The sequence below is a fragment of the Topomyia yanbarensis genome, chromosome 2 (genome assembly GCF_030247195.1).
Source record: "Topomyia yanbarensis strain Yona2022 chromosome 2, ASM3024719v1, whole genome shotgun sequence".
NCBI classification, from domain to species: Eukaryota; Metazoa; Arthropoda; class Insecta; order Diptera; family Culicidae; genus Topomyia; species Topomyia yanbarensis.
Window position 1 is genome coordinate 214,962,783 of NC_080671.1, and position 72,089 is coordinate 215,034,871.

Below are 72,089 nucleotides of genomic sequence, written 5' to 3' on the forward strand. Positions count from 1 at the left end.
TGCACCATTCATACGGTGGTCTAAGCTTCCACCAGGGACGAGACTCCAGGTAACTGGTGAAATTTATGATAGTAAGTTACTTGGCAAGGACCATGAGGAAATGCGAAGAAAGCAATTATCGTCTAGAAGGGACGATAGTAATAAAACTCTCAGACGGTTGCCAAATAATACAGCATTGTGTACGTAGGCGATCCCGGCGAGGCGCAAGTACCGCCACGAAGGCCGTAAAAGATAAAATAATAATAAAGTGATCTAGCGACGGTCCTGGGAAAATAATCCAACGTAAAGGTATCCGGTCTAGACCGATACCAAATAGATAATTTTACCCGCGCCGAAAGATATAGAATTGATTTGTTTACCAGCGCAAAGGGTTTAGCATTTGAATTGTTTACCCACCCTAAAACAGTCTAGAAGGCAGGAACATAATTTGCCGGCCGTACCGAATGGACGGCGGAAAGGAATAAAAAACACATCACGGTAGGAGTGAGCGAGAAGGGTGAATAGCTAGAACTAAGTAGGTAGGTGAATAGTTAGATTAGGAATTTGTATATATAGTTTAAAGAATATGAAATTAAATCAGTCGTTCAGTCGCTTTTTCCCATAGCAGGTGTTTAGTCGTTTTTCTTTCTAAGTAGAAACCGATGACACGTTTTTCCTTTGTAGTGATTCGCAGTTAAAGAGGTCCCTACCAGCGCCCAGCAGACGTCAATCAAACCAACAGAGGAGTTGGTAGTGAAGTATACTTTATCATATAATCTATTTCTTTTTTCTCCTTTCCAAGGTACAACCCGCTAGGAAAACCGTAGTCATCATAAGTCGTACTTCCGGCTTATGACCTGCTAGATTTCCCTCCGGGTAAAAGAAACTTTAAAAACCAAAAATAAAATAAATTCTTTATCAAATCCAATAAGGAAGTAAGTGCGAAGCTCAGTAACACGTCGTTGCTAAGCTAGAACCAAGTCGGTTCTAAATCCCAACGACACTATATTTCCGGACCCATATAAGCGATCCGTGCGAAATTTTATTGACATCTATGGGGATATTATAGCTATCATTTGGGACTAAGTTTGTGAAAATCGGCCCAACCATTTTCGGGAAACTGATGTGAGTTCGTAAATTTTGAAAGATGGCCGGTTTTCCCGGGCACTTCCGGAACCGTCTATGGTGGTCAATGTAATCAACGAAAGTTTGGTTGGCCGTCGGTGACCTAGAACAGCAAATTTAAGTTGTTTGAGAGACATTTTAGCGAAATTTTTACCTTTTTTGCTTTCATAGGAGTATCGGTTCCACCAGGGACGAGACTCCAGGTAACTGGTGAAATTTATGATAGTAAGTTACTTGGCAAGGACCATGAGGAAATGCGAAGAAAGCAATTATCGTCTAGAAGGGACGATAGTAATAAAACTCTCAGACGGTTGCCAAATAATACAGCATTGTGTACGTAGGCGATCCCGGCGAGGCGCAAGTACCGCCACGAAGGCCGTAAAAGATAAAATAATAATAAAGTGATCTAGCGACGGTCCTGGGAAAATAATCCAACGTAAAGGTATCCGGTCTAGACCGATACCAAATAGATAATTTTACCCGCGCCGAAAGATATAGAATTGATTTGTTTACCAGCGCAAAGGGTTTAGCATTTGAATTGTTTACCCACCCTAAAACAGTCTAGAAGGCAGGAACATAATTTGCCGGCCGTACCGAATGGACGGCGGAAAGGAATAAAAAACACATCACGGTAGGAGTGAGCGAGAAGGGTGAATAGCTAGAACTAAGTAGGTAGGTGAATAGTTAGATTAGGAATTTGTATATATAGTTTAAAGAATATGAAATTAAATCAGTCGTTCAGTCGCTTTTTCCCATAGCAGGTGTTTAGTCGTTTTTCTTTCTAAGTAGAAACCGATGACACGTTTTTCCTTTGTAGTGATTCGCAGTTAAAGAGGTCCCTACCAGCGCCCAGCAGACGTCAATCAAACCAACAGAGGAGTTGGTAGTGAAGTATACTTTATCATATAATCTATTTCTTTTTTCTCCTTTCCAAGGTACAACCCGCTAGGAAAACCGTAGTCATCATAAGTCGTACTTCCGGCTTATGACCTGCTAGATTTCCCTCCGGGTAAAAGAAACTTTAAAAACCAAAAATAAAATAAATTCTTTATCAAATCCAATAAGGAAGTAAGTGCGAAGCTCAGTAACACGTCGTTGCTAAGCTAGAACCAAGTCGGTTCTAAATCCCAACGACACTATATTTCCGGACCCATATAAGCGATCCGTGCGAAATTTTATTGACATCTATGGGGATATTATAGCTATCATTTGGGACTAAGTTTGTGAAAATCGGCCCAACCATTTTCGGGAAACTGATGTGAGTTCGTAAATTTTGAAAGATGGCCGGTTTTCCCGGGCACTTCCGGAACCGTCTATGGTGGTCAATGTAATCAACGAAAGTTTGGTTGGCCGTCGGTGACCTAGAACAGCAAATTTAAGTTGTTTGAGAGACATTTTAGCGAAATTTTTACCTTTTTTGCTTTCATAGGAGTATCGGTTTGAATCACAATTTGCTATGTGATCGCACGCCACAACCTGTAACTCCGGAACCGGAAGTCGGATCGGGATGAAATTAAATAGCCATTTGCGGGGACGCAATACCTTTCATTTGAGGCCAAGCTTAGTCGAATCGGTCTAGCCATCTCCGAGAAACCGATGTGACTGTTATTCTGAATTTAGATACTTCCGCCGGGGCTTCCGGAACCGATAATGGTGGCCAATGTGGCCAAACAGACTTTGAATGGATGTTAGTGACCTAATACTACAAATCGAAGCAGTTGTGGTCATATTTTGGAAAAAAAATTCATACATTCATTGCAGAATTTATTAAAATCGACATTTTCTGCGTGTTCGTACTCATCACCCTGTAATTCCGGAACCGGAAGTCGGATCCATTAGAAATTCAATAGCAGCCTATGGGAACGTTGCACCTTTCATTTGAGACTAAGTTTGTCAAAATCGGTTCAGCCATCTCTAAGAAAAACGAGTGACATTTTTGGTCACATACACACGCACATACACACACACATACATACATACACACATACATACACACACACAGACATTTGCCGAACTCGACGAACTGAATCGAATGGTATATGTCACTCGGCCCTCCGGGCCTCCGTTAAAAAGTCGGTTTTCAGAGCAATTGCAATACCTTTCTATTGAGAAAGGCAAAAAGGTGCGAAATCGGCAAAGTCCCAAAAAGTCGATTTTTAGAAAAAAAAAAAATTTTCAAGATAACATAAAATCTCGACGTTTCATGCATTTTAAAGATGTTTGGCATCAAAAATACGAATTCGATTTCTGAAATTTCATGAGGTCCCCCCTTTGAAAAAAAAAATTTGAGTTCCGGCTTATATGGAAATTTCATATGTGACCGGACGATTTAGTCTATATTTCCGGACCCATATAAGCGATCCGTGCGAAATTTTATTGACATCTATGGGGATATCATAGCTATCATTTGGGACTAAGTTTGTGAAAATCGGACCAACCATTTTCGGGAAACTGATGTGAGTTCGTAAATTTTGAAAGATGGCCGCTTTTTTCGGGCACTTCCGGAACCGTCTATGGTGGTCAATGTAGTCAACGAAAGTTTGGTTGGCCGTCGGTGACCTAGAACAGCAAATTTAAGTTGTTTGAGAGACATTTTAGCGAAATTTTAACCTTTTTTGCTTTCATCGGAGTATCGGTTTGAATCACAATTTGCTATGTGATCGCACGCCACAACCTGTAACTCCGGAACCGGAAGTCGGATCGGGATGAAATTAAATAGCCATTTGCGGGGACGCAATACCTTTCATTTGAGGCCAAGCTTAGTCGAATCGGTCTAGCCATCTCCGAGAAACCGATGTGACTGTTATTCTGAATTTAGATACTTCCGCCGGGGCTTCCGGAACCGATAATGGTGGCCAATGTGGCCAAACAGACTTTGAATGGATGTTAGTGACCTAATACTACAAATCGAAGCAGTTGTGGTCATATTTTGGAAAAAAATTCACCTTTATACATTCATTGCAGAATTTATTAAAATCGACATTTTCTGCGTGTTCGTACTCATCACCCTGTAATTCCGGAACCGGAAGTCGGATCCATTAGAAATTCAATAGCAGCCTATGGGAACGTTGCACCTTTCATTTGAGACTAAGTTTGTCAAAATCGGTTCAGCCATCTCTAAGAAAAACGAGTGACATTTTTGGTCACATACACACGCACATACACACACACATACATACATACATACATACATACACACACAGACATTTGCCGAACTCGACGAACTGAATCGAATGGTATATGTCACTCGGCCCTCCGGGCCTCCGTTACAAAGTCGGTTTTCAGAGCAATTGCAATACCTTTCTATTGAGAAAGGCAAAAAGGTGCGAAATCGGCAAAGTCCCAAAAAGTCGATTTTTAGAAAAAAAGAGAAAGGCAAAAATTTTCAAGATAACATAAAATCTCGACGTTTCATGCATTTTAAAGATGTTTGGCATCAAAAATACGAATTCGATTTCTGAAATTTCATGAGGTCCCCCCTTAGAAAAAAAAAAGTTCCGGCTTATATGGGAATTTCATATGTGACCGGACGATTTAGTCTATATTTCCGGACCCATATAAGCGATCCGTGCGAAATTTTATTGACATCTATGGGGATATTATAGCTATCATTTGGGACTAAGTTTGTGAAAATCGGCCCAACCATTTTCGGGAAACTGATGTGAGTTCGTAAATTTTGAAAGATGGCCGCTTTTTCCGGGCACTTCCGGAACTGTCTATGGTGGTCAATGTAGTCAACGAAAGTTTGGTTGGCCGTCGGTGACCTAGAACAGCAAATTTAAGTTGTTTGAGAGACATTTTAGCGAAATTTTTACCTTTTTTGCTTTCATCGGAGTATCGGTTTGAATCACAATTTGCTATGTGATCGCACGCCACAACCTGTAACTCCGGAACCGGAAGTCGGATCGGGATGAAATTAAATAGCCATTTGCGGGGACGCAATACCTTTCATTTGAGGCCAAGCTTAGTCGAATCGGTCTAGCCATCTCCGAGAAACCGATGTGACTGTTATTCTGAATTTAGATACTTCCGCCCGGGGCTTCCGGAACCGATGATGGTGGCCAATGTGGCCAAACAGACTTTTAACGGATGTTAGTGACCTAATAACACAAATCGAAGCAGTTGTGGTCATATTTTGGAAAAAAATTCACCTTTATACATTCATTGCAGAATTTATTAAAATCGACATTTTCTGCGTGTTCGTACTCATCACCCTGTAATTCCGGAACCGGAAGTCGGATCCATTAAAAATTCAATAGCAGCCTATGGGAACGTTGCACCTTTCATTTGAGACTAAGTTTGTCAAAATCGGTTCAGCCATCTCTGAGAAAAATGAGTGACATTTTTGGTCACATACACACACACATATGCACATACACACACACACGTACATACATACACACATACATACACACACACAGACATTTGCCGAACTCGACGAACTGAATCGAATGGTATATGTCACTCGGCTCTCCGGGCCTCCGTTAAAAAGTCGGTTTTCAGAGCAATTGCAATACCTTTCTATTGAGAAAGGCAAAAAGGTGCGAAATCGGCAAAGTCCCAAAAAGTCGATTTTTAGAAAAAAAATTTTTTTCAAGATAACATAAAATCTCGACGTTTCATGCATTTTAAAGATGTTTGGCATCAAAAATACGAATTCGATTTCTGAAATTTCATGAGGTCCCCACTTTGAAAAAAAAATTGAGTTCCGGCTTATATGGGAATTTCATATGTGACCGGACGATTTAGTCTATATTTCCGGACCCATATAAGCGATCCGTGCGAAATTTTATTGACATCTATGGGGATATTATAGCTATCATTTGGGACTAAGTTTGTGAAAATCGGCCCAACCATTTTCGGGAAACTGATGTGAGTTCGTAAATTTTGAAAGATGGCCGGTTTTCCCGGGCACTTCCGGAACCGTCTATGGTGGTCAATGTAATCAACGAAAGTTTGGTTGGCCGTCGGTGACCTAGAACAGCAAATTTAAGTTGTTTGAGAGACATTTTAGCGAAATTTTTACCTTTTTTGCTTTCATCGGAGTATCGGTTTGAATCACAATTTGCTATGTGATCGCACGCCACAACCTGTAACTCCGGAACCGGAAGTCGGATCGGGATGAAATTAAATAGCCATTTGCGGGGACGCAATACCTTTCATTTGAGGCCAAGCTTAGTCGAATCGGTCTAGCCATCTCCGAGAAACCGATGTGACTGTTATTCTGAATTTAGATACTTCCGCCGGGGCTTCCGGAACCGATAATGGTGGCCAATGTGGCCAAACAGACTTTGAATGGATGTTAGTGACCTAATACTACAAATCGAAGCAGTTGTGGTCATATTTTGGAAAAAAAATTCATACATTCATTGCAGAATTTATTAAAATCGACATTTTCTGCGTGTTCGTACTCATCACCCTGTAATTCCGGAACCGGAAGTCGGATCCATTAGAAATTCAATAGCAGCCTATGGGAACGTTGCACCTTTCATTTGAGACTAAGTTTGTCAAAATCGGTTCAGCCATCTCTAAGAAAAACGAGTGACATTTTTGGTCACATACACACGCACATACACACACATACATACATACACACATACATACACACACACAGACATTTGCCGAACTCGACGAACTGAATCGAATGGTATATGTCACTCGGCCCTCCGGGCCTCCGTTAAAAAGTCGGTTTTCAGAGCAATTGCAATACCTTTCTATTGAGAAAGGCAAAAAGGTGCGAAAAAAGTCCCAAAAAGTCAATTTTTAGAAAAAAATTTTTTCGAGATAACATAAAATCTCGACGTTTCATGCATTTTAAAGATGTTTGGTATCAAAAATACGAATTCGATTTCTGAAAAATTTGAGTTCCGGCTTATATGGGAATTTCATATGTGACCGGACGATTTAGTCTATATTTCCGGACCCATATAAGCGATCCGTGCGAAATTTTATTGACATCTATGGGGATATTATAGCTATCATTTGGGACTAAGTTTGTGAAAATCGGCCCAACCATTTTCGGGAAACTGATGTGAGTTCGTAAATTTTGAAAGATGGCCGGTTTTCCCGGGCACTTCCGGAACCGTCTATGGTGGTCAATGTAGTCAACGAAAGTTTGGTTGGCCGTCGGTGACCTAGAACAGCAAATTTAAGTTGTTTGAGAGACATTTTAGCGAAATTTTTACCTTTTTTGCTTTCATCGGAGTATCGGTTTGAATCACAATTTGCTATGTGATCGCACGCCAGAAGTCGGATCGGGATGAAATTAAATAGCCATTTGCGGGGACGCAATACCTTTCATTTGAGGCCAAGCTTAGTCGAATCGGTCTAGCCATCTCCGAGAAACCGATGTGACTGTTATTCTGAATTTAGATACTTCCGCCGGGGCTTCCGGAACCGATAATGGTGGCCAATGTGGCCAAACAGACTTTGAATGGATGTTAGTGACCTAATACTACAAATCGAAGCAGTTGTGGTCATATTTTGGAAAAAAATTCACCTTTATACATTCATTGCAGAATTTATTAAAATCGACATTTTCTGCGTGTTCGTACTCATCACCCTGTAATTCCGGAACCGGAAGTCGGATCCATTAGAAATTCAATAGCAGCCTATGGGAACGTTGCACCTTTCATTTGAGACTAAGTTTGTCAAAATCGGTTCAGCCATCTCTGAGAAAAACGAGTGACATTTTTGGTCACATACACACACACACATACGCACATACACACACATACATACATACACACATACATACACACACAGACATTTGCCGAACTCGACGAACTGAATCGAATGGTATATGTCACTCGGCCCTCCGGGCCTCCGTTAAAAAATCGGTTGTCAGAGCAATTGCAATACCTTTCTATTGAGAAAGGCAAAAAGGTGCGAAATCGGCAAAGTCCCAAAAAGTCGATTTTTAGAAAAAAATTTTTTTCGAGATAACATAAAATAAATCATGCATTTTAAAGATGTTTGGCATCAAAAATACGAATTCGATTTCTAAAATTTCATGAGGTCCCCCCTTTGAAAAAAAAATTTGAGTTCCGGCTTGTATGGGAATATCATATGTGACCGGACGATTTAGTCTATATTTCCGGACCCATATAAGCGATCCGTACGAAATTTTATAGACATCTGTGGGGATATTATAGCTATCATTTGGGACTAAGTTTGTGAAAATCGGCCAAACCATTTCCGGGAAACTGATGTGAGTTCGTAAATTTTGAAAGATGGCCGCTTTTCCCGGGCACTTCCGGAACCATCTATGGTGGTCAATGTAATGAACGAAAGTTTGGTTGGCCGTCGGTGACCTAGAACAGCAAATTTAAGTTGTTTGAGAGACATTTTAGCGAAATTTTTACCTTTTTTGCTTTCATCGGAGTATCGGTTTGAATCACAATTTGCTATGTGATCGCACTCCACAACCTGTAACTCCGGAACCGGAAGTCGGATCGGGATGAAATTAAATAGCCATTTACGGGGACGCAATACCTTTCATTTGAGGCCAAGCTTAGTCGAATCGGTCTAGCCATCTCCGAGAAACCGATGTGACTGTTATTCTGAATTTAGATACTTCCACCGGGGCTTCCGGAACCGATGATGGTGGCCAATGTGGCCAAATAGACTTTGAATGGATGTTAGTGACCTAATACTACAAATCGAAGCAGTTGTGGTCATATTTTGGAAAAAAATTCACCTTTATACATTCATTGCAGAATTTATTAAAATCGACATTTTCTGCGTGTTCGTACTCATCACCCTGTAATTCCGGAATCGGAAGTCGGATCCATTAGAAATTCAATAGCAGCCTATGGGAACGTTGCACCTTTCATTTGAGACTAAGTTTGTCAAAATCGGTTCAGCCATCTCTGAGAAAAACGAGTGACATTTTTGGTCACATACACACACACATACGCACATACACACACACATACATACATACACACATACATACACACATACATACACACAGACATTTGCCGAACTCGACGAACTGAATCGAATGGTATATGTCACTCGGCCCTCCGGGCCTCCGTTAAAAAGTCGGTTTTCAGTGCAATACCTTTCTATTGAGAAAGGCAAAAAGGTGCGAAAAAAGTCCCAAAAAGTCGATTTTTAGAAAAAAAAATTTTTCGAGATAACATAAAATCTCGACGTTTCATGCATTTTAAAGATGTTTGGCATCAAAAATACGAATTCGATTTCTGAAATTTCATGAGGTCCCCACTTTGAAAAAAAAATTTGAGTTCCGGCTTATATGGGAATTTCATATGTGACCGGACGATTTAGTCTATATTTCCGGACCCATATAAGCGATCCGTGCGAAATTTTATTGACATCTATGGGGATATTATAGCTATCATTTGGGAATAAGTTTGTGAAAATCGGCCCAACCATTTTCGGGAAACTGATGTGAGTTCGTAAATTTTGAAAGATGGCCGGTTTTCCCGGGCACTTCCGGAACCGTCTATGGTGGTCAATGTAGTCAACGAAAGTTTGGTTGGCCGTCGGTGACCTAGAACAGCAAATTTAAGTTGTTTGAGAGACATTTTAGCGAAATTTTTACCTTTTTTGCTTTCATCGGAGTATCGGTTTGAATCACAATTTGCTATGTGATCGCACGCCACAACCTGTAACTCTGGATCCGGAAGTCGGATCGGGATGAAATTAAATAGCCATTTGCGGGGACGCAATACCTTTCATTTGAGGCCAAGCTTAGTCGAATCGGTCTAGCCATCTCCGAGAAACCGATGTGACTGTTATTCTGAATTTAGATACTTCCGCCGGGGCTTCCGGAACCGATGATGGTGGCCAATGTGGCCAAATAGACTTTGAATGGATGTTAGTGACCTAATACTACAAATCGAAGCAGTTGTGGTCATATTTTGGAAAAAAATTCACCTTTATACATTCATTGCAGAATTTATTAAAATCGACATTTTCTGCGTGTTCGTACTCATCACCCTGTAATTCCGGAACCGGAAGTCGGATCCATTAAAAATTCAATAGCAGCCTATGGAAACGTTGCACCTTTCATTTGAGACTAAGTTTGTCAAAATCGGTTTAGCCATCTCTGAGAAAAACGAGTGACATTTTTGGTCACATACACACACATATGCACATACACACACATACATACATACATACACACATACATACACACACAGACATTTGCCGAACTCGACGAACTGAATCGAATGGTATATGTCACCCGGCCCTCCGGGCCTCCGTTAAAAAGTCGGTTTTCAGAGCAATTGCAATACCTTTCTATTGAGAAAGGCAAAAAGGTGCGAAATCGGCAGTCCCAAAAAGTCGATTTTTAGAAAAAAAAATTTTTCGAGATAACATAAAATCTCGACGTTTCATGCATTTTAAAGATGTTTGCCATCAAAAATACGAATTCGATTTCTGAAATTTCATGAGGTCCCCCCTTTGAAAAAAAAAATTGAGTTCCGGCTTATATGGGAATTTCATATGTGACCGGACGATTTACAGTCGGGTCTCCTACTACGCGGATTCCTACTACGCGGCTTCCTACTGCGCGGATTCCTACTGCGCGGTACCCGCGTTGTAGGATACCCATAGCTTATGGGATTTCAACTAATTGGGGCTGCACGCTCAAAAAAATATAACCATAAATGATTAATTTTTAACCACTTTGAAGTAAACCCGGGGAAAGTCATAAAATGACTAAACGCGCTTTGGTCATAAAATGACTAAACGAGGTTTACTCACAAAATGGTTAATTTTTAACCATTTCTAAAAATTCAAAAAAAGGATAAATGGTTAAAAATTAACCATTATTAAAAAAATCGACGACGCAGAAAACGCAAAAAGAAGGAATTCTTTGGATAAAACAAATCTCTTGGCTTCTAAACATTTATTTAACAACTTAAACTAGTTTAACATGGTATCATCAAATATATATCAGCTCATTTTTTTAAACTTTTAACATTTTTTAAAGGATTGTGGATATATGCGTATTTCATTCATATGTAAAACTTATAAATTAACTTAATAGTAACATATCAGTCAGCCTTCTAATCCTAATCTTCATCATCTGAGCTTGCAATAGCTCTTTCGTAGTCAGAGATAGAATTACAAAACTCATTCACTCCGCTTCGCTTGCTGGATACCATTACCCTGTAACCCAGTATTGAAATTAAATCGATTAACTTGTACAACTGAGCCGGCGGTTTTACATTGAGTACGTCAAAAGATTTAATCAATACATCGATGCAGTTAATCATGCTGTCCTTACATCTAATAACTTCTCCTTCAATGGATTTATATGCCAGCAAATAATGTCCATACTGTCCTTGCATGCAAAAGTGACGTAAACGACATCGAGTATATCTTTCAGGAAATCAATTTTTGTCTTGCATGGTACGGGTAAAGGCATGTATTCGTCGCTTTGTTTTTCCCGTTTTAAAAGTAAATTTTTATTTGAAGTTTGCACTAAAAGATGCGGATTTTCGTAGCGAACTTAAAAATACGAAAAAGTGAAATTTGACCAAAGTGGCGTTTACGTCACTTTTGCATACAAGGGCAGTATGTCACAGCTAATTGCAAAAATCTATGTGTAAAATCAATAGGCGTTACGTTTACATTTTTATCAGTGTATAGAAATGGTACAGGTTGTTTTGCGATTGCATTGAAATTACCGGGATCCACCTAATAAGCGGCGCAGCAAGATCCTCCTCAATCGATACTCCGCTGGAATTTCGTTTGATGCCCTTATTATTAAGCTTGAGCATTACACGAAGACATCCCCTTAGATTATCTGGAATACATGTGAGAACATTTGTGAAATTGGTGTTTTAATTTTCTTGAAGATTTTACTTACCATCCTCTACCCTCTCGAACGCACTTTTACCGAACAATAGACCTTTAGCAAAAATGTTTTTGAGGTCTATGTTCTTGCTGTAGTTGTCGTGCATTCCCTCGTAAAATATTTAAATCTGAAAAATTGTTGGATTTTTATTATTTTTTTGTATAAAACAGTATCAAATGTTTTGGTAATAGTTAAGCCTAGGGGCAGATCACTTGTGATGCATTGTTGCAAATCAGCGAAATTAAATTCATTTATTTCCATCAATATAGAAATTCATGATGTATTTTGCGTTGCGTGCAATGTCTTTTGAGTTGCGTGTAAGACGTCAAAACCCACGTCAAATTCTACATTCCACAAAACGTCGAACAAAGTGGATCAGCGTAGGACGTTTTTTGAACTAACTTTTCTGCGAGGGAGTGCAAAGTTGATGCAAAAATGGAAATTAAATGCATTTTTTCTAATTTGATGCAAATTTTTTATACATCCCTAGAGTGATCTACCCCTAGAGTTAAGCTCACTTGGAAACTTAGATTGAATGAATACTACTATATTTAGACATTTAAAAAAGCACAGTTCAAATATGTATAAATATATTTTTAATTATTCCAGTAATGAGTGTCTATTTGTTTGATGTTTTGGAACTTACCAGTTTGCCACTATACGAACGAAAATGAGGAAAAACAGCCATGATCTCGTTGGCACTTTTCTTTCGATCAATCAGCGTCAAGTGCAGTTTACTACATTCGACCATAGTATCTCGAATAAATGTGAAGTTGGCAGTCGATGCTTCCTTTTTGGCACATTTTTCAGCGGCCCTGACCATTTCAGGATCTTCCACCTGGGGTACCTTACGCCGCTTATACTTTTTAAGCTCAGACGGTACTTTGTTAGCCAAGTTTCGAATGTGTCTCTGGATATAACCGGTATGCTCATGTCCACTTCCCTTATCGCCATTCTCGTAAAAAAAACAGTCTACAGAAAGAAGAGAATAATTTTTTTATTTCGATTATAGAGGTTTTAACTTTAAGGTCATTCGCCTCTTTGGGTTAGAAAAATTTCCTATGAAAAATTTCTAACCCTATGTGCGGGGTCGGGACTCAAACCCAGGTGCGCTGCGTACAAGGCAATCGATTTACCAACTACGCTACGCCCACGCCAAGAGAACTATACAAATATGAAAAGTTGTTGTCTTTTTACTTTTTAACGACATTCAATTAGATAGAGATTACTATGTAGGGAAAACAACGGAAATTTAAAGCTATAGTACTCAAGTGAGATCAAGGATGTGAAGTATACAAACCGGAAAACTAATTGTGGAATGGTAAAAAAAAAACACACTTTAAAATCTTACGAATACACTTTAAAACCTTACAAACTAATCTTTTGTCTTCTGCTGAAAGGAGTCGAGCTTAGGCAGAATTACTACGAACCGCTCTATTCTACTAACATGTCTCACGACAAAGGCAGACTTGTCCCTCTTGATTATGAGAACCGACTTTCCATACTTAGTTATTTCTAGCTAATTGAATGTCGTTAAAGTAAAAAAAGTGACAACATATTACTAAAAAAATTAATAAAAGTTATTGTTCATAATTCATTATTTGAGATAATATCCACATACCTCTTCGCTTCCACCTTCAACCGCAGTTGTTTTCAAATGTGGAAAGGCATGTAAAATCATCAAAGCTAAGTCTTTCTTTTCTTGAACTGACGGGTATCTGGAATGAATTAAAAAATTTACTTGTACATACACAAAACCTGTAAAAATATGAAGTGTACTTCAGCAAAAATGCTAATAAATAGCATAGATTAAAACAATAACTATCTGCGCACAATCATTCAATGATAATTCAGTTTTTCTATTCAGAATATTAATTAAATTGGCTATAATAGCAATAATATTTTTGCGAAAGTTTTTGCCACCTATCTGTTTCTTGTATACCTTACCTTTTTTCCTCGAGAATCGTGTCGTACCATGGACGACATAAGACTCTTACCATCCAACAAAGGTGTTCTCTTTCAGGAACCTGCTGTCGATCGAGCTGACGATAAAGTATCTTCTGCGCGAAAAGTTTGTCAGATTGAAGTAGTTCACGAACCTATGAAACATGAAGTTCAAATAAAAATGCGTTTTTAATTAACCTCTGAATTACCGAGAGTTTAGAAGCATTCGAAGGAGCAACCCTGTGGAAGTGGATGGCCTGTTTGCAAGTTCAATCTGTTTTTTCTTTGGCTCCTCAGTCACGCATGCAAAATGAGAGCTCCAAGCGACGTGGCGTATTCTGTTAGAAAATAACTAGCGCTATAAAAAGGAATTTTGGAAGGAAACGGTAAATTTTCGAACTGGTCGATATAATGTGCTTCGAGCACAAAGCACTATCAATGCATTTTCCTCCAAAATTTCTAATTCATGGTTTTGTGACGATTGTTACCTGTCTCAAATGCAACGATATTGTAATTAAGGAGTAAGCGTACACTGATAAAAATCTGAACCTTAATTCTATTTACTTCAATCCATATGAAGAAGAAATGCTAATGCTATCACGTACCCACATACCTTCTATGTGTCAACTGTATAAACTATGTATGCATACACATAAGTTATATGTGTGTATTGTTATAGAATCGAGTTTTATGTGCCTTTTAGTTATGGAATGTGCATGGAAGATTAATATTTCATCGCACGCAGTACGACCAGAATAACTAATTATTTATTCCAAGACAATATATATATATATATATATATATATATATATATATATATATATATATATATATATATATATATATATATATATATATATATATATATATATATATATATATATATATATATATATATATATATATATATATATATATATATATATATATATATATATATATATATGTATATATATATATATATATATATATATATATATATATATATATATATATATATATATATATATATATATATATATATATATATATATATATATATATATATATATATATATATATATATATATATATATATATATATATATATATAAAATACACACATTGGATTTATATGCCAGCAAATAATGTCCATACTGTCCTTGCATGCAAAAGTGACGTAAACGACATCGAGTATATCTTTCAGGAAATCAATTTTTGTCTTGCATGGTACGGGTAAAGGCATGTATTCGTCGCTTTGTTTTTCCCGTTTTAAAAGTAAATTTTTATTTGAAGTTTGCACTAAAAGATGCGGATTTTCGTAGCGAACTTAAAAATACGAAAAAGTGAAATTTGACCAAAGTGGCGTTTACGTCACTTTTGCATACAAGGGCAGTATGTCACAGCTAATTGCAAAAATCTATGTGTAAAATCAATAGGCGTTACGTTTACATTTTTATCAGTGTATAGAAATGGTACAGGTTGTTTTGCGATTGCATTGAAATTACCGGGATCCACCTAATAAGCGGCGCAGCAAGATCCTCCTCAATCGATACTCCGCTGGAATTTCGTTTGATGCCCTTATTATTAAGCTTGAGCATTACACGAAGACATCCCCTTAGATTATCTGGAATACATGTGAGAACATTTGTGAAATTGGTGTTTTAATTTTCTTGAAGATTTTACTTACCATCCTCTACCCTCTCGAACGCACTTTTACCGAACAATAGACCTTTAGCAAAAATGTTTTTGAGGTCTATGTTCTTGCTGTAGTTGTCGTGCATTCCCTCGTAAAATATTTAAATCTGAAAAATTGTTGGATTTTTTTATTTTTTTGTATAAAACAGTATCAAATGTTTTGGTAATAGTTAAGCCTAGGGGCAGATCACTTGTGATGCATTGTTGCAAATCAGCGAAATTAAATTCATTTATTTCCATCAATATAGAAATTCATGATGTATTTCGCGTTGCGTGCAATGTCTTTTGAGTTGCGTGTAAGACGTCAAAACCCACGTCAAATTCTACATTCCACAAAACGTCGAACAAAGTGGATCAGCGTAGGACGTTTTTTGAACTAACTTTTCTGCGAGGGAGTGCAAAGTTGATGCAAAAATGGAAATTAAATGCATTTTTTCTAATTTGATGCAAATTTTTTATACATCCCTAGAGTGATCTACCCCTAGAGTTAAGCTCACTTGGAAACTTAGATTGAATGAATACTACTATATTTAGACATTCTAAAAAGCATAGTTCAAATATGTATAAATATATTTTTAATTATTCCAGTAATGAGTGTCTATTTGTTTGATGTTTTGGAACTTACCAGTTTGCCACTATACGAACGAAAATGAGGAAAAACAGCCATGATCTCGTTGGCACTTTTCTTTCGATCAATCAGCGTCAAGTGCAGTTTACTACATTCGACCATAGTATCTCGAATAAATGTGAAGTTGGCAGTCGATGCTTCCTTTTTGGCACATTTTTCAGCGGCCCTGACCATTTCAGGATCTTCCACCTGGGGTACCTTACGCCGCTTATACTTTTTAAGCTCAGACGGTACTTTGTTAGCCAAGTTTCGAATGTGTCTCTGGATATAACCGGTATGCTCATGTCCACTTCCCTTACCGCCATTCTCGTAAAAAAAACCAGTCTACAGAAAGAAGAGAATAATTTTTTTATTTCGATTATAGAGGTTTTAACTTTAAGGTCATTCGCCTCTTTGGATTAGAAAAATTTCCTATGAAAAATTTCTAACCCTATGTGCGGGGTCGGGACTCAAACCCAGGTGCGCTGCGTACAAGGCAATCGATTTACCAACTACGCTACGCCCACGCCAAGAGAACTATACAAATATGAAAAGTTGTTATGTGTCTTTTTACTTTTTAACGACATTCAATTAGATAGAGATTACTATGTAGGGAAAACAACGGAAATTTAAAGCTATAGTACTCAAGTGAGATCAAGGATGTGAAGTATACAAACCGGAAAACTAATTGTGGAATGGTAAAAAACACACTTTAAAATCTTACGAATACACTTTGAAATCTTACAAACTAATCTTTTGTCTTCTGCTGAAAGGAGTCGAGCTTAGGCAGAATTACTACGAACCGCTCTATTCTACTAACATGTCTCACGACAAAGGCAGACTTGTCCCTCTTGATTATGAGAACCGACTCTCCCTACTTAGTTATTTCTAGCTTATTGAATGTCGTTAAAGTAAAAAAAGTGACAACATATTACTAAAAAAATTAATAAAAGTTATTGTTCATAATTCATTATTTGAGATAATATCCACATACCTCTTCGCTTCCACCTTCAACCGCAGTTGTTTTCAAATGTGGAAAGGCATGTAAAATCATCAAAGCTAAGTCTTTCTTTTCTTGAACTGACGGGTATCTGGAATGAATTAAAAAATTTACTTGTACATACACAAAACCTGTAAAAATATGAAGTGTACTTCAGCAAAAATGCTAATAAATAGCATAGATTAAAACAATAACTATCTGCGCACAATCATTCACTGATAATTCAGTTTTTCTATTCAGAATATTAATTAAATTGGCTATAATAGCAATAATATTTTTGCGAAAGTTTTTGCCACCAATCTGTTTCTTGTATACCTTACCTTTTTTCCTCGAGAATCGTGTCGTACCATGGACGACATAAGACTCTTACCATCCAACAAAGGTGTTCTCTTTCAGGAACCTGCTGTCGATCGAGCTGACGATAAAGTATCTTCTGCGCGAAAAGTTTGTCAGATTGAAGTAGTTCACGAACCTATGAAACATGAAGTTCAAATAAAAATGCGTTTTTAATTAACCTCTGAATTACCGAGAGTTTAGAAGCATTCGAAGGAGCAAACCCTGTGGAAGTGGATGGCCTGTTTGCAAGTTCAATCTGTTTTTTCTTTCTCTGAATAACACCAAGGATTATCAGACGCGGACCATGTCTTGTGATTCCCATACTGGTTAGGTGCGATTCATACAGTTCCAGCAAAGAGTGATCGTTAATCTGTTCATCTAAAAATGTTGTTGTTTTAATAAATATTTTCAAATAAATGGATTAGGTTAAGTTGAGTTAATCTATTTTGCAGTGAATATAAAACTGATCTATTATTCACCATTATCACTAGTAGTATCATGCTTCATTCAAATTTGATATTTTCTAATTAATTTGTCACTTTTTCCATCTATCTAGCACAGTATTTCTTTCTCATTCTTTATTTATTCCTCGAACAGTGATTCATTATTTCCAACTCACCGCAAAATTAATTTTCTACCGTTCAAGAGTGATTAGCCATAAAAGCATGCAATTTTTTAAAAGGTATTTGGAAGAGATAGTTAAATGCTCCATTCGTGCTATTATGTGTGTTAATTTCGAAAAAGATAGAGATAAATCTTTACCGATATAACTAACCTATCTTTTAAATTATTAAACTACTTTGTGATGGAACTCGAAGATGTAAGGCTTCGTTAACAGAGAACGATTTGGAAGAATATTTATTCATCGACATATTTTACGCTAATATAAAAGAATTCCTCTTCTCTGTCAAAACACCGCCATAAGCTATAAGTCTTGCGAGTAAGTAATTTTGCACATGAAACACGAATATTTTGTTCTTCCACTTCTACAATGTAACTAAAAGAATTAGAACAAAAACGTAAACAGTTTAACTTTTGAAGTATGCAAATTTTATCATCGTTTGATAGAATAATTGCTTTTAACAGCCCGAATTCATTTTGTTCACAAATATTATATTTGACAACTAGGCCTGGTTTAAAACTGGTGCCATTTATTTTCATATGTCTGATTGTTGATACCGTTTTTGGAAGATCAAATATAAGCAGGGCGTAATCCAAGGAATCTTTCTCTATTTCAACCATCGAAAAAATATCAGTTTTTCTCAAATCGTAATTGTGATGATGTATACCATAAATTTGCCGCAAATTCAAACGTTTTGTCAAACTGTATGTCAAATTTTTAAAGTTGTTGCATGTCTTTGACTGATTCTTAGACTCTTTAAATTTGGCTTCAAACTGCATGCAACTAAAATTGGCAATTGGACCACATTCATCAATAACTCGTTTATAATGCGCAAGATGATGCACTTTATTGATAGGGTCTGATAAAGGAAAACAAGTTTTAAATAAGACGAAAAAATTGCAAATTGCATCGTCTAGAACGCTTAGCATAGATTGCTTCAGTTGATACGAGAAACAATAGTACGTTATTTTTAAAAGATGACCTATTATTTGTACATATTGCTCGGCATTGTTAAGCACATCCCAAAACAAAAATGGAAATGAACGCAAAAGTGTCCAAGTTTGAGCCGCTGATTGTCCTATTGCATTTGATCTAGCTTTGAGTTTGTCTATTGTAAAATTTGATGATGGTTTGTCGCTAGATTCTGCATCTCCATAATGGAATTGCTTTATTCTATTGTTAACGTCGGAAATGGAAATTAACTTTTTGACATTTACAACATTATGTAAAATTAATTTTATCACCATACTAACAACACCTTCCAACAAATCATGCATGGGGTCGAAAGTGAAATTATTTGCAATGTGAAAAAATGGAATATCATGCAAGCTTGACCTTTGCTTTATTCCAACTTCATTTGGTTTTTTGGTTTTGTTGCATATTGCAACAAGATCTGATGCAATGCTCTCGGGAGTTCTAATTGTGGCAACTTCACCATATGATCCGGATAGAAAAAAGTTCCTTTCGATGTAGCACATCCTGCAAAATAATGATGATTGTGGAGGCATAAGTTCAAATACATCATGAATAGCCATAGTGTCACCAAGCACATTGACTACCAAAGCTCGTAATGTGTATGCGGCCTCAGATCCTATTTGAATAACAACTCCATTCTCGGCAGATAACATTTTCAGATCTTCAACAAGAGGTTCCAATACTTTTTTGTATCCATACTTTTTAATTACTTTTGAGTGAACCATTAATGCAATGTAAACGCGATCCAATGATGAATTAATAATCGGATCAAAGTTTTGGATTTTAAAAGTTATATTTGTCAATTTATTATTACCTTTACGCGAGCCTAAAGGGTTTAAATATTCGCCTTCATCAATGTGCATAGATAGTCTGATAGTATTGGGATATTTCGTTAAAAATTCATGACTTCCAAAACGTTTTCCATCTTTAAACCCACACAGAGTTCCATCCAGTCTAGAATGCTCATCATCAATCATCTGTCGAGCTGTTGTATTTTGCATAATAAACGCTAATGTCTCTCGGATCGATATGTAGTGTGCCCGGTCTTTAGATATACTAATATTTTTTTTAACAAGCGGTGCCTTTCGGCATGATCGTCCAAAACGCCGTACCGTTCTTCCTAGCCTTACTATTGTTGTTTTTTTTGTTTTTCCCAAAACAATTTCTCGTGGTTCGGGTATGGCGCATTTAAACTTTCCCGATAGAAATGCCAGGTTTCGCTCAAAGGATTGAACATCAACAAAAAGATTGGGAAGTTCACAACCATTAATCAAATTGATAATAGCTTCATCGTTGCAATTCAAGCCTTTCAAAAGAACAAAATTGTTGATTAACCCAATGATGAATCGATTATATTTATCCATCATGTTTTTGCTGCACGTCATAAAAGACTGTATTTTGGTTTCTGTGAGTGCCACGTCACATCGCATTTCTGTAATTAAATCTGATACCGATTCGTACATTTCCTCTAATGAAACAGGCTTTAAGAAAAAAACCAGAGTTAGTAATTTTCCCTATACCCATGGCTCTGGAACCTCCTTCGATTGCAACATCATTTGTATCATCGTGTCTCCAAACATTAGTTCCCATATCAACTTCATGACTTATTGGATGAAATTGTATTAAATGTTTTCGTAAATCTTTGAAATAGGTATTTGTTTTACCACAAACTGAGCATCGAAATGGTAGATCATTAGGAACTGTAGTTTTCAGTTTATGAATTGTTATGAAATGCTGTTTCAATTCGTCTACGTGACCTGGGATGAGAAGATTGCATTCCGGAATATGGCATCGAAAACCTTTCGTTTGATGGATTTTGTTTTTAAGTTGTAGATCAATATGGTTTTATGAACATTAACATTACCTTCCAATACGCGAAGGGTCTCCTGATCCAGTTTCTCCATTAATTCTTCCATCTGTAGTATGTAGCCTTCAGTAGTATTACTACTGCTCTGTACACTGGCCAGAGGAAGTTCCGAAAAACTCTGGAAACTGAAACATACAATGCAAAAAAATACAATTTAACAACACCCGCACAATAACCCCTAGCAATAACAGAAAGTGTCGCAAATAGTTTTAATAGTGAATATGGAGCTCAATGTGGTAGATGTTCGCACCCTGTCATTCAAGCATATTAGACACAATGCACTGATTATGTTCAGAACCAATATCACTACCACAGCAGAATTTTTTGTTTTGTGAAACAACATGCAGCATTTTCGTATACAGTGTGTCCCACATTTATACGTTTACTTTATTTTTTCAGGAGAGGTTTGTCTCTATTTAAACAAACTGCAGTAAATTTTTAGAGCTGAAGATAATCGCTGAGGGTATTTATGGGGTAAGTTGGCGGAATGCCTGAAAATAAGCAATCAAATGGAAATTCGATTACATCAGTGGTCTTTATGAAATGTGCCGATTGTCTTTTCAATAAAATGTTAAGGAAAATACTTCGAAATGCCGTTCGTGTAGTAAGAATGCGACCGGCATATCCTACTTGACCATCTCAGGTAGATCACCTCAAGGTATTGCATATTCTCAACGAACAATAGTCATGTTCCCAGGGCAGATTCCCACGTGCCAATATTGCGATCAGCCGCTATACCACGGAAAACCTTGCGCAGAGGCTGTTAAGGAAATTCCTTCGGCTGCAAACAAAGCCAGTATACAGTCATCGTATACTAAACTACAACCGGTTGGTAAACCAATGACTGCGGACCAGGCAGTAACAAACACCAACTCAACAACTATCGGGCCCAGTACCACTAAACCAACCGCCATTACCAACATCGAAGTAACAACGATTACACCAAATGTCTCCAAACCAACAACCAACACCACCAATAGAATCAAACACCGATGAAGAAAGATTTACAACAGCGACCCGGAAGTACAAGAATCAAACAAGAACATCCGACCGTGAGTATCATGAATGACGACATGGACGTGAACGAAAACGCGAAAGAAGACGGACCGAATGACCCCAAGGTGCGGCAGACAACGCGCTTAATGTCTAACCACCAAGGAAGTGACCTCAACACGCAGCAGCAAGCTGCGTTAACAAATCCCTATGGACAGTTGAAAGTTAATGTTAATTTCTACATATTGTAAAAATCGAAAAAGACCCACGGCTCAGTTATGCTAACGCATTGAGCCGTGTCAAATAAACAAAAAAAAATAAAAAAAATGCAATTAATTTCTATTTTTACATCAACTTTGCATTCCCTCGCAAAAAAAAGTTTGTTTAACAAACGTTCTACGCTAATTGACTTTGTTCGACGTTTTATTGAATAGCCCTACAGTTTTTTGTAGTGTTTTGACGTCTTACACGCAACGCAAAATACATCATGAATTTCTATTTTGATGGAAATAAATGCATTTAATTTCGCTGATTTTTAAAAATGCACCACAAGTGATCCGCCAGGTACACCCCTGTAGACAGACATATAATTACAAGTTGAATTTCAATGGTATATTGCTACTTTTTGTTCTTAAGGGAGGGGTAAGGGTTTCAGCGCGCAAAAAAAACTTTCCTGCGAAATTTTTTTTAGAACTTTGGGTGAAGCGAATTGATCAAATTTTTTGTACATTATAATGTATCATTTCAATAACATTCTGTAATTCAAAAACTACTCAACCGATTTATTTCAAACTTTGCATGCATTCTTAAATACCTAACCTCTACGTTGATCTTTCGAGATAATTTTTCAATTAAGGGGGTTTTTTATTAAAAAATGGCGCAATTTTTCGTGAAAAATGGCAATTTTTATTTCAAATTGGTAAAAAAAACCCTTTACTGCCAACTTATCTCAACATAGGGGTTAGGTATTTTATACATAAAATGTGTATGCAAAACAAATCGGTTGAGTACACGTATATGGCACCCCTATCCCGATTGCATTGAACTGACATAAGTCAACATCTCAGCGGGCACACAAATTATGGGCCCCACTGACAGTTCCGATTGTTCTGCTCATTTTGCTTGAAGCTCGTTCTGCACTAATCATACACCGTACGGTATAACTCGATCTTTAGATGTTTGTCGAAAAGTGAAAAAATTGGACCGAAAAGTGAAGAAAAGTGTTGTTTTGAACATGTCGGTGAATAACAAAAACTTTTCGCCATGATACCAACAAATTAAACGAACTGGACCAAAGTTGTGTTGAATGAAATCAATTATGTTTATTGTGGATCGACCTTAACGCGACGTTTTAAATCTTGGCTTTGAAAACATAGCGGCGTAGCAGATACCTGGTTGAGTAGTTTTTGAATGGCAGTTAACACCGCAAATTGTATTTTTTCCAGAGACGTTCTACAAAAAGCTTCGTGACCGAGTCGCTTGTCGATATTTTGGCATAGAAAAATTACAGAAGGTGATACACTATAATGCACAATGTTTTGATCAATTCGATTCACACAAATTTCTAAAAAAAATTCGCAAAAGTTTTTTTCCACGCTAAAAACCCTCTCCCCTTTAACGAGAACCTAATTTTCTGAACATTTCTTTAAAACAAAATAAATTCCAGAAGACAAATGTACAGTGAGGTTTAAGCTTTAATACAGTGCATTTAGCTTTCAGAAAAAAAAATTAAGGCTTGTGTACATGACACGACCAGGGTGCCATTACAAGTGTAACGTTTTTAAGAGCATGCAATATAATTCGCGACTGAATATTAATCTATCAAAATTATCGACTCATCTCAGGACTGGAGAGTATATAGTCCCCGGTAAAAATAGGCTACGTCACGTTCTGATTTACTACCGCTTCTATGTTACAATTTGATATACACCCTTGCCTAAACATAATTTATTATTGATCCTATGACAATAGTAAAATTAAAAAACCTAGTACAACACCATACTCGCTGCTATGCTTTCAAACAAATCGATTTTTTCAATTAATCAATTATCTGCTGGCATTAAGGGGTTACATACATTTTTGTGCGAAAAACGTCAAGAAAAAATTTACGTAAGGACATAAAGCAATGATTTACATCATCAAACTTATAATATTTTAGTAGCACATTTTTCAGTGAAATAAACAAGCATAAGTTCATAAAAATATTTTGATAATTGGCGGAGTTATGGTTTTTTCCCCGAAACCCTTTTTTATTTAAGAGGTCTGCGGTGATCACGATGAAAGACCAATAGATCAACTAAAATCCCAATATGCTAAAAAACCACTGTTTTAAGCTCTAAAAATTGCATTAAAAATTATCATCCAAAAAACAAAAATTTATGCATAAAAAACGAATCGTAAAAGTACGAAAAACATTAATTACGACCAATTGAAAAAAAAATTGAAGAAAATCGGTTGAGTTGTTTTTCGACAATCATGATCATGGAAAAAACATTTTTGGAAAAACGACATTTCGAGATAATCGAGTTTAAAATTTCAAGTCACCATTGCCCTAGGTAGACGAAGCGCTTCCGATATATTTCTCGGATCTCTATAAAAATTTGTGAAAATATTCTCATGGAGTTGTAATTTCAGATAAAGGTATTAAAAAACATTCGATTTTTTTTTTAAATAAAAAGGACCGAAATAAATTTTTAATATTTCAATTGTGTACTAATGAAATTAGATAAACAATCTTTAGGTTAAGTATTTCTTAATCGATAAATGGCTAAACAAATAAAATTTATTAATAAATTACAATAATTTTACCGTACAAATCTGATGTTTTGGCAATATTATAATGAAACTAAAACAATGAACTTAGTGTATGTTCTGTAACGTTTTACGCGTTACAAAGTAGAACTGTCACAGAAATAATTACATTCTCAGCATAGCGTTTTGTTTTGAAATTTTGTTTTTAAAACAAGTTTAGAACTGTGTTTAAACACATAGAGAGTATGCAGCACAGTCCGGAAACGCTGAAGACATGACGTGACATGAATTTTAAACTAAATAGAGCATCCGCAAAATCTGCTGCTGAAGAGAGTAAGTTCTAGTTAAATTGAATTATCAGTTTTATACTATAGAACTGTCACTATTGTGATTCTAGAACTAAACCATGAAAATTAGAAACGTGTTGCAAATTAGGTAACATAGAAACCGGCATCGTATACCTGTTTTAAAGTCCGAAATATTAAAACAAGACGTTCTGCTGGGGATGTGATTGTTTCCATTCTCGTTCTGCTTTGAAACTCCTATATACAATACTACACTGCACGATATGATCTAAGGAATATGAACGATATAAAATACTTATACTTGCAAACCTGTGTAAAAACGAGGATAAAAATAACAACCAATCGGTGTTTTCACCTGGTCAGACTGCATTACCACCAGAAATTGCTTTAGCTTAGCTTTTTGGAAACAAACATCAACGCTGAAACTGCTCTCACATAACTTGAACCGCCGCCCACCCTCCAGCATCATTAACTCACCACCGCATTTCAGTCTATCCGACATATAAAACGCGTATGTATTAGTAGGCTCATTACCCTACAAACCGCCAAAATCATTTTGGCGTCTGGTTAACCCAACGCGCACACCATGCGTGAAAAAAAATTATGTGTGCCAATCCCAACGCAAACTCACAAGCAGCGCACATACGTCGCAGTCTGCAGTGTTGAACTCAATTCAGGCACGTCCCCAGATAGTGCAATAAAACATTTTTAATGTCGAAAACCACATCGTAAAAACAAAAATACGAAATCCGAAATTCCTCAGTTTTCCCTAGTGGTGGGGTAATACTAACAATGTTGATAAATTCATTCATTGATTTATTCTTGAAGGTCTCTAATCATCGAACATGAAGTCCAACTAGCTGCAGTCGAAATTCCTAGAAAAATGCAAGAAATGCAAGAAGACTGGAGAATGATGGCTCAAAATTGCGCTACCTAGAAATCTGTGAAACATATGGTCATGATTCAGAACACCAGGTATTCGATCAGTGCAGTAGTTACGACGATGATGATGATGTTACAATTCAAATCAAATGATAACTATTTAATGTTAGTTAAAGCCTAGGTTAAAGCCCATACTAACTAATATTGTCAATGGTACATTTAATATATAACTTCCAAAGTTTTACACAAAGTTATTGTTTAATGTGATTGTGTATGTATATGACAATGGACAAAACGATATTTTGAAATACATAATCTGCTGTAGCTGTATATTCGGCCTCAAAACAACAAAATTCGACTGGAATTGAACATATTAGTAAGATCCAGTGATGGTTTGCTCATCAGTGTTCGTTGAGAGAAAAGAGCTATCACACGCTACACACGTATTTTCATTGAGAGTGCGAGTGCGCGCCGGTAGGTCTCTTACACACAATGCCATCGCACGATCTCGGGCATCTCACACAGCTCGCTTCAGAACTGTGCACAGGCAAAATAAAATGATAAAATCAGTTCTCACACAACTGAAATAGACGAAGAAATGTGTACGCAGCTCGCACAGCTCTGCGTAGTTTACAGTTGTATGCACAGAGCTATGCACAGTGTTATGAGTGAGCAGAATTGAAATAAATCACTTTTAAAGAGGCAACATTATTTGATATATTATATGACACGTAGAGATCTATATTGGTAATTGGCATCCACATCAAAGATTTTCTTCTTTAACAAAATAGTCAACTTCGTATTCATTGTTTGATTATCATGTTCAATGTTGATATTTTTGAAATTCAACTTCTGAGAACAAAAAAGCAACACATTTTTTTTAATAGCCCGCCTCACCCCCACACTAAAAAGCTCACAAACGAAGCCCCCTGGTAGTGGACACATCAGTTCTCAGCGTACAAAAAAAAAGGTCAGCACAACAAAACAAAGTTACGAATCGCGGAAACGCTGAGAACAAAAAAAAACAATACGAGACCGACAAAACACAAAATTTGACAAGAAGCTACGGCGAGTACCCAGCGGAAAAGGATCCCTTTAAGGGTCCCATCGTAGCTTTGCAGGAAGCTCATAATAATTTAAATTTATTTATTACTTATTGCTAGAAAAAATGCATTTATCAATTGTTTTTATTTAAAAAAATGTTAACCAATTATAGCTAAAGGATTAAGCTCGATTGGTGGTGAACGAAGTTTATATTAAAAATTCTCCTATTTTATTTTTTAAAATTAGTTTCAATTTTGCTTGGAAACGAGTGCGACATGTTATTTGCTTTAAATCAGTAGGAAGCTGGTTGAATAACTTAGGTCCGATGAAAGAAATGCGTCTTTGACCAAGGTTCGTGGATACTCTGGAGTATAATAAATGATTGGCTTGTCTGGTGCTGTGAGCTCGAATTCCTGTCGTAAATTCTAGATTATTATGAGCAATAGTATTATGCAAAGCATTGTGGATGTACATTATTGTTTGGTAGTTAGTCAACCCAAGCAAAGGTAAAATGTTATGGGCATTATTATTGTATAACAAAATAGTAGGGTACATAAATGGTTTTTTATAAATAATTTTAAGACATCTGTTTTGAAGCGTTTGTAGCTTTTTCAGATTCGAAATACTGGCACGGCCCCACACAGATACAAGGTAGTTCAGCAATGAGTGGATGTGCGCATAATAAAATTTTAGAAGTACATGCTGGGGAACAAAAGAGCATACTTTACGCATAGCCCCACATAACGATGCAACTTTTCTCTCTATAGATGTTATATGCTCAATCCAGGAGAGTGTGGGGTCTAAGTGAAGTCCTAAATATTTGAAGCAGTTAGTTTCCTGAATTACAGACTGTCTCATTCTTGGGTCTGGATGCACGCCCATAGCTCTTCTAGATGAACGAAACAGCATATATTTAGTTTTTGATAGGTTCAAGGAAAGAAGGTTTTCGTTGAAATAGGTCGTTAGTGTTTTTAAATCCGATTCAATGTCGCGTACAATTTCCAGGCAGTTGTTGTTCGGGTAGAACAACGCGGTGTCATCCGCGACGAGGAGTCCCTTTTAACCTGAGTCTACCTAGGTCATTGATATACAATAAAAATAACAGTGGCCCAATATTACTGCCTTGGGGCACTCCTATTTCTATTGGTCTATGAGAGCTACACGAGTCTCCAATAGATACGAATTGGTTCCTATGCGACAGATAGCTACGAATAATATGATTTGATAATCCTCTGATACCATAGCATTCTAACTTCTTAAGCAGGATTGAGTGATCCAGAGTATCGAATGCTTTTTTTAGGTCCAGAAAAAGGGCACCAACAATTCTTTTGCTATCAATTTGACTAATGATGGAATCAATTAGTTCGGTCATTGCAATTAAAGTGCTGCAGCCCTGTATGAACCCATACTGGTAGTTGTAAATTATGTTGTGTTTGTTCAAAAACTCGAGTAGTCGAGTGATGAGCAATTTCTCAAGAATTTTATTGAAAACGCACAATGTTGAAATTGGTCTATAGTTGAAAGGTTGGTTTGGATCACCAGCTTTGAAAATTGGAATTACTCGGGCTATTTTTAAACAGTCTGGGTACCTGCCGGTTTGAATTATTAAATTAAAAGCTTTGGTTAGGATATTTGCAAAAGTGGTACAGTTACTCTTAAGAACACTAGCGGGGATCTTATCAGGACCACAACTGTTATTTTTTTCGAGGTCTTTAATCAAAAGGATCACTTCGTTTATTATTGCAGGACGCAAGAAGATTGTTTCTTGGACGTGTTGTATATTTATAATAGGATTTGAGTTGGGACTCGTGGGAATATTGCAGCCAAATTTTCGCCAATACTAGAGAAATATTCGTTGAAAACATTACATAGTTCTTTAGTCTCAGTGACTCTGATATCATTGCAAATTAGGCTGATGGGAACATCCGACTTTGAACGACCAAAAATGGTATTAATATTTTTCCAAAGTTTTGAATGAGTTGTGTTGGATAGAAGGTTTTCAAAGTAGGCCTTTTTGCACCGCTTTTTCATTACATTAACTTTTTTAGTTATGTGTTGCAGAAGAGCTTTGAGGTTTTCATCATTGGGGTTATTTTTTACTCGTTTCAGATAATTACTTTTGATTTTAATCAGTGTCCACAAATCGAAATTGATCCAGGGGCAAAAAACGCCTTTACATTTAAAAGTTTTGGAGACCGCTCTACTGTTTTCCGCAAGTAAAGAATTGTAGGTTGTGATGATATTTGTAAGACATACATCTACATCATCAATCAACTCGATGTTTTCTATGAAATTTTGGAAGTCGTTATTGAGTTTTTCATGATTGATTATTGATTTAGTCAAATTAACGGGTTCTCTTTTTACTGCAAGTTTATATGAAGATATAATTTGAACGTGATCATTAACTATGGTGTAAACCGTGTCGTTTCGTAAGCGAGCAGCATCCTCCAGTCTACAAACAACGTGATCAAGAATATTTGAACTAGCTGGGCGAGTCGGAAATGTGTTCGTACATATGAAACCATACGATTCCAGGAGAGTTTTATAACGTGAGACGACATTGTTATTCGATAGGTTAACCGGTATATTGAGATCTCCTACAATGAAACAGGGGCGCGAATTTGAAGCGGAAGCGAGAACACTTTCAAGCTTGGTAAGGAATTGACCAATATCGTAAGATGGAGGGCGATAAAAACAATGCACATCGAAATAATGTTGCATTATGCAGAGTTCGATGTGAGCATGATGAAAGCCGTTAACAACAGTGTTCAGCACTACTCTATGAGAAATATTCTTCCTGACGTAGATAGCTACTCCACCGTTCGATTGTTCTCTACAGGAAAAAAAAATCCCATTATAGCCCCTAATTTTAAAGATATCTTCATTGCCCGACTTGATCCACGTTTCCCCGATAACAAGCACATCAATTAATTTATTGCAACGATCCAATGTTTGCAAGATTTGATCAAATTTACAAAGCTCATTCATACCCCTTATATTCCATTGCAAAATATTCAGCGATTTACTATTATTCATTGAAACACTCGCATTATAACTGTCTATATCATCGTGAAAGAAATTTTCTATATAAGCCATTGAAATGAAATGTAAATTATATGTAAAAGAGCAAAATGTTATAAAAGCAAGAAGCACTATTCCCTCGGGATATTGTTTGTTCGTTTTCTTTTGGGTGATGGAGAAATATTCGCAGGTAGCGAGTCTGCAGCGTCAGAAGAACCATTTGAGTATAGGCTAGTTATGCGGTTTAGATCATTCCGGTTATTTTGCTAAATCTTCATGAAAAATTAATCAGCACTTTCCCCTAACAATGATAACTGCTTTGCGTTTACATCACACAAATTACAACATGCAACTTTAACAAGTTTTCCACTTCCGTTATCAATCTGCTTTCTCGAAAAAGAAGTTCTCGACCACACTTTCTGGCAGGAGCGGATCCAGAAAAAAATTTCGAGGGGGGGGGTCCGAAATTTTGATTTTTGAATGAACATTGTACAATACGTTATGTGTAACAACCTCATTTAATGAAAGCCAGTTTTGGTGGTCAAATTTGGTTTGCAATGATTTTAAGTTTGAAACTAATATAAAATCGAAACTCATATTCAAAATTTCTCACCCAGTTGAAAATTTTCGGAGGGGGTCCCTCTAGGGTTCGTCGCGGTGCGGATGTGGGCGGTAAATGGATTGTCCGCACCGCAACCGCAAAAAAATTATAAAACCGCACCGCTTACCGCAACCGCAATTTATTTACCGCACCGCACCGCGCGGTAATGCGGTAAATGCGGTAAAATTTTTATATTTTTAAAAATAGTGTGGAAAAATTGTACATACCATATATAATAAAATGTTATTCTTATTCACACGAAAATTTAACTTTAAGAGACTCCTCAGAATGTAATGTTTATGAGAAAAATCAACTTTTGTATTTTCTATTAATAAAATTCCGTACATTTTAAGGCAAACATTATACATTCAAAAACGTTCTAGTGCAGTAATAGGAAAACTTTTATTTTAGCAACCCTTCAGTTAATTGAAAAATGTGGAATGAAAATGTAATAAGAAATGAAGTTGCATATTTTTTCTTTAAATTTTCATATTTTCAATGTTTTTGACATATGAAAATGAAACGGATGATTTTCACATTTACGTAGTAAAAACCACCTTTCATTCTTAAAGGAATCTCACCAAAAAATAAAGTCGAAATACCAGTACTTCTATATAGTACCGCATATATTCCAATACAGTGAAATAAAAACATATTGTATTTCATCAATAAGAACGACGCCATATTTGACGAAATAAAAATGCTCTATACATTACATCTAAGCAGGAGTCCGGTCTCAACCGGTACAGAATTATTGAGCATTAGAAAAACTGCAAAAAATGTATGGTTTTTAAAAATAGGGGGTTTTACGGACAAAATATCCCAAAACTCTAACTTCAGCATTCTTCAAGAAACAGATGTATTATCATTCAAAAACTAGGATTGCTCCCTTTAAAAATGTACGAAGTGTAATTTTCTAAAGGCTAGTTCGAAAGTTCTAGCATTTAATGTATTTTCCTATAATTTTTTCCCAAAGAGCCAATGGCAAAAACTTCAATTGAAGTGAACCGGAGTCAAACTATGTGATATTTGTGGCTTCATAAAAGCTACAAAATAGTCTTAACTGAAAAATATTAGGACTTAATTTGGTAGAAAATTATAGTAAATTTGAATGAAAGTACGCAAAAAAAGTTATGTAGCATACTTTTTGAGAAAGAGTCCAATAAAATTGACTGCAGAATATTCACATTGAATTTACACAGCAATCAAAGAAGATAGAAATACGATGTTGATGAACGAATGATAGAATATCCATCCTAATTTGGATCCCTCCTTATTTTGGACGCTTTCATACATTTGTATCCTTTACTGCCAATTACTCCAAATTCGTTTGGTTTGATGAAGAGGGTTGTGTTTAAGTCCTAGCATAATTAGTTCATCTCTAATTCTATTAAATTAGTCAAAATTCACAGCTGAAAAATTGATATCGAAAACGATTCATAATTTCACGATTTCCAACAGAAATCGAGAGAAGTGATGCACTTTTAAATAGGATTTAAGAGTACAAATTTATTATTTTAAATGATCTAATAATTTTGTCCCTATTGGGTTCTTGAATTTTATGTATTTGAAATGGTTAGTTTGTGAAGTTTTACTTAGAAGTATAAAATAACTAGTCCAAAATATGTCGTAAAAATAATAGCGCCAAATATTTCGGACACAGCTAGATTTTCTTTCGTTATAGCAGTCTGTTTATCAATTTAGAATAATCAAAATTATTACTTTATCAATTTTTTTTGCGGTGCGGTTGCGGTAAAACCGCGCGGTAAAAGCTCTTTCCCGCACCGCATCTACGGGAAAAAGTGTCTCACCGCACCGCAGATTTCGCGGTGCGGGTGCGGTAAATACCGCGCGGTTGCGGTAATTACCGCAACCGCTACGAACCCTAGGTCCCTCTGGATCCGCCACTGCTTTCTGCTAACATGCTCTTCGCCATTTTCACATCAGACAAAACGCACGCATTTACCTGATTGCTGCTGTTTACTCGATGAGATCAGTTTGCATTGAAAACAGAAGAGTTCAGCTAACTGTGCGCAGAAAACTGTGCACAGAGAAGTTTCCATGAGCACGCAGAGCATGCTGCTGTGCTTTCGCATATTTACGAAAGATAAGCTATAGAGAACATCTCACAGTACAGCAGCACTCATAGAAGATTTTCTACCGCTCACACAATAGGTTTGTTCCAGTACCAGGAGAAACTGGAAGTACTCCGGAGCAAACAGGGAGAAAATCGTTCCTGTATTATCTTCTTTTCTTTTTCATCTTCTGGTAGCAAATCGGAGTGAAAAGGAGCAAGAATTTTTTGCTCCGGAGCAACAGGGAGTGACTTCCGTGTACTGGAACAAACCTAATATTGCCCTCGCGCAGTATTATCCGGTTTGTAAATGAGTGGGCTTCGCAGTGGTAGAAGTGAGAAACAGAGCTGCGCGCACAATTTATGGAAGATGTGCGAGAGTGCGCATATATGATGTGCGCCATGCCATCTCTGGTAAGATCCACAAACTATTGTAACCGTTAGTTACATCGTTTAGTTTTTTGTTGTAAATATTACTTGTTTGTTTGTAGAACCTTCACAATTCTTGTACTAAATATACACAACAGTAAGCAGGGTAGCGAAAAGGTGCATACCGCTGCAAACTGCCAGTTCGTCTCAGTGAGTAGGTGAACCACCCAGTATGAAGACGAACTAAACTAAAATATGAAAATGCGTTTCGGATAAAAAATTGAGGGAATGCATACCGAAAGCAAGCAGATTAAATCTCTGGTCACTTTTGAAATCAGGCGTCCGTGTGCTGACGTCGCATATCACTAGTGAAATTTAGACCACCCCCCCCCCCTTTGGGGCGAGAAGGTAGTTTCAAAAAGTGTTGAGATCGTTCAGGCAATTTAGCATTTAACCATAAAGAATCGATCATATTGTTAAGCAACCTTGAGCTGCAAATATCTTCACCAGGCCCTCTTGGCACCTCTTCAAATCGTCCAGCACACGGTTCTGAGAGGATCCCGCGTCTAACCCACGAGCTTTTCAACCCCTCGGAACGCAGGCCCTAATCGTAAAGGAGGTTCTCCTCTCGGTGTTTGCCATTGCGGTTAGCAGCGGTCACGCCGATACGCGCCAATGAGGGAAGACGCCTGCCTACACCAAAACCAGCAACGCCCACTGGTCCGTCCATCCGCAATCTGGATTATCATCGTACTGGAAACCTCGGAGCCTTAATCCGATCCGCTTCGCCGACATCCGCGAGGGGATTTCGTCCGTTAGCATCGTCAGAAGCAACAAAGTACGATACGTTCAGTGATAGCAGTAGTGCATACGACACATTAGAACAAATTGTAAATTACACCCCACACCCACACGTCACAATTACATGTAAATAAAGTGTAAGAAAAGTGGATGTTCTAGGTTTTTGTTCTTTATACACGTAGCCATTGATTACCCGGGAGCTAGCAAACCCTGCGATACCAGCAAAAGAGTCGCTTCAACCGTAAAAGCCTTGTTAAAATGTTTGGTAACACTATAATAAAACATCCCTTAAAACACTGCCCATGATGGCATAGTTGTCCCATTTTTCATGGGATTTCCTATATTTATGGGACTGATATGCGATCATGTGCAGATTCTGTAGTAACCAGTCCGTCTTACTCTCACTATCTGCCCGTTGCACCCGTCTTTTAAAAAGGTACTTAATTAATCTGGACAGTCGAGGAGCGACACATGAATCTATATAATATAGTATGTTCCTTATATGTCCGAGGATTATTGAGTACTGTCGATATTTAAAATGTACTTCACACATTTACTGTAATTTAATTAGATATTTTAAATATAGCTCATTCGTACTTTACAGTACTGTAAATATGCAACGTATTTTAGGTACTGCAAATATGTACTTTGAATACTTGTATTTGCAAAACTTTCAAAATTTTCGAACAATTGTTATGTACGGGGATGACTTTTATTAAGTGCTACAGAAGTATTTTTAAATATTTCCATCAATTTCTTCCAACAACATGCAGGTATTTTCAAAACTACGCATTCGAACCTGCTAGTAGTGTTCCTTGATATATTCTTTAATTGACGTAAGACAATTCGAAAGTTTCAATACTCATACTTTTGGCGGATAAAGGGTCAAACATAATGCTTAGTCATTCACGTAGCAACAGGACCAACTTAAAGTTTTAAAATTGTGATGACATCGCTTGGTTCACTGCAGAATGCAATTCATGGTTTCGTAGATTTTTCAAACCGCACCTTAACACTCCATCAGTGATGGAGTATTCTATTTGATCCTTAATGCACACACGAGCCATCATACATACATAAAACTATACATACACTACACAGTACACATGCACAAACAAAACACACGAGTTTGAAAGTTTCGCACTGGGCAGTTAATTTCAACTTAAACACAAAAAAAATTGCAACCGAGAAGTTAATGCACAGCTCTATAAAATTATGTGCTTGATAATTTTCCGGAACACTCCGGGATGTGCATTAATTCAAGAGTTTCTTCCGGTAATGAACCAGCACTGATACACCTTGTGGCCAGACTGGGCAGATTTACCTATTTTTTAAGAATTTACTGATTTTACCTTTTAGCAGAATTTCATCAACCGACCTGAGCTGGAGGAGCAGTTAGTTTTGAACAAAACAATCGACGCTAATCCGCACTCCCTTCGAACGAAAGCACAAAGTTAATGCACAGCGATGTCAAATTATCTCAGCTGCAATATTCCGGAACGTTCCTAGTGGCGTGTGCTTCGTTTGGAGCCACTCAGAACCGCATATGTCCTGGAATATCGTAAAGGCTTTCTAGAATGATCCAATAGTGAATTCACTTGATGCGATAAACATATGTAATTAATTACCTTTCTGGGGAACCCGAAAACCAACCGATGCTGGAGGAACACAGTTGTTTCGAACGAAAGAGCAAAGCAAATGCACAGCGATGTCAAATTATCTCAGCTGCAATATTCCGGAACGTTCCTAATGGCGTGCCCTTCGTGTGGAGACACTCGGCACCGTATGTGTCCGGGAATATCGTAAAGGATTTCTAGAAAGATCCAATAGTGAATTCACTTGATGCGATAAACATATGTAATTAATTACCTTTCTGGGGAACCCGAAAACCAACCGATGCTGGAGGAACACAGTTCTTTCGAACGAAAGCACAAAGCATATGCACAGCGATGTCAAATTGTCTCAATATTCCGGAACGTTTCTAATGGCGTACCTTACTGGGAGAATCCAAAAATCAACCGATGCTGGAGGAACACAGTTCCTTACAACGTGCGCAATATGACTTTGTTTGGTAAACAACACTCGAAATCGGTGTCTAGAAAGATCCGGACAGTTATTTAATTGATGAGGAGTAAACATAAATTTGATTACCTTTCCGCAGAAACCAACCGGTGCTGGAGGAACGCTGAACTGGTTTAAATGAATAATCTTGCAGCAAAAGGACCAGTTGAAACTGATGATCACATTGTGCTACAAATTTGCCACGAGAAAACACTGCGTAAATACCAAATAAAATCTTTTGAATTTGCTCGAAACTTCCACTAGCAATAAAAGGAAAATGAATGCAGCGGCTGTCACTTTTTTTATTCGTTTGGTGATTTTTTCCTAATCATTTTCGCCCGTTGCACGTTAAGTTGAAAATGTTTAAAATTCAACCACCAATTCGGACTAAACTTTAACCATTTTCTTACTTCTACTAAACTTACCTTGAAATGGTTAAAAATTAACCTAAAATGGTTATTATCTTTTAAGCGTGTGTGGCCGATTATTTCGTCCGTGTCAACATGTAGCGCCATACTTTCTTTGGCAAAGTTGTTGTACTCACTTGGGCCTACAACTTAGTGTAATTGTAATTAGTTGAGAACTATGCCGCCAGGGGTGCTATGAAAAAAGAGTAAATAAATCGAAATTCTCGTCGTAAATTCAACTATCATCAAATGGGTTCAATGTCAAATATATCAAGACCCTGATTATTTTGAAAGGTGGTGTCTTCGGGGAATTTATAAAAGAAGTCCAGAGCTTCTGGATGGTAGAAAATATAACTCGCAATTATCCCACCAGGCGGCGTTAGTGTTAATGCAAATATTCAACACATGTTAAAATAATTCTATATCTCAACATCGTGATTAGATAGACTAGTACTGTCTTCAGCAAAGTTGCTCGAGAGGTCGAGGACTACCCAACGGTAACAGATTAGTTTGGAATATTCTCAATATGCGGCGCTAGTGAGCGTAGAAGCTTTCAACATGTGGTAGATTATGATATATCTCAAAAGTCTAATAACTTGGAAAAATGGTGTTTTCGGCAAAGTTCTCGAGGAGATCAAAGGCTACTAGATTATGGATAGATTAAACTGGAATAGACCCGCCAGGCGACGCTAGTGAGCATTTTCTTTCAAAGCATGTATCTCGAGATCATGATCATTTGGAAGGGTGGTGTCTTTGGCAATATTTATAGGCAGGTCCAGCTCTGTCCTACGGCGAACAAATTAGGTCAGAACTCGCCCACTAGATGGCACTAATGAGAATGAAACTTTCTTAACATTATAGATATATTTCAAAAATCTGATAATTTAGGAAAACACTGTTTTTGATAAAGTTCTCCAGGGGGACAAGTGCTGTTTGACAATGTATAGGACAATTTCGATTCTACCCACTAGGTGACGCTAGTGAGCACGAATTTTTCCTTTCAATTTTTGCATCTCAATGTAAAGGCAGTTTAGAAGGGTGGAGTTTTCAACAAAATTTCTCGAGATGTCGAGGACTACCCACCGGTAACAGATTAGTTTAGAATACTCTCACTATGAGGCGCTAGTGAGCGTAGATGCTTTCAGCATGGAGTAGATAATTATATATCTCAAAAGTCTAATAACTTAGAAAGATGGTGTTTTCGGCAAAGTTCTTAAGGAGGTCAAAAGATACTCGATTATGGATAGATTAAAGTTGAATGGACCCACCAGTTGGCGCTAGTGAGCATTACTTTTTCATATCCTGTATCTCGAGATCATGATCATTTGGAAGGATGGTGTCTTTGGCAATATTCATAGATAGGTCGGGCACTGTCCTAAGGCGAACATAATTAGTTCTGAACTTGCCCACTAGGCGTCGCTAATGAAAATGCAACTTTCTCTACCTTATATATTTCAAATGTCTGATGATTTAGGAAAACGCTGTTTTTGGTAAAGTTCTCCAGGGGGACAAGTGCTGTTTGATAATGTATAGAAAAATATCGATTTTACCCGCTAGGTGACACTAGTGAGTACGCATTTTTCCTTTCAATTTCTGCATCTCAACATAAAGGCAGTTTAGAAGGGTGGTATCTTCTTCTTGCTCGAGTCGTCGAGGATTACCCAACGGTGACAGATTCGTTCAGAATACTCTCACTATGCTGCGCTAGTGAGCGGTGATGTCTTTGGTAATATTCATCAGCAGGTCGAGTTCTGCCTTACGGTGAACAGATTAGTTTAGAACTCACCCATTAGGCGGCGCTAAAGAGGATGAAACTTTCAGAATATTATAGATCTTTTTTTAAAGTCTGGTAATTACTAGGTTATGCGAGTAAGCACGCATTTTTTTCAATTTCACCATTTCAATATTAAGGCAGTTTAGAAAGGTGGTGTCTTCAACAAAATTGTTTGATAGGTCAAGGACTACCCAATGGTGACCGATTAGTTTGGTATACTCTCACTATGCGGTGTTAGTGGGCGTGGAAGCTTTCAGCATATGGTAGATTATGAATTATCTTAGAAATCTAATAAATTAGAAAGATGGTGTTTTTGGAAAAGTTTTTGATGGAATAATAATGGCTACTCGATTATGAATAGATTATTTACTGTTCTGATTCTTAGTTAGTTTTATTTAAATTTCTGAAGTAGCCTATAAACGGATTAGAGGATAAATTCATGCCATCACCAGACAGCTCTAGAACTATCGATAAATTACACTGAAGAAAGAATTCTTCTAAACTGTCATGATTTTGAGGTGCTAAAATACGTAAACAATTTTTTTCTTTCTAATGCACCTAGTAACAGAAATCCACGTTAATCTGATAACACCATTTTCATGAATTATCAAACTTTTGACTTAAACTACTACGTAGTAGATGTTGTATTCTCCCTAGCAATCAGTGAGTTCTGAACTAATCTGATCACAGTAAGATAAAACTCAACCTGTCGATGAATTCGACTCATCCCAATTATACTGATCCCGAGAAATAAAATTTGAAAAAAGCTTGCTCACTAGCGCCGCATAGGGGGTCCATTCCATTTCATTCTGTCTATAATCGAGTAGCCCTTGATTTCCTCAAGAACGCCGAAAACACCATCTTTCTTTCACACTCTTAAGATGTATCATAATTTACCAGGTCTAAAAAGTTTCTGCGCTCACTAGCGCCGCATAGTGAGAATATTCTAAACTAACCATTGGGTAGTTCTCGACCTCTCAAGCAACTTTGTTGAAGATACCACCCTTCTAAACTGCCTTTATGTTGAGATGCAGAAATTGAAAGAAAAAATGCGTGCTCACTAGTGTCACCTAGCGGGTTGATCCAAAATATTTTTTACATTGTCAAACAGCACTTGTCCCCCTGGAGAACTTTATCAAAAACAGTGTTTTCTTAAATTATCAGACTTTAGAAATATATCTATAATGTTAAGAAAGTTTCATTCTCATTAGTGCCATCTAGTGGGCGAGTTCTGAACTAATTTGTTCGCCGTAGGACAGAGCTCGACCTGCCTATAAATATTGCCAAAGACACCACCCTTCCAAATGATCATGATCTCGAGATACATGCTTTGAAAGAAAATGCTCACTAGCGCCGCCTGGCGGGTCTATTCCAGTTTAATCTATCCATAATCTAGTAGCCTTTGATCTCCTCGAGAACTTTGCCGAAAACACCATTTTTCCAAGTTATTAGACTTTTGAGATATATCATAATCTATCATATGTTGAAAGCTTCTACGCTCACTAGCGCCGCGTAGTGAGAATATTCCAAACTAATCTGTTACCGTTTGGTTGTCCTCGACCTCTCGAGCAACTTTGCTGAAGACAGTACTAGTCTATCTAATCACGATGTTGAGATATAGAATTATTTTAACATGTGTTGAATATTTGCATTAGCACTGGCACCGCCTGGTGGGGTAATTGCGAGTTATACTTTCTACCATCCAGAAGCTCTGGACTTCCTTCATAAATTCTTCGAAGACACCACCTTTCAAAATAATCAGGGTCTCGATATATTTGACATTGAATCCATTTGATGATAGTTGAATTTACGACGAGAATTTCGATTTATTTACTCTATTTTCATAGCACCCCTGGCGGCATAGTTCTCAACTAATTGAATACCCAATTACACTAAGTTGTAGGCCCAAGTGAGTACAACAACTTTGCCAAAGAAAGTATGGCGCTACATGTTGACACGGACGAAATAATCGTCCACAGCCCCAATTAGTCGAATTCCCATAAGCTATGGGTATCCTACAACGCGGATTCCTTTTTCACGCCCCTAGTTAATCGCGTAGTAGGAGACCCGACTGTAGTCTATATTTCCGGATCCATATAAGCGATCCGTGCGAAATTTTATTGACATCTATGGGGATATTATAGCTATCATTTGGGACTAAGTTTGTGAAAATCGGCCCAACCATTTTCGGGAAACTGATGTGAGTTCGTAAATTTTGAAAGATGGCCGGTTTTCCCGGGCACTTCCGGAACCGTCTATGGTGGTCAATGTAGTCAACGAAAGTTTGGTTGGCCGTCGGTGACCTAGAACAGCAAATTTAAGTTGTTTGAGAGACATTTTAGCGAAATTTTTACTTTTTTTGCTTTCATCGGAGTATCGGTTTGAATCACAATTTGCTATGTGATCGCACGCCACAACCTGTAACTCCGGAACCGGAAGTCGGATCGGGATGAACTTAAATAGCCATTTGCGGGGACGCAATACCTTTCATTTGAGGCCAAGCTTAGTCGAATCGGTCTAGCCATCTCCGAGAAACCGATGTGACTGTTATTCTGAATTTAGATACTTCCGCCGGGGCTTCCGGAACCGATAATGGTGGCCAATGTGGCCAAACAGACTTTGAATGGATGTTAGTGACCTAATACTACAAATCGAAGCAGTTGTGGTCATATTTTGGAAAAAAATTCACCTTTATACATTCATTGCAGAATTTATTAAAATCGACATTTTCTGCGTGTTCGTACTCATCACCCTGTAATTCCGGAACCGGAAGTCGGATCCATTAGAAATTCAATAGCAGCTTATGGGAACGTTGCACCTTTCATTTGAGACTAAGTTTGTCAAAATCGGTTCAGCCATCTCTGAGAAAAACGAGTGACATTTTTGGTCACATACACACACACACACATATGCACATACACACACACGTACATACACACATACATACACACACACAGACATTTGCCGAACTCGACGAACTGAATCGAATGGTATATGTCACTCGGCCCTCCGGGCCTCCGTTAAAAAGTCGGTTTTCAGAGCAATTGCAATACCTTTCTATTGAGAAAGGCAAAAAGGTGCGAAATCGGCAAAGTCCCAAAAAGTCGATTTTTAGAAAAAAAATTTTTCGAGATAACATAAAATCTCGACGTTTCATGCATTTTAAAGATGTTTGGCATCAAAAATACGAATTCTATTTCTGAAATTTCATGAGGTCCCCCCTTTGAAAAAAAAAAAATTGAGTTCCGGCTTATACGGGAATTTCATATGTGACCGGACGATTTAGTCTATATTTCCGGACCCATATAAGCGATCCGTGCGAAATTTTATTGACATCTATGGGGATATTATAGCTATCATTTGGGACTAAGTTTGTGAAAATCGGCCCAACCATTTTCGGGAAACTGATGTGAGTTCGTAAATTTTGAAAGATGGCCGGTTTTCCCGGGCACTTCCGGAACCGTCTATGGTGGTCAATGTAGTCAACGAAAGTTTGGTTGGCCGTCGGTGACCTAGAACAGCAAATTTAAGTTGTTTGAGAGACATTTTAGCGAAATTTTTACCTTTTTTGCTTTCATCGGAGTATCGGTTTGAATCACAATTTGCTATGTGATCGCACGCCACAACCTGCAACTCCGGAACCGGAAGTCGGATCGGGATGAAATTAAATAGCCATTTGCGGGGACGCAATACCTTTCATTTGAGGCCAAGTTTAGTCGAATCGGTCTAGCCATCTCCGAGAAACCGATGTGACTGTTATTCTGAATTTAGATACTTCCGCCGGGGCTTCCGGAACCGATAATGGTGGCCAATGTGGCCAAACAGACTTTGAATGGATGTTAGTGACCTAATACTACAAATCGAAGCAGTTGTGGTCATATTTTGGAAAAAAAATCACCTTTATACATTCATTGCAGAATTTATTAAAATCGACATTTTCTGCGTGTTCGTACTCATCACCCTGTAATTCCGGAACCGGAAGTCGGATCCATTAGAAATTCAATAGCATCCTATGGGAACGTTGCACCTTTCATTTGAGACTAAGTTTGTCAAAATCGGTTCAGCCATCTCTGAGAAAAACGAGTGACATTTTTGGTCACATACACACACACACATACGCACATACACACATACATATATACACACATACATACACACACAGACATTTGCCGAACTCGACAAACTGAATCGAATGGTATATGCCACTCGGTCCTCCGGGCCTCCGTTAAAAAGTCGGTTTTCAGAGCAATTGCAATACCTTTCTATTGAGAAAGGCAAAAAGGTGCGAAAAAAGTCGATTTTTAGAAAAAAAAAAAATTTTCGAGATAACATAAAATCTCGACGTTTCATGCATTTTAAAGATGTTTGGCATCAAAAATACGAATTCGATTTCTGAAATTTCATGAGGTGCCCCCTTTGAAAAAAAAAATTTGAGTTCCGGCTTATATGGGAATTTCATATGTGACCGGACGATTTAGTCTATATTTCCGGACCCATATAAGCGATCCGTGCGAAATTTTATTGACATCTATGGGGATATTACAGCTATCATTTGGGACTAAGTTTGTGAAAATCGGCCCAACCATTTTCGGGAAACTGATGTGAGTTCGTAAATTTTGAAAGATGGCCGGTTTTCCCGGGCACTTCCGGAACCGTCTATGGTGGTCAATGTAGTCAACGAAAGTTTGGTTGGCCGTCGGTGACCTAGAACAGCAAATTTAAGTTGTTTGAGAGACATTTTAGCGAAATTTTTACCTTTTTGCTTTCATCGGAGTATCGGTTTGAATCACAAATTGCTATGTGATCGCACGCCACAACCTGTAACTCCGGAACCGGAAGTCGGATCAGGATGAAATTAAATAGCCATTTGCGGGGACGCAATACCTTTCATTTAAGGCCAAGCTTAGTCGAATCGGTCTAGCCATCTCCGAGAAACCGATGTGACTGTTATTCTGAATTTAGATACTTCCGCCGGGGCTTCCGGAACCGATAATGGTGGCCAATGTGGCCAAACAGACTTTGAATGGATGTTAGTGACCTAATACTACAAATCGAAGCAGTTGTGGTCATATTTTGGAAAAAAATTCACCTTTATACATTCATTGCAGAATTTATTAAAATCGACATTTTCTGCGTGTTCGTACTCATCACCCTGTAATTCCGGAACCGGAAGTCGGATCCATTAGAAATTCAATAGCAGCCTATGGGAACGTTGCACCTTTCATTTGAGACTAAGTTTGTCAAAATGTAGTATTAGGTCACTAACATCCATTCAAAGTCTATTTGGCCACATTGGCCACCATCATCGGTTCCGGAAGCCCCGGCGGAAGTATCTAAATTCAGAATAACAGTCACATCGGTTTCTCGGAGATGGCTAGACCGATTCGACTAAGCTTGGCCTCAAATGAAAGGTATTGCGTCCCCGCAAATGGCTATTTAATTTCATCCCGATCCGACTTCCGGTTCCGGAGTTACAGGTTGTGGCGTGCGATCACATAGCAAATTGTGATTCAAACCGATACTCCGATGAAAGCAAAAAAGGTAAAAATTTCGCTAAAATGTCTCTCAAACAACTTAAATTTGCTGTTCTAGGTCACCGACGGCCAACCAAACTTTCGTTGACTACATTGACCACCATAGACGGTTCCGGAAGTGCCCGGGAAAAGCGGCCATCTTTCAAAATTTACGAACTCACATCAGTTTCCCAAAAATGGTTGGGCCGATTTTCACAAACTTAGTCCCAAATGATAGCTATAATATCCCCATAGATGTCAATAAAATTTCGCACGGATCGCAATACCTTTCATTTGAGGCCAAGCTTAGTCGAATCGGTTCAGCCATCTCCGAGAAACCGATGTGACTGTTATTCTGAATTTAGATACTTCCGCCGGGGCTTCCGGAACCGATAATGGTGGCCAATGTGGCCAAACAGACTTTGAATGGATGTTAGTGACCTAATACTACAAATCGAAGCAGTTGTGGTCATATTTTGGAAAAAAATTCACCTTTATACATTCATTGCAGAATTTAATAAAATCGACATTTTCTGCGTGTTCGTACTCATCACCCTGTAATTCCGGAACCGGAAGTCGGATCCATTAGAAATTCAATAGCAGCCTATGGGAACGTTGCACCTTTCATTTGAGACTAAGTTTGTCAAAATCGGTTCAGCCATCTCTGAGAAAAACGAGTGACATTTTTGGTCACATACACACACACACATGTGCACATACACACACACGTACATACACACATACATACACACACACAGACATTTGCCGAACTCGACGAACTGAATCGAATGGTATATGTCACTCGGCCCTCCGGGCCTCCGTTAAAAAGTCGGTTTTCAGAGCAATTGCAATACCTTTCTATTGAGAAAGGCAAAAAGGTGCGAAATCGGCAAAGTCCCAAAAAGTCGATTTTTAGAAAAAAAAATTTTTCGAGATAACATAAAATCTCGACGTTTCATGCATTTTAAAGATGTTTGGCATCAAAAATACGAATTCGATTTCTGAAATTTCATGAGGTCCCCCCTTTGAAAAAAAAAATTGAGTTCCGGCTTATATGGGAATTTCATATGTGACCGGACGATTTAGTCTATATTTCCGGACCCATATAAGCGATCCGTGCGAAATTTTATTGACATCTATGGGGATATTATAGCTATCATTTGGGACTAAGTTTGTGAAAATCGGCCCAACCATTTTCGGGAAACTGATGTGAGTTCGTAAATTTTGAAAGATGGCCGGTTTTCCCGGGCACTTCCGGAATCGTCTATGGTGGTCAATGTAGTCAACGAAAGTTTGGTTGGCCGTCGGTGACCTAGAACAGCAAATTTAAGTTGTTTGAGAGACATTTTAGCGAAATTTTTACTTTTTTTGCTTTCATCGGTGTATCGGTTTGAATCACAATTTGCTATGTGATCGCACGCCACAACCTGTAACTCCGGAACCGGAAGTCGGATCGGGATGAAATTAAATAGCCATTTGCGGGGACGCAATACCTTTCATTTGAGGCCAAGCTTAGTCGAATCGGTCTAGCCATCTCCGAGAAACCGATGTGACTGTTATTCTGAATTTAGATACTTCCGCCGGGGCTTCCGGAACCGATAATGGTGGCCAATGTGGCCAAACAGACTTTGAATGGATGTTAGTGACCTAATACTACAAATCGAAGCAGTTGTGGTCATATTTTGGAAAAAAATTCACCTTTATACATTCATTGCAGAATTTATTAAAATCGACATTTTCTGCGTGTTCGTACTCATCACCCTGTAATTCCGGAACCGCAAGTCGGATCCATTAGAAATTCAATAGCAGCCTATGGGAACGTTGCACCTTTCATTTGAGACTAAGTTTGTCAAAATCTGTTCAGCCATCTCTGAGAAAAACGAGTCACATTTTTGGTCACATACACACACATATACGCACATACACACACACATACATACATACACACATACATACACACACACAGACATTTGCCGAACTCGACGAACTGAATCGAATGGTATATGTCACTCGGCCCTCCGGGCCTCCGTTAAAAAGTCGGTTTTCAGAGCAATTGCAATACCTTTCTATTGAGAAAGGCAAAAAGGTGCGAAAAAAGTCGATTTTTAGAAAAAAAAAATTTCGAGATAACATAAAATCTCGACGTTTCATGCATTTTAAAGATGTTTGGCATCAAAAATACGAATTCGATTTCTGAAATTTCATGAGGTCCCCCCTTTGAAAAAAAAAATTGAGTTCCGGCTTATATGGGAATTTCATATGTGACCGGACGATTTAGTCTATGTTTCCGGACCCATATAAGCGATCCGTGCGAAATTTTATTGACATCTATGGGGATATTATAACTATCATTTGGGACTAAGTTTGTGAAAATCGGCCCAACCATTTTCGGGAAACTGATGTGAGTTCGTAAATTTTGAAAGATGGCCGGTTTTCCCGGGCACTTCCGGAACCGTCTATGGTGGTCAATGTAGTCAACGAAAGTTTGGTTGGCCGTCGGTGACCTAGAACAGCAAATTTAAGTTGTTTGAGAGACATTTTAGCGAAATTTTTACCTTTTTTGCTTTCATCGGAGTATCGGTTTGAATCACAATTTGCTATGTGATCGCACGCCACAACCTGCAACTCCGGAACCGGAAGTCGGATCGGGATGAAATTAAATAGCCATTTGCGGGGACGCAATACCTTTCATTTGAGGCCAAGCTTAGTCGAATCGGTTCAGTCATCTCCGAGAAACCGATGTGACTGTTATTCTGAATTTAGATACTTCCGCCGGGGCTTCCGGAACCGATAATGGTGGCCAATGTGGCCAAATAGACTTTGAATGGATGTTAGTGACCTAATACTACAAATCGAAGCAGTTGAGGTCATATTTTGGAAAAAAAATCACCTTTATACATTCATTGCAGAATTTATTAAAATCGACATTTTCTGCGTGTTCGTACTCATCACCCTGTAATTCCGGAACCGGAAGTCGGATCCATTAGAAATTCAATAGCAGCCTATGGGAACGTTGCACCTTTCATTTGAGACTAAGTTTGTCAAAATCGGTTCAGCCATCTCTGAGAAAAACGAGTGACATTTTTGGTTACATACACACACACATACGCACATACACACACATACATACATACACACATACATACACACACAGACATTTGCCGAACTCGACGAACTGAATCGAATGGTATATGTCACTCGGCCCTCCGGGCCTCCGTTAAAAAGTCGGTTTTCAGAGCAATTGCAATACCTTTCTATTGAGAAAGGCAAAAAGGTAATCGGCAGTCCCAAAAAGTCGATTTTTAGAAAAAAAAAATTTTCGAGATAACATAAAATCTCGACGTTTCATGCATTTTAAAGATGTTTGGCATCAAAAATACGAATTCGATTTCTGAAATTTCATGAGGTCCCCCCTTTGAAAAAAAAAATTGAGTTCCGGCTTATATGGGAATTTCATATGTGACCGGACGATTTAGTCTATATTTCCGGACCCATATAAGCGATCCGTGCGAAATTTTATTGACATCTATGGGGATATTATAGCTATCATTTGGGACTAAGTTTGTGAAAATCGGCCCAACCATTTTCGGGAAACTGATGTGAGTTCGTAAATTTTGAAAGATGGCCGGTTTTCCCGGGCACTTCCGGAACCGTCTATGGTGGTCAATGTAGTCAACGAAAGTTTGGTTGGCCGTCGGTGACCTAGAACAGCAAATTTAAGTTGTTTGAGAGACATTTTAGCGAAATTTTTACCTTTTTTGCTTTCATCGGAGTATCGGTTTGAATCACAATTTGCTATGTGATCGCACGCCACAACCTGTAACTCCGGAACCGGAAGTCGGATCGGGATGAAATTAAATAGCCATTTGCGGGGACGCAATACCTTTCATTTGAGGCCAAGCTTAGTCGAATCGGTCTAGCCATCTCCGAGAAACCGATGTGACTGTTATTCTGAATTTAGATACTTCCGCCGGGGCTTCCGGAACCGATGATGGTGGCCAATGTGGCCAAATAGACTTTGAATGGATGTTAGTGACCTAATACTACAAATCGAAGCAGTTGTGGTCATATTTTGGAAAAAAAATCACCTTTATACATTCATTGCAGAATTTATTAAAATCGACATTTTCTGCGTGTTCGTACTCATCACCCTGTAATTCCGGAACCGGAAGTCGGATCCATTAGAAATTCAATAGCAGCCTATGGGAACGTTGCACCTTTCATTTGAGACTAAGTTTGTCAAAATCGGTTCAGCCATCTCTGAGAAAAACGAGTGACATTTTTGGTCACATACACACACACATACGCACATACACACACATACATACATACACACATACATACACACATACATACACACACAGACATTTGCCGAACTCGACGAACTGAATCGAATGGTATATGTCACTCGGCCCTCCGGGCCTCCGTTAAAAAGTCGGTTTTCAAAGTAATTGCAATACCTTTCTATTGAGAAAGGCAAAAAGGTGCGAAATCGGCAAAGTCCCAAAAAGTCGATTTTTATAAAAAAAAATTTTTTCGAGATAACATAAAATCTCGACGTTTCATGCATTTTAAAGATGTTTGGCATCAAAAATACGAATTCGATTTTTGAAATTTCATGAGGTCCCCCCTTTGAAAAAAAATTTGAGTTCCGGCTTATATGGGAATTTCATATGTGACCGGACGGTTTAGTCTATATTTCCGGAACCATATAAGCGATCCGTACGAAATTTTATAGACATCTATGGGGATATTATAGCTATCATTTGGGACTAAGTTTGTGAAAATTGGCCCAACCATTTCCGGGAAACTGATGTGAGTTCGTAAATTTTGAAAGATGGCCGCTTTTCCCGGGCACTTCCGGAACCGTCTATGGTGGTTAATGTAGTCAACGAAAGTTTGGTTGGCCGTCGGTGACCTAGAACAGCAAATTTAAGTTGTTTGAGAGACATTTGAGCGAAATTTTTACCTTTTTTGCTTTCATCGTAGTATCGGTTTGAATCACAATTTGCTATGTGGCAAACTGGCAGGCACACGTGGCACGCATACTGTATGCGTATGTATATATCATCAAAACATTAAACTTATTTTCATAACAATACAAAGCAGTAAATCACTTCCAGATGGTGTTAACTCCTATCATGATTTGTTTCCAAAAATAATTTGTGAAAATTCGAGCGAACAATGTTGGCTGCAGTGTTGCGGAAACTGCCTTGGAACGTAACGGTAATATTCAATCATTAAAATTCAAACAATGGCGTCAAGTAGAAAAATGCTTTCTGGACTTAGTTGAAATGGAAACACAAGAATTTATTGATACTTTTCTAGAAAAACTATTCAATATATTGCCGCATAACTTTATAGCTGAGCAACGAGCAAACTACTTGAAACACATCAAAAGCAATTTGAAAGCTACAGAATGCATCATTATCTGTGATTTTTCGGAGAATTAATCTTTCGTTGTGCAAGATGCAGTTCAAGGCTTTCATTGGGTAAACGCTCAATGTACTATTCACCCTTGTGCTATTTATTTTAAAGACGAAGAATCGGACGATTTAAAGTTTACTAGTTTTATTGCAATTGCTGACTTCACTAAACATAATTATATCGCAGTTCGTTTATTTTTGACTCATTGTTTGGCGTTCATAAAAGGTAAATTTCCAGGCTTACAACAGATTTACTTTTTCTCAGATGGATCCGGAAGCCAATACAAAAATGAATCGCTGCGAAAGCGAGTTTGCAGGGCATTATATAACAACAACCCAAGAACTTTATTCGTGGGCTATTTCTAAGCCAGATTCAAAAATACCCTATCAGCTTTTTTCAGAATCCGAAAACAATAAAATGGAAAAAAGTTAATACTCGTTATACACGTGTAAAGCAAATGTCGGGAACACAGTCATTCCATAGTTTTAAGCCTCAAAATGAAAACTATATTATTGTCAAACGGTATTCATTTTCGACGGAATAAATATATGGGGCATTCCACGCAAAATTTGCCACAATTTTTTTTTTTTGCCCAGATCAATTTTTTTCTCGGTTTAGTAGTCAAAAATATTCGACACGTACTTTTTTATTTCAACATAGTAGGCGAGACTTTTGAGATTTTTTATGTTGAATATTACCATTTGAAAAAAACCTACTTTTTTAAATCGCTCGTACTGTCAAAAGTAAAGAAGGTACCAAAAAAGCCCAAAACATGAAATGTGCGCCTTTTTCACAACTTTCGGATGAAGTATATTAATACTTACTCAACGTATTGGTTTCATGAAAAATATTGAAAAGTTTAAAACAAATCGAATTTTTTCAAACTTGGATGATTTTTTTTACTTTTTTTTATTGTATAAAGTAGGAAAATCATTTTTCTTGATGCCATAAAAATTTGGGAGTGGGCAATTTGGGAGTGGGCAATTAAATACAATTAAAAAATTTTCAATCGCGCCTTGCGCGCGAAAAACGCACCGCCACACGCTTGGTCGTACTCAGACTTGGGTGTATCAAGTTTTACACACCAGCGCGTTGTGTAAAACACACTTGCGATTAACTTTTTTATTTATTGCATTCAGATGTATGTTTAATTTCAGATTTATATTATCTAAATCATTCAAAAGTGTCACCGGAAGAAAAGATCTTCAGTTTTAATTTGAATTCCATGTTCGTCTCAACATTAGTGAAATGATTGTGTTCCAGGCGTGGTTTGGCATTTTTCGAAGCAATTCTGTGGATTTTTCTCTGCTCTTGCATCAGAATAAATTTCTTTCGATTGGCACGTTTCCTATGTTATTCTGAGATTTGAACTTGAAACATTGCGCAACAAAAAAGCTTTTCCTGCTACCTCGTACGACTCAGTAGCGGTCGACATTTGATCATCAATGATCATTTGTAAACTGACTCGACAAATAATGGCTTCGTCGCAGTCAGATTTGTGGTGAAAAAAATTTGTACGTTTGACATTTTTAAAATGTTGAAGGGCGCCATCAGAAAAATAAATGCAAACTTTCAAGGTTTTCAAAAAGCATGGAGTTAAGAGTAGGACGTAAAAACGATAGGTAACTAAAAAGCGCCAGAAACTTAAAAAGCATTCGTTCAACATTTTTGCAGAACTGCAAGAATCTCTCTTCAGCAATCATCTATCGCCAGAATACAAATATCACACTTTATTCATTTTAAAAAGTATCTCATACAACGATATTCCCAATCGTTTTATATTATAAAATCAACGTGTATGTTTTCCTTTAGAGGGGCGTCAAATCAAAGTGTATGTTTTCCTTTAGAGGGGCGTCTGGTGTGAAGTGCTTAAACCTAAAGTGATTTTGGTTTACGATTTTGAAGGTAAGGCAACAATGAACCTCTTGTGAAATGTTAAGTCACACAGAACCACACGAGCGTTCCAAGAGTAGACGTCCAAACATTTCCACGTCGAGGAGCGCCACGGCGAATATGATAACTCTTGATAAAATTAACTGAAACAGGAAATATAAGATTTTTAAAATTTGTACTATTAGTCACTCGATGAACCAAAAAAAAATTATAAAATGGTTTGAATTTTGGAATATGGAATAGTCTTATAAAATCCTAAAAATCTGATATTTTTAAGTAAAATTCACTCACTTTTCTTAAAAATAATGAGAGAAAAAAAATTTGTATTCAGTTTTCAGTGGCTCATCGACTGACTACACATATTATGCATCCTCATAAAAAATCAAGTCAATCCGTTGAATAATTATTATTATTTATTTTTATTTATTTCTAATAAACAATGAAGTTAATTGCAAGTGTGTTTTACACAACGCGGTAGCAAAGATAAACTCAAGATTACCGGGTACCATACAAGCCTATCCAAATTGATGGTTCATGCACTGTGAACCGGTGAACTGTTCGTAAATTACCGTATGCTTGCCCCTCGGTATTTAGTTTCGCAGGCAACAATGGTTTCTATGGATATTCAATAAAATATTTCCAAACAAAAACATATATTAATTTTGTTAAACTAGCAATGGGTCGAACTTGTGTTGTTTCGGGATGTAAAAGCAGACAAAAGGATCCCGTGTCCTTTTTTAAATTTCCTGAAAATTCGAAACTGTAAGTCCAACGATTTGATATTATCCGCTCCCATATACTAATCATTAACATTTTGCAGGTTTAATGCGTGGGCAGAATTTTGCAACTCGCCGGAACTACTCGCGAAGGTGAACCACTCAAAGAAGGTATGTTCAAGACATTTCTCAATAACATGTTTCAAGAATCCGCAAGATGCTTCTAAAGGGTAGGTGCTATCAAATTGGGTGATTTTAGTGTAAAGGAATTCTTGTTCTATAAGACACCATGCGTAACCTTCATAAAACTGATTCCCTATTACAGATTGAAAGATAATTCTGTACCAACGATTTCGACTGACGTTATAGAGAATGGTGCGATAGAAGCTACTATAGAGAACTCGAATGTTGTTGAAAATAAGGTTCAACTTGGCTTAGACGGGAATGCAGCGTAAGAATCCTTTCAAACCAAAATATGTATATATGTAATAATGTGCGGATTTTGCAGGCATTACAATATGTCGGAACCTATAACCAGTAACATCAGTAAACTACTGTTCACTGAAGGTGACCTTTTTATCCAACTTTTGTGATTAATATGATTCTAAAATTATGGTTGTACTAAATTATATACTGTCCTGTTTTTCTGTAGATATTAATTATCGTTTGCTTTATGAATTGGAAAAGCAGAATACAGAGAACCTCCAAAAAAAATTACAAATCGAAAGAGAGAACAAGCGAAAACTGCAGCGATTGTGCAATCGACGTTTAAAATCATTAAACAACAAAACCTTTCAACTGCGAAACTTGAAACTAAAATTAAGGGAAAAAACATCACATAATTTTCGCAAAAAGAAAATCTTTGATGCTGTTGAAAAAAGCCCGTTGTTAAGGGAATCTCTTGAAAATTCGTTCAAAAACAAGTATGGAAGAAGATATAAACTATCTAGACTTTTTGCAACGAAACAAAAATTTGCCTCGACAGCGAGCTATAACAGTTTACGAGCATCCGAGTTGCTAACTTTACCTCATCCAAAAACAGTCACTAATTGGCAACGAAAGGTTGCAGTTTCTCCAGGATTTAATGAAGAAATCATCCATCGTATGTCAGCAGTTGGTCGTACTATGGATGTAAAAGAAAAGGTTGTCGCCATTTTGATCGACGGAATGTCTATAAAACCATTAATTGAATATCACTCAGGAGCAGATATATTTTTTGGATATCCAGATGATGGTGGTCTAGAAAAATATATCGAGGAAAAAGATTGTTTAAATTTTGCGAATGAAGGCATTACAATAATGGTTAGAAGTATTTATTCCAATTTTAAGCAAGTAAGATTTTCTTCTATACATTATAGTCTCTAAATGGTTATTTAATGACAGTTACGACATTTATCTCAGGTTTTTGGATATTTCCTGGCTAACTCAACTCTTGGTAACGAAAAACAAGCAGAAATAATAATAGATGCAGTGAGAACTATTAGAAACATCGGATTTCATCCGGTGGTTACCATTATGGATCAGCATGCGACGAATTGTAGAATGGTAGAACAATTAGGTGCAGAAAAAGAAAATCCATTTTTCATGGTGGATTCAACACCAGTGGTTGTCATGTACGATAGTCCACACTTAATCAAATCTTTACGCAATAATCTATTTTCTAAAAATTTATTATACGATGAAAACATCGTTTCTTTCCGGTATATAAGAGAACTATTTGAAATTGATGTGAAAAACATGCCGCGCATGGTTCCAAAACTAACCAACAAAGCGATTGCATTGCAAGCATTCGATAAGATGAATGTGAAAACTGCAACAAGAACTTTAAGCAGAACAACAGCAAAAGCGATGGAAGCTTATATAGAATTGAACATGCTGCCAAAAGAAGCGTTCGCTACTGCTGAATTCATCAACCAAGTCGATGCGTTATTCGATCTGTTTAATTCTAGGTTCGAAAACGATTCTGTAAAGGCAAGAATGATATTTTTGCAGCCATAAACATTAATATCATGCTTTTTATTTATCATAGCCCCTTCGAGCAGCTATTTCGGAGAATTCAGAGCATTGGAGCTTTCTGTTGAAGATTCAAAAGATTCTCGAGCATGCATTGTTTGTTCCTGAAACTTCATTCGATTCGTTAAATGTAATACACCATGCTATTTTCCTCTATGTATATTACACATTTAAAGCAAAACATTTTGCTCTCAATTTTACATCCACATCAGTTATGTATGAGTCAATATGTATGAGTTAATTCGAAATATTTATCCAGGCATCTCAAGATTCAATGAATTTCCTAACTGCAACTCAGAGGACTCCTCCTTGTCTTAAAGGATTTATTCACAACATAAATGCAATCCGATTATTGTGGAGAATCGTACACGAAGAATACGGTTTTACACATTTGTGTATGAACAAAGTGTGTCAAGACGCGCTAGAGAACACGTTTGCAGCAGTCAGGCGATCTTGTGGATGTAACGATACTCCAACCAGCCATCAATTTGGAATCGCAGTAAAATATTGCAGTGTTCGTGGAACATTGGAAAAAATATACGGTTCCAACTGTGAACCCGATCAAACTTCTAATCTTCTCGATGTTGAAGAAAACGATAAACTTCCAGAAAGTTTCGTAGAGTCAGAAAAAGATCCATTAACGCTCAATAGAAGTTGTGTCACGCACTCTTTTGAGCCATTAGATTTTGACAGCGAAATGCCAGACATTCCCGAAACAAACGCATTAGTATACATCATAGGATACGCAACATCCAAACTATCACACAAAAATTGTAAGCAAAACATGAACTTGGCACATAATAGTATACAAACTCTCAATGTAAACTATACGTAGGGGACCTCGGGGCAAGTCCGACACCTTAAGCGCAATAATTTTTCTAAAATTCCACAAAGCTCCTAAAATTTTATATTCTGTGCATAATCCTTGTTTAGGTGGTTCTTAACAAAATATAATTTTTTCAGCGTTTCAAAAAATTGAATTCATTAAAAATTATTGGTTGCCAAAAAATGGAGAAAAATGACATTTTAAAAACGCTGGGGGTAAGACCGACACCCCAAAGGGGCAAGAGCGACCCCCTTTTGAACTTTCTTTTTGTCCAATTTTTTCCATTAAAAATGTATTGTGAAAGTGTGATAACGTGCAATTATGTGTATATGAGTATGTGTGATGCAAACGCATACTTTCTGTAGTTTCATCGCGTAGCAAGAGGAAGAGCATTCGAATGCGTGGTGTTATGAATAAATAATGTTTAACGCATGGTTTATATTATGGTACAGGTTTTCTCAAGTAATTCTTTCGAGCTTTATTGCCACTTGTATAGCCATTCTAACGAGGAAGAGCTGTTCTGCAAGCAGATTATATACGCTGTTACTAGGACTCATTCACTTAGAAGTGATGCACGCTTCGTAGTAAGCTATCCGGTTCGTGTTGTGATTTTTCGGAACATTGTTGATCAATAATCCGACGGTCAATGAAATTTTTTCATCAATATCATTTCAAAATCTCATATTAGATTATACTTTTCGTTTCTTTTTGTAATATTAATATGAATCACGTTCAATTAATTTTTAATTTTTTTGGTCGGCTTGAGACAATACTGATAAATAAATGTAAAAAACATAGTTTCCGTGTATTTCAATTATTAACATGACGTAATTATAGTATAATTGAACACAACAAATATACCCAGTCGTTTGTATCGAATCAAAAACGAACCCAATTATCTAAACACCGTGTCGGTCTTACCCCACCCAAAAACTGTCGGTCTTGCCCCAACAGCGCCCATTTTTGTTAAATGCTCAATTAACAGTATTGAAATACTCAAACTAATCTTCAATACATACAAATAACGATATGGAGAGTACAATAGAATGTGTGACAAAAAAAACTGTTCATTTTCAAAGCTTTTGTGTTATTAAAACCTTAAAATGTATCAACTAAAAATAACATCCAAAAGCGCATCAACTTTGCTTTCGCTTGTTTTGTTTATATTGTTGACGTTTATGAACCCATATGGCATCGATATGTATCGAAATGCCAAAAATAATCGTACTAATAATATCCTGTCATTATTGTATGATTTAAAATTTGATATCTGGGAAAAGTCGTGGGGTGTCGGGCTTACCCAGGGTGTCGGGCTTCCCCCCAGTTCCCCTATTGCAAACTAAAGCACTTCCTAAATGCATCAGGATTCAATTTTCCAAATCATACGACGTTAGAGATAGGTATAATATTACTATTTGCTTTTAAGCAGAAATTTTACCAGTTCCTTGGAGAAAGCCGATATAAGGTTAGGAATAGGCTGAAAGAATACGTGAAGTATGAAGACTACAAATTGATTTTGTGTCAGGTTTGTTTTGACAAATTCACATCCTGCGTTTTGAATACTCTCATCAAAGGACAAATGAGCAAAATGATGCATAACTTTAATAAAAAACGGTACATTAGCCGCCGAAAGCGAAATGGAAAAGCTAGAAGAATTGCAGGCAGAGTAACAAAAGCAAAAAAATGCACAACGGGTGCTACAATTTATTCTAAAAACGAGCATGAAATCTGTGAGCTGTAGGATAATATATTATATTAATCAACACTTTGTTATATATATAATTTAGTTATTCAGACTATTAGTAATAAATATCGCTTTGTCAATCTCGATAACTTCTAGAATAAAAATTATTTCTTCGAGACTTTCACCTCATCGTTTTTCTCTTACGAAATACAGTACATTGTAACTTCATACTAAACTAATCTTTATTGGTCTGCTTTTTGGAAAATATCTGTGCAATCCAGTACTGAAAAACATGCATTGTTTATGCGCCGAGAAACATTGACTCCTGGAAAATATTGGCTAGAATAATAAACTTGAAGTTGCATAGTAACGATGGAATCACATAAACAGTTTTATTTTATCGCAAACAGTCATTTCTGACAGTGAACCGAAATCATCGAGGGGTCTACTTTTGATGGTACATGCGATATCCTCGACCACTCTATCTTGAGTTTATCTTTGGCGGTAGTGTGTAAAATCTCATACAGTCAAACTTAAGTACGGAAGAAGTGCGTGGCGGTACGTTTTTCGCGCGCAAGGCGCGATTGAAAAATTCATATCTCCTTAAGTGTTTAATTGCCCACTCCCAAATTTTTATGGCATCAAGAAAATGATTTTCCTTTTTTATACAATAAAAAAAAGAAAAAAAATCATGTCCAAGTTTAAAAAAAATCTATTTGTTTTAAACTTTTTAATATTTTTCATGAAACCAATACGCTGAGTAAGTATTAATATACCTCATCCGAAAGCTGTGAAAAAGGCGCACATTTCATGTTTTGGGCACTTTTTGGTACCTTCTTTACTTTTGACAGTACGAGCGAATGAAAAAAGTATGTTTTTTTCAAATGGTGAAATTCAAAACAAAAAAATCACGAAAATCTCGCCTACTATGTTGAAATAAAAAAGCACGTGTCGAATATTCGGCAAAAAAAAAAATTGTGGCAAATTTTGCGTGGAATGTTGTTAAATTGTAGCTAAAGAAATGAAATGCCTTGTGAAAAATAAAACGAATAAAGTTATAAAAATGATTTACTTATTTCTCTTCATGCTTCTTCTGAATTTTTGATACAAAAATAAATATTGCCGAAATATGACCCTTTTAAAACCACCTGGATTTTTATTGAAGTGGAATTTCTAACCAAAGTTGACGCTCGGTAAAAATATTTTGAGCGCGAGGGTCTGCAATGTCTAAACTATTTTCTAAGCGGTTAATGGACAGCCCTCAGGTTGAAACGAATGTTGCACCCAGCTTGCAAGTAAATCATAGATTTCTGTATTCACAGCTTCTGTGACTCGCTGGAAGTGTGTGGTGAACTACCATGCGGTTACATCGTTTCCATGCATGTGGGGTGTATACATAGAATTTTTATTTTCAAAAAATTATATCTCCGAAACCTCTAGATCTGGTTCAAAAATATTTTTGAGATGTGGCATAGAATTGAATGATCTTTCAAATAAAAATATAAAAGTAATTAGTATTCAAAGACCCTCGCAGTGAAACTCAAGAAAAATCATTTAATGCGAATTTTGTTCGTACAAAACTCAATATTTTTTTAAAGTTAATATTTTTTCTTGAAACTACACCTCAATACTTTAATTCGACATATAACCCATGAAAATCGGTTCAGTGGTTCAAAAGTTATGAATTTAAAAAAAAATCAACTTTTGAAAAATCACAATTTTTTGAACCCGTCTAACGTGGAAAAAGCAACACCCTAATGACGAATTAAAAAAAAACTACGTACCTAATATTTATCGGTGAGGAACGATTCTACCAAATATTGCAAAATTCTGAATATATATATATATATATATATATATATATATATATATATATATATATATATATATATATATATATATATATATATATATATATATATATATATATATATATATATATATATATATATATATATATATATATATATATATATATATATATATATATATATATATATATATATATATATATATATATATATATATATATATATATATATATATATATATATATATATATATATATATATATATATATATATATATATACACTCAGAATTCTGCAATATTTGGTAGAATCGTTCCTTACCGAAAAATATTAGGTATTTTTTTATTTCGTGATTTTTTAGGCTGCCGTTGTGCCGTTGTTTGAACAAAGCTTCATTTCGTATACACCACCGTACCCGCATCAACCAGTTCATCCTGCGCTGCCATCACCGGAACGCCCGTTATACAATATTAAGGAAGCCCTCGAGCGCTCCGACGCAGTCGTGCTACCAGCCAGCGGCCAGCTCAGTCGTCCCGGCTCTGCGTCCGGAGGTCGTGAGGGGGTCTTCCGAACTCCCTTCTCAGGCGAGTATTTTGCTGTTTATGACGATCCGCTTCCTGAAAACCTTTTGGTTTCTAGCTTGCCATCGAGTACATTACGTTCGGATAATATGCCGGGACACCTGTTTGGCGTTGACGGTTTGCGGTTGTACTACCAAAACGTCAGAGGACTAAGGACGAAAATCGAGGAAGTGTACTTGGCTGCAGCTGACGGTGACTACGATATTTATGTTCTGACAGTAACTTGGCTTGATGATCGTATTACATCTGTGCAGCTCTTTGGGGATTGTTACACGGTTTATCGTGCGGATCGATGCGATAGCAATAGCATTCACGGGCGCGACGGAGGAGTTTTGATAGCTGTCTCTTCCGCACTTGTCTCCTGTGAATTTGGTGTGGATAGTTCATCATGCATCGAAGCTGTTTGGACGAAGATTACCACATCGATGAAGTGCTACTTTATTTGCGCTGTTTACATTCCTCCTGAAAAACGTCTTGACTGCAATATTATGCAGCTCCATCTAGACTCTATAGAATGCATTTCATCTCAGGCAAATGCAAACGATGCGATGATAGTGCTTGGTGATTTCAACCAACCAGGACTTATGTGGGTAGCCTCTGAGCGTGGATACGCTTACCCTAGCCCGTCATCCTCGACAACTAATCCTGCCAGCCGTTTACTACTGGACGGGATGGTTTTCCACGGACTAAATCAAGTAAACACGATCTCCAACCACCAATCTCGTTTTCTGGACCTCGTCTTCGTAAATGGGATTGCTCTGCCTGAGTGTTCTGTGAGTGAAGCTTCTAATGTGATCGTTCCTTTGGATAACTATCATCCCGCTTTAGAAATCACAATTTCTACCAGTAGCACCCTGCAATACGAAGAAGCTTTAGTTGCGGATCGTCGTAATTTTCGCAAAACTGATCTAGCTACATTGCGCCGCTCCCTGTTGTTGATCGACTGGAGTGTACTACTTGATCACGTGGATGTAGATGCTGCAGTTGACCTGTACAACCGACTACTGCTTGACTGTGTTGAAATATCCGTGCCTAAATGCCAACCTCCTAGGAAACCTCCATGGTCTAACGCCATGCTTCGGAATCTAAAACGTACTCGTGCCAAAGCTCTTCGAGCGTACACTAATCGACGATGTCCTTTTCTCAAGCGCTTTTTTGCAATAGCCAGTAATGAGTATCGTAGTTACAATAAACTGCTGTACAAACGATATGTGAACCGCATTCAACAAAACTTACGAAGAAATCCGAAAGGCTTTTGGTCTTTCGTTAACACGAAAAGAAAAGAAACTGGCCTTCCATCTAAGATGGTTTACAATGACGAAATAGCGACTACGACTGCGGCAAAATGCTCATTATTTGCCAGTTACTTCTCGGGTGTTTTCACGACTAATGCGCCATCTGTAATCGAGCTCGAAAATGTGGTTCGTGATGTTCCTGTTGACGCTGTGGAATGGATTTATTCACAATTTCAGAACAATCGGTTCTCTCTGCAATTCGGAAAACTAAATCGTCGTTTTCTCCAGGACTAAGAGTTAAGACTTCTCTAGAAGAGAAAGTCAAAAAAATATAATTTTTTAGAGCTTGTGCTCTTTTTCAAATCTTTACCTAAGACTAACTACAATTCATTTTAAGACTAACTTATATAGGGAACTCCTGTCCTTGATGAATGCTTATCGATGCGGGTGGTCTTCCAGGAACTGTTTATTTAGAAGCTGCATTTCCCACGAACTATTATCTTTATGCGACACTTCTCACGAACTGTTTATCTGCTACGACGGATGTATAGTTTATTTTATGATCCTAATTATGCTGATGCAAAACAGATATCGATGATGGGGTGTCTTGGCTGTTTATCCAAACTGTTCGATTATTTACTTGGCCTTGATATTGAATGATATCTGTTTTATGTCGATGCAGTGCTAACTCCTCCGTCTTCAAAACTCTTTGTCCTCAAAGTGGCATCGCAGTACGGAATGGCGTTGGTGTATTGATAAATGTTTCAATTTCCTTCGATAGTTCAGGGGGCATTGTGCTTAGAGGCATATTTCTTCAGATGTTGATGTTTTCAATCCTGCGAATTGAATTTGTTTTTCTTCCTTTGGTGTGAACTTAATGCTGACGTTTGTAGATCGTCTGCAGAAAAATAAGAATAATGCTATTGCTCCAGCTCCTATCATGGTTACGAATCCGAATGATCCGAAAAGATTAATTTTCCAAGAAAGTGAGTTGTTGACTAGGTGAATCGTGTCTAATTTACGTCGGTGCTCTAGGGTAAGGTTTTTCAGAAACTCTTCCGGTGGTATGTCGAGGGTATTGATTTCGTAAACTTTTAATCCAGTAGTGGGATGATAAGGGATTCCGGAAATAGTTGTTTCAAAGTTGGTATAAATTTCTCCATTGATGCGTAGGTCACAGTTTTCGAATTGTATCAAAAATGATCCATTTAGTATTTGATTTGAACTACTGCAGTTTGATGAAACATCCAGTGTTGCGTCGTTGACTAATATAGTAGGGGAACTGTGGGTAAGACGGACAGGTTGGTAAATAAGTACAAGCGTTTAAAAAATATGTGTACTGGTGGGGCAAGACGGCCTGTCTTGATTAATTCTATTGATTCATCCTTATATGAATGTCTCGCGTGTAGAAACGAAATTCTAGCAGTCAAACGTGGAGAACCATCCAGTTAGCTGAAGTCTCACATGTAGTAGACCGCAAGATGTACGTTAATGTGACCGAGGCTGAATACGGAATTCCTAGGACCTGGAAAAGGTGGAAAACTTTGTGCAGGTCCCATATTCTGATTATGTGTAATCGAGGAACTGATGCTACCAATTGCGTATTTAATATGTAACTTTCCAGTTTTGTATAAATGATTTGACTGATCATTGGAACTGATTGTATATCTCTCTTTATGACAACGGAAAAAACGATATTAGAAAATACATCATTTGCTTCAACTTTAAATTGAACCCCGTTATTTTTCACCTCGAATTGAACATATATATTAAGAAGAACCACAAACTATCCAAAACATGCGTTAGAAACAGTAAATTTTAATATTTTGTGTTGTGATCATCCTTTCGGCGACATGTCCGTCTTACCCTCACCATATGTCCGTTTCACCCGCAGTCTGGAAAAAGTGCAGATATTTCTTTGTTTTCTATTTCTTTCAAAACAGATACTTGTTGATTTTTGTAACATAATCCCTCTGGGCACTCGAAAGCCAACATATGAAGCTACAACATAGAGTATTTCATGTTGACAAAAACATGCTTTTACTATTTTTTATTTGAGTATAACCTTAACATGTCCGTCTTACCCCCAGTTCCCCTACCTGGATTAATTCTTTTAATCAAACCATTTGAGTATACCTTTTCAAAGGTGAATGACTGGATTTTATAAGTAATTTTATGCAATCGGTCGGATGATATAAGTTGAAATCATTGCATATGAAGTTGTTGTTATGTTCTTCACATGGTTGCGTTAATTGGTATATATAACTGTTGTTCCTAATTACGTAGTTGGATTTAAGGTGAATTCTTTTGTTGTCTTTCACTATGGAATCGATGTTATTATATTCGTAAGTTTTTGAAGAATATTGTGGTACTTTTAGTATAGCTGCACCCTAACTGCATTGTATCGATCACTGCGCCATCTGCAAACGCTTGCCAAACGTGTTTCAGACGTCTAATTTATTCGGAATTTCAGTAGCGGGTATTTACACACGATTCAAATCGAGCCTAAACGTCTGTTATCTGTGGTTCTAGGCAAATCATTTCACACACACCACATGAGTGGTTTGTTTTCCTCCAGCTGTTATATGTAAAACTGTCAGCCAATTTTATCATTTGAAGTAGCTCGTATAAAGTATTTATAATGGTGCATAAATGCTCTTTGTCGCTGTAAAGGTCATTCCGAAGACGTACAATGCAAATTGGTGGTTCTATCATGAAAATAATCCGATTGAAAAGTTATTTTCGATTTGTTTTTCTCCATCTATGACAGGTGGAGGAAGACAAATCGTCGAACACAGTAATATGGTTACAGATTGTCAAGTACTCTATAGTGTAATCATATGACAAGGAGAGATTAGATCATCACCGTCTTCCTTTGCACTGATTCTCTCATTTGTCTGTCAAACGTGTACTGTAGTCTGTGGGACGGGGATATGCGGGGTTTGCTTGTTTTCTGCTTTCTTCTCTTTTGTTATGTTGTGATTTTTGTTAATTTTCCTGCAAATATTTATGGTGAGCATTTGGGGGTGGATGGATCGAGTATGTCCAGTGCATGATGTCACGGGGGACGGATGGAGGGGTGCGCCGTTAATGACTCAAAAAAGTTCCCCGTGTAGTTTTGACGCAGAGATGCCAGATTTGCATGTCTGCAAATTCGCAGACTTAATTTCAGCTGCAGATTTTTTTGATGACGCAGATATTTGCAGATTTTTTAATTTGGTTGCAGATATTTGCAGTATTTTTACTTTGGTTGCAGATATTTACAGATTTTTGAATATAAAGGCTTTTGGTTATACTAGCTTCAAATTACAGCTTTATCTATTTTAGGCATTGTTGGTACTTCCAAGACTTTAAAAATTATTATTTGCAGAAATTTGAAAAAAGTATCTGGTATCTCTGTTTTGACGTTTTCGCTGTTTTCACCTTCTGTTACTGAAAAAAGCCAATGAATGTGTTGCATCTTCTATCACTTTGTCTTGCCTGCCACGGATAAGGGACCATTCATAAATTACGTAATGCGTTTAGGGAGGAGGGGTACGACAATTTGTGACATATGGGAAAGGGGGAGTAAGCTAGATCGTTACGTAACATGTTTTCACAGAACAAAAATTTTTTTCGAAGAATTTGTTACGTAATGGGGGTAGGGGGGATAGAGAAATTTGTGACAATTTGTTACATGGGTTACATGTCAATTTTGGGCAATTTACGCGTTACGTAATTTATGAATAATCCCTAAGTTGCTAGTGAATATACGAAGTCATCAATGGGGTATTTTTCTGTTTGCCTCTCTTTTTTCTGCTGTGAATTTTGTTCATTGAGCAGATTCGGCCTGTCCCCTCATTGAATGCTATTGGAGGTGTAAGCCCGAGAATACAGGGAAATAGCGGCGGAGTGGAGGGTGGAGATGGAGAGTGTGTAGATGAATGTTTTGTATCTCATGGGCTTTTCGGTTGATGTGCGCCGGTGTGGTGGAGTGCGCCGGTTTTCCATTTTTTTGCGCTTTCTAGCAGAAGTGCAGAAACTGGGTATGTTCCATTGGCATTTCTGCTGGAAAGTGCAGGACCAGTGCTTTCCGCTGCATCAGTGCGCTGCCATCGAAAACGGCATTAGTGTATAGCTTCAGTATTTATAGGTAGGTGAAGACACTGAGGGGAGATATTCGAACCTGTCAAAATTTGTGATGATGGACGATGAAGGGGCGTTAGACACTTGTACTGTGTTCAGGCCAATGGGCTGAAACGCGTTTTGATAATTACAAAGAACATTACAAGAAACATGTCAGTACGATGGCGTTGAAACGCGTCTTGACTCGTGGTGTGAACGCAACTTTTGCTTCACTTCGGTGCTGAGTCGAGGTCACAGTTCCAATTCCCATCCGCTGTTTGTTCATACATCTTAATAGCGGTTTCAGCTCGAGCGAAATCCACATTAGTATCTTCCTGGTCAGTTGTCAGTTCATGTATTTGAATGAGATAGCCGGTTTGTTAGTGCGCATCATTGTGTAGGTATTGTTTTTATGTTTGGTGCCTTAACGTACTTTCTTGCTCTTGGTTTCACTGAGGGAATGTCGTTTGAACGTTTCATCCGTGAATGTGATAGGGGACCACTTGCAAATTTGATAGAGTAAAGAGAGGGTATCGTCAAATTGGGACTCTGGAGTAAGTTTTTTGTGGGGTGTGGAAAGCAGTTAAAAATTTTGGGGTAGATGTTTTTGCGTTGTTTTGTTTGCATTCGACCCCAAAAAATTGGTTGCATTTGAAGTTTAGTCTTTTTTCTATTTCGAAGATACGTCTCAGATCATTGAACTGTGGGAAATACTTGAATCGCACGCGGAAATAATTCCCTTAACCCCTATTTTCAGCATGTCCAACTGGTGTGATTTTTGCCTTTCTCAATAGAAAGGTATTGCAATTGCTCTGAAAACCGACTTTTTAACGGAGGCCCGGAGGGCCGAGTGACATATACCATTCGATTCAGTTCGTCGAGTTCGGCAAATGTCTGTGTGTGTATGTATGTGTGTATGTATGTGTGTATGTATGTATGTGTGTATGTGCGTATGTGTGTGTGTATGTGACCAAAAATGTCACTCGTTTTTCTCAGAGATGGCTGAACCGATTTTGACAAACTTAGTCTCAAATGAAAGGTGCAACGTTCCCATAGGCTGCTATTGAATTTTTAATGGATCCGACTTCCGGTTCCGGAATTACAGGGTGATGAGTACGAACACGCAGAAAATGTCGATTTTAATAAATTCTGCAATGAATGTATAAAGGTGATTTTTTTCCAAAATATGACCACAACTGCTTCGATTTGTAGTATTAGGTCACTAACATCCATTCAAAGTCTGTTTGGCCACATTGGCCACCATTATCGGTTCCGGAAGCCCCGGCGGAAGTATCTAAATTCAGAATAACAGTCACATCGGTTTCTCGGAGATGGCTAGACCGATTCGACTAAGCTTGGCCTCAAATGAAAGGTATTGCGTCCCCGCAAATGGCTATTTAATGTCATCCCGATCCGACTTCCGGTTCCAGAGTTACAGGTTGTGGCGTGCGATCACATAGCAAATTGTGATTCAAACCGATACTCCGATGAAAGCAAAAAAGGTAAAAATTTCGCTAAAATGTCTCTCAAACAACTTAAATTTGCTGTTCTAGGTCACCGACGGCCAATCAAACTTTCGTTGACTACATTGACCACCATAGACGGTTCCGGAAGTGCCCGGGAAAACCGGCCATCTTTCAAAATTTACGAACTCACATCAGTTTCCCGAAAATGGTTGGGCCGATTTTCACAAACTTAGTCCCAAATGATAGCTATAATATCCCCATAGATGTCAATAAAATTTCGCACGGATCGCTTATATGGGTCCGGAAATATAGACTAAATCGTCCGGTCACATATAAAATTCCCATATAAGCCGGAACTCAAATTTTTTTTTTCAAAGGGGGGAACCTCATGAAATTTCAGAAATCGAATTCGTATTTTTGATGCCAAACATCTTTAAAATGCATGAAACGTCGAGATTTTATGTTATCTCGAATTTTTTTTTTTTTTTCATAAGATCGACTTTTTGGGACTTTGCCGATTTCGCACCTTTTTGCCTTTCTCAATAGAAAGGTATTGCAATTGCTCTGAAAACCGACTGTGATGTGCGTATGTGTGTGTGTGACCAAAAATGTCACTCGTTTTTCTCAGAGATGGCTGAACCGATTTTGACAAACTTAGTCTCAAATGAAAGGTGCAACGTTCCCATAGGCTGCTATTGAATTTCTAATGGATCCGACTTCCGGTTCCGGAATTACAGGGTGATGAGTACGAACACGCAGAAAATGTCGATTTTAATAAATTCTGCAATGAATGTATAAAGCTGAATTTTTTTCCAAAATATGACCACAACTGCTTCGATTTGTAGTATTAGGTCACTAACATCCATTCAAAGTCTATTTGGCCACATTGGCCACCATCATCGGTTCCGGAAGCCCCGGCGGAAGTATCTAAATTCAGAATAACAGTCACATCGGTTTCCCGGAGATGGCTAGACCGATTCGACTAAGCTTGGCCTCAAATGAAAGGTATTGCGTCCCCGCAAATGGCTATTTAATGTCATCCCGATCCGACTTCCGGTTCCGGAGTTACAGGTTGTGGCGTGCGATCACATAGCAAATTGTGATTCAAACCGATACTCCGATGAAAGCAAAAAAGGTGAAAATTTCGCTAAAATGTCTCTCAAACAACTTAAATTTGCTGTTCTAGGTCACCGACGGCCAATCAAACTTTCGTTGACTACATTGACCACCATAGACGGTTCCGGAAGTGCCCGGGAAAACCGGCCATCTTTCAAAATTTACGAACTCACATCAGTTTCCCGAAAATGGTTGGGCCGATTTTCACAAACTTAGTCCCAAATGATAGCTATAATATCCCCATAGATGTCAATAAAATTTCGCACGGATCGCTTATATGGGTCCGGAAATATAGACTAAATCGTCCGGTCACATATGAAATTCCCATATAAGCCGGAACTCAAATTTTTTTTTTTCAAAGGGGGGACCTCATGAAATTTCAGAAATCGAATTCGTATTTTTGATGCCAAGCATCTTTAAAATGCATGAAACGTCGAGATTTTATGTTATCTCGAATTTTTTTTTTTTCTAAAGATCGACTTTTTGGGACTTTGCCGATTTCGCACCTTTTTGCCTTTCTCAATAGAAAGGTATTGCAATTGCTCTGAAAACCGACTGTGATGTGCGTATGTGTGTGTGTGTATGTGACCAAAAATGTCACTCGTTTTTCTCAGAGATGGCTGAACCGATTTTGACAAACTTAGTCTCAAATGAAAGGTGCAACGTTCCCATAGGCTGCTATTGAATTTCTAATGGATCCGACTTCCGGTTCCGGAATTACAGGGTGATGAGTACGAACACGCAGAAAATGTCGATTTTAATAAATTCTGCAATGAATGTATAAAGGTGATTTTTTTCCAAAATATGACCACAACTGCTTCGATTTGTAGTATTAGGTCACTAACATCCATTCAAAGTCTGTTTGGCCACATTGGCCACCATTATCGGTTCCGGAAGCCCCGGCGGAAGTATCTAAATTCAGAATAACAGTCACATCGGTTTCTCGGAGATGGCTAGACCGATTCGACTAAGCTTGGCCTCAAATGAAAGGTATTGCGTCCCCGCAAATGGCTATTTAATTTCATCCCGATCCGACTTCCGGCGTGCGATCACATAGCAAATTGTGATTCAAACCGATACTCCGATGAAAGCAAAAAAGGTAAAAATTTCGCTAAAATGTCTCTCAAACAACTTAAATTTGCTGTTCTAGGTCACCGACGGCCAACCAAACTTTCGTTGACTACATTGACCACCATAGACGGTTCCGGAAGTGCCCGGGAAAAGCGGCCATCTTTCAAAATTTACGAACTCACATCAGTTTCCCGGAAATGGTTTGGCCGATTTTCACAAACTTAGTCCCAAATGATAGCTATAATATCCCCATAGATGTCAATAAAATTTCGCACGGATCGCTTATATGGGTCCGGAAATATAAACTAAATCGTCCGGTCACATATGAAATTCCCATATAAGCCGGAACTCAATTTTTTTTTTCAAAAGGGGGACCTCATGAAATTTCAGAAATCGAATTCGTATTTTTGATGCCAAACATCTTTAAAATGCATGAAACGTCGAGATTTTATGTTATCTTGAAAAAAAATTTTTTCTAGAAATCGACTTTTTGGGACTTTTTTCGCACCTTTTTGCCTTTCTCAATAGAAAGGTATTGCAATTGCTCTGAAAACCGACTTTTTAACGGAGGCCCGGAGGGCCGAGTGACATATACCATTCGATTCAGTTCGTCGAGTTCGGCCAATGTCTGTGTGTGTGAATGTATGTGTGTATGTATGTATGTGTGTGTGTATGTGCGTATGTGTGTGTGTATGTGACCACAAATGTCACTCGTTTTTCTCAGAGATGGCTGAACCGATTTTGACAAATTTAGTCTCAAATGAAAGGTGCAACGTTCCCATAGGATGCTATTGAATTTCTAATGGATCCGACTTCCGGTTCCGGAATTACAGGGTGATGAGTACGAACACGCAGAAAATGTCGATTTTAATAAATTCTGCAATGAATGTATAAAGGTGAATTTTTTTCCAAAATATGACCACAACTGCTTCGATTTGTAGTATTAGGTCACTAACATCCATTCAAAGTCTATTTGGCCACATTGGCCACCATCATCGGTTCCGGAAGCCCCGGCGGAAGTATCTAAATTCAGAATAACAGTCACATCGGTTTCTCGGAGATGGCTAGACCGATTCGACTAAACTTGGCCTCAAATGAAAGGTATTGCGTCCCCGCAAATGGCTATTTAATTTCATCCCGATCCGACTTCCGGTTCCGGAGTTACAGGTTGTGGCGTGCGATCACATAGCAAATTGTGATTCAAACCGATACTCCGATGAAAGCAAAAAAGGTAAAAATTACGCTAAAATGTCTCTCAAACAACTTAAATTTGCTGTTCTAGGTCACCGACGGCCAACCAAACTTTCGTTGACTACATTGACCACCATAGACGGTTCCGGAAGTGCCCGGGAAAACCGGCCATCTTTCAAAATTTACGAACTCACACCAGTTTCCCAAAAATGGTTGGGCCGATTTTCGCTTATATGGGTCAGGAAATATAGACTAAATCTGGGGGACCTCATGAAATTTCAGAAATCGAATTCGTATTTTTGATGCCAAACATCTTTAAAATGCATGAAACGTCGAGATTTTATGTTATCTCGAAAAATTTTTTTTTCTAGAAATCGACTTTTTGGGACTTTTTTCGCACCTTTTTGCCTTTCTCAATAGAAAGGTATTGCAATTGCTCTGAAAACCGACTTTTTAACGGAGGCCCGGAGGGCCGAGTGACATATACCATTCGATTCAGTTCGTCGAGTTCGGCCAATGTCTGTGTGTGTGAATGTTTTCTTTTTTTTTTTTTTTTTTTACAATGTCCTAGCCCAGTACACGTGCTAACGGTAGGGTCCAATCTACCACACGGGGTGCACTGGGGGCGTGTCGGACTCGAATGGTGACCAGCCATTAATACCGACTAAACTCCATTGGGCTCCGCCATCATTCCTCCCAGGAACTACCTCTCGGTATTACTTCTGGGGGGATGGCTGTACTAAATGCTAAATACTCATTCACTCTCACTCACGCGTTCATACGTCCTGTATGAGGCTTACTTGGGTGCTCTCTCAATCGCACTTTGATTCACTCTCAAACACTCCCACATGAGGCTGACTTTTGTGCTCACCTTTTTCGTTCCTTGCGAGGCTGACTTGTGTGCTCACCTTACTCATTCCTTGCAAGGCTTACTTTTGTGCTCGCCCCACCCATACCATGTGAGGCTGACTTGGGTGCTCACCCTATCACCTGATTCACTCTCAATCGTGCCACTCTATTGTACCTTTGTCACTCCCTCTGGCATCCCATGTGGGACATTTTTCTTAGGCCCCACTTCTGACATACCATGCGAGGCTGACTTTTGTGCTCACCTTTTTCATTCCTTGCTAGGCTGACTTTTGTGCTAGCCTCTACCAACCTGTGAGGCTGACTTTTATGCTCACCCTTAACATGCAGTGTGAGACTGACTTGGATGCTCACCCTTTCACTCCTCTGCCACGCCATGAGGCATCGATAGCTTAGTTCCAACATACTACGCTACGACCCTCCCGTCTTGACATGAGGCAGTCCACTTATACGCCTATACACTCACTCTTCTGTCTTGCTTCGGGGTGGCTGGGTTTACCCCTTACGCGGTTGCCATTCGCTGCGCCAACCTACCTCGGCATGAACAGACCATTCACTCTCTTATTTTGCGCTCGGCCTTTTTCGCTCCAACTAACCAATCACTAGTTAGCCGTGCCCGCCGTCTGTTGCTCGGTTCGCCAGATTACCTGTAGCCTACTGGCAATCTGGATGGTAGCAGCCGAGACTGCGTTCCACTTCTCCACCGATTGACACATCCGCTGAATAAGGGTATCAGGGGTTGTGTCCCAGCCACAGACGTCAAGCATTGCTCTTCTTTCGACGTCGAACCGATGACATACGAACAGTATGTGTTCGGCAGTTTCATCTACATCTGGGCAGTCCGGGCAGACTGGGACCTCCGCGTGCCCGAACCTGTGGAGGTACTGTCGGAAACAGCCAAGGCCTGACAGGAATTGTGTCAGGTGGAAGTGAACTTCCCCATGGGGTCTTCCCACCCAGCTCGATATGCTAGGTATCAGCCGGTGGGTCCACCTACCTTTCGAGGAGTTGTCCCACTCACGCTGCCATCTGGCGACCGAGGTCACCCTGGTGCGCTCGCGGGCTCCCCTATTTCCACGTAGCTCAAAGCACTCCTCATCTTCCCGAATGACCAGCCCGACTGGCATCATGCTCGCTATCACGCAGGATGCATCGTGTGATACCGTGCGGTAGGCAGATATCACTCTGAGGCACATCACGCGGTAGGTGCTCTCCAGTTTCTGTAGGTAACTGGTTACCCTCAGTGCTCTTGACCATGACGGGCCGCCGTACCTGAGGATAGATACGGCAACGCCTGCCAGTAACCTACGTCTACTGGCGCACACCTTTGAGCTGTTGGACATCATTCTCGATAGTGCCGCAACAGCAGTCGACGCTCTCTTGCACGTATAGTCGACATGGCTGCCGAAGGTCAGCTTGTCGTCTATAATGACTCCGAGAGACTTCAGACTTCGCTGTGAAGTGATCGCGACTTCTCCCACATGGATAACTGCATGTTGTGCCGACTTGCGGTTGTTGACGATAACTACCTCCGTCTTATGATGAGCGAGCTCCAGGCCTCTCGCGCTCATCCATTCCTCCACCGTGCTAATCGCGTGTTCTGCGGTTAGTTCTACCTCAGGAATTGACTCCCCGTAGACCTCCAAGGTTACGTCGTCGGCAAAGCCAACGATCTTGACCCCAGGAGGGAACTTCAGTCTCAGAACCCCGTCATACATGAGGTTCCATAGCACCGGGCCTAGGATCGAGCCCTGCGGGACTCCGGCGGTAATCGGAACCCTTTTCTGACCGGCATCGGTCTCGTATAGCAGTACGCGGTTTTGGAAGTAACTTTCCAGGATCCGGTACAGACCCACCGGTAGGCTAAGCCGGTGTAACGAGAGCGCGATGGCATCCCAGCTTGCGCTGTTGAATGCATTCTTCACGTCAAGTGTCACTAACGCACAGTATCGAATACCTCGCCTTTTTCGTTGGATCGCTATCTCGGCAGTATTTATCACTGAGTTGAGAGCGTCCACTGTGGACTTACCCTTCCGAAAGCCAAACTGGTTGCTTGACAGACCGTCCGTACCTTCCGCGTACGGGGTGAGCCTGTTGAGGATGATCCTCTCAAGCAGTTTGCCAGTCGTGTCTATCAGACAGATTGGTCTGTACGCCGATGGGTCGCCTGGCGGCTTCCCGGGCTTCGGCAACAGCACCAGTTTCTGCCTTTTCCATCTATCGGGGAAACGGCACTCGTCAAGGCATCTCTGCATAGCTAGCCTGAACATGTTCGGGTTCGCTATGATCGCTGCCTTGAGAGCGTTGTTCGGGACTCCATCCGGCCCTGGAGCTTTGTTCATTGCTAGGGATTTAGCCACTGCGAGTAGTTCTTCGTTCGTCACTGGAGCCACCATTTCGACCGTGCCCGCACTGTCTCGTAGTGCAGGTGGCCAGGGGCTTGTGGCTCGAGACGGGAAGAGTACTTCGATAATCGTTGCCAACCGGTCCGGAGACCGTTCTGGGGGTGAGGAGCCCCCTTTGG

General features: G+C 38.3%; 1 protein-coding gene and 2 long non-coding RNA genes across 4 annotated transcripts; 1 reads left to right on the forward strand and 2 right to left on the reverse strand.

Annotated features, from left to right (window-relative positions):
- Window positions 1-11,023: 11,023 nt before the first annotated feature.
- LOC131682878 (uncharacterized) lies at window positions 11,024-12,612 on the reverse strand. Its single transcript, XR_009304224.1, has 3 exons — window positions 12,588-12,612; window positions 11,954-12,068; window positions 11,024-11,890 (listed from the first exon to the last, which is right to left on the reverse strand). It is a non-coding gene; the product is annotated as an uncharacterized LOC131682878 (long non-coding RNA).
- A 1,409-nt stretch (window positions 12,613-14,021) lies between these two features.
- On the reverse strand, window positions 14,022-22,741 carry LOC131682875 (uncharacterized). Of its 2 annotated transcripts, XM_058964662.1 has the most exons (9): window positions 20,967-22,741; window positions 17,696-17,883; window positions 17,490-17,641; window positions 17,164-17,260; window positions 16,188-16,514; window positions 15,555-15,669; window positions 15,373-15,491; window positions 14,095-14,223; window positions 14,022-14,040 (listed from the first exon to the last, which is right to left on the reverse strand). In XM_058964662.1, the coding sequence occupies exons 1-6, from the start codon at window positions 21,016-21,018 to the stop codon at window positions 15,664-15,666; spliced, it is 822 nt and encodes a 273-aa protein (XP_058820645.1). In that variant the 5' UTR covers window positions 21,019-22,741; the 3' UTR covers window positions 14,022-14,040; window positions 14,095-14,223; window positions 15,373-15,491; window positions 15,555-15,663. The 2 variants fall into 2 exon arrangements, with proteins under 2 accessions (XP_058820645.1, XP_058820644.1); XM_058964661.1 differs by having other exon boundaries at window positions 17,696-22,741.
- A 28,716-nt stretch (window positions 22,742-51,457) lies between these two features.
- On the forward strand, window positions 51,458-52,215 carry LOC131682879 (uncharacterized). The gene is made up of 4 exons (XR_009304225.1): window positions 51,458-51,647; window positions 51,706-51,772; window positions 51,927-52,052; window positions 52,110-52,215. It is a non-coding gene; the product is annotated as an uncharacterized LOC131682879 (long non-coding RNA).
- Window positions 52,216-72,089: the final 19,874 nt, after the last annotated feature.

Excerpts from the sequence above, each read along its gene's own strand:
- LOC131682875 (XM_058964661.1), bottom strand. The coding sequence starts at position 20,565 with ATGTACGAATCGGTATCAGATTTAATTACAGAAATGCGATGTGACGTG.